At 44.2% G+C, this 61,706-nt stretch overlaps 1 long non-coding RNA gene across 3 annotated transcripts; it reads left to right on the top strand.

Annotated features, from left to right (window-relative positions):
• Positions 1-2,479: 2,479 nt before the first annotated feature.
• Positions 2,480-33,971, top strand: LOC137621107 (uncharacterized). 3 transcript variants are annotated; one of them, XR_011040125.1, is made up of 4 exons: positions 2,636-2,769; positions 4,642-4,746; positions 24,469-24,526; positions 33,582-33,971. It is a non-coding gene; the product is annotated as an uncharacterized lncRNA (long non-coding RNA). The 3 variants fall into 3 exon arrangements; XR_011040124.1 differs by lacking the exons at positions 2,636-2,769; positions 24,469-24,526 and adding an exon at positions 2,480-2,625; XR_011040123.1 differs by lacking the exon at positions 24,469-24,526.
• The last annotated feature ends 27,735 nt before the right edge of the window (positions 33,972-61,706 follow it).

The following is a 61,706-nucleotide window of genomic DNA, read 5'->3' as shown; positions in this document are numbered from 1 at the left end:
GGTAGAAGAGAATCTTTAGCTATGGTAGGCTGCTCCTCTTGGAGGATGACACTCCAAAATCAAACCATTGTTCTCAAGTTTGGGTAGTGCCATAGCCTCTATACCATGGCCTTCCACTGTCTTGGTCTAACTTGAGGGTACACTCGGGCATACTATTATTATTATTATTATTACTATCCAAGCTACAACCCTAATTGGAAAAGCAAAATGCTATAAGCCCAGGGGCTCCAATAGGGAAAAATAGCCCAGTGAGGAAAGGAAATAAGGAAATAAATAACTGAAGGGAACAAATTAACAGTAAATCATTCTAAAAAAAAAGTAACAACGTCATAACAGATATGTCATATATAAACTATGAACAACTTCAAAAACAAATATGTCATATATAAACTATAAAAAGACTCATGTCCACCTGGTCAACAAAAAAGCATTTGCTCCAACTTTGAACTTTTGAAGTTCTACTGATTCAACAACCCGATTAGGAAGATCATTCCACAACTTGGTAACAGCTGGAATAAAACTTCTAGAGTACTGCGTGGTATTGAGTCTTATGATGGAAAAGGCCTGGCTATTAGAATTAACTGCCAGCCTAGTATTACGAACAGGATAGAATTGTCCAGGGAGATCTGAATGTAAAGGATGGTCAGAGTTATGAAAAATCTTATGTAACATGCATAATGAACTAATTGAACGACGGTGCCAGAGATTAATATCTAGATCAGGAATAAGAAATTTAATAGACCGTAAGTTTCTGTCCAACAAATTAAGATGAGAATCAGCAGCTGAAGACCAGACAGGAGAACAATACTCAAAACAAGGTAGAATAAAAGAATTAAAACACTTCTTCAGAATAGATTGATCTCCGAATATCTTAAAAGACTTTCTCAATAAGCCAATTTTTTGTGCAATTGAAGAAGACACAGACCTTATATGTTTCTCAAAAGTAAATTTGCTGTCGAGAATCACACCTAAAATTTTGAAAGAGTCATACAAATTTAAGGAAACATTATCAATACTGAGATCCGGATGTTGAGGAGCCACCGTCCTTGACCTACTTACAATCATACTTTGAGTTTTGTTAGGATTCAACTTCATACCCCATAACTTGCACCATGCACTAATTTTAGCTAGATCTCTATTAAGGGATTCACCAACCCCAGGTCTACATTCAGGGGATGGAATTGATGCAAAGAGAGTAGCATCATCTGCATATGCAACAAGCTTATTTTCTAGGCCAAACCACATGTCATGTGTATATAGTATGAAAAGTAATGGGCCAAGAACACTACCCTGTGGAACACCGGATATCACATTCCTATATTCACTATGGTGCCCATCAACAACTACTCTTTGAGATCTACTACTTAAAAAATCAATAATAATGCTAAGAAACGACCCACCCACTCCCAACTGTTTCAGTTTGAAAACAAGGGCCTCATGATTAACACGGTCAAAGGCAGCACTAAAATCAAGGCCAATCATACGAACTTCACGACCACAATCAAGGGATTTCTGTACTGCATTGGAGATTGTAAGAAGGGCATCACATGCTCCAAGGCCTTTACGAAAACCAAATTGCAAACTAGGGAATAGATGATTACCTTCAGCAAACCTATTAAGACGTTTTGCCAGAAGACGTTCAAAAACTTTAGATAATATGGGAGTTATTCTATCTTATTTCTCATCCTCATGTTTTGTTAAATATTTCATAGTTTATATAGATATTTATTTCAATGTTATTTCTTTTCTTAAAATATTTTATTTGTGTTTGCTTTCCTCGCTGCGCTATTTTCTCTGTTGGAGCCCCTGGGCTTGTAGCATTTTGCTTTTCCAACCAGGGTTGTAGTTTAGCAAGTAACAACAACAACAACAACAATAATAATAATAATAATAATACTCCCCGCACGCCCCTGCATTATTGGCTTTAATTAAATTGTTGTTCATCATTCTCGCTCTTATAGCATCCTGCTTTTCCAACTAGAGTTGTAGTTTATCAAGTAATATATATATATATATATATATATATATATATATATATATATATATATATATATATATATATATATATATATATATATATATATATATAGTGGTTCAACTGTTGCATCATGTATATATATATATATATATATATATATATATATATATATATATATATATATATATATATATATATATATATATATATATATATATATATATATATATATATATATATATATATATATACATGATGCAACAGTTGAACCACTGATATGCTACTGAGCCATGTTGACGCACATATTCCCAGGTCGACACTAGATTATGTATAGTACTCTACTCGACACTTGCCAGTTTGGCAAAAAAGTTAATTTTATGTTTTTCTTTTTTTATTTCCAATTTTTTAGTTAGACTGCATCGTTTACATATCCCTAGCCTCAAAATATCAAAACTATCCAGTTAGTTCAGTTTTCTTTGCATAGTTGAGTAACCAGTGAACAGATGTCACTAGTCTTCAACCAAAAGTTGTTTTACATCCTTGAAGATCCTTATTTTAGCTTCCAACCAATCAACGGTCGTTTAATCGATTTTTGCTTTAGAAAAATGTATTCTGTCGTTCGTGATTGGCGGAAATTATTCGGCGACGTAAGTAGCAAAATAATGTACACTGACTTACCTTGTCTGTCACTTGGTAAGTTGGTTACGTCATCAGTTTAGTTCTTGGCCTTGACGGTCTAACGTTGTGATTGTCCTAAAACCGTGATATATTTTGTTATCACTTTACATAAGGCAAGTGCACGTGTGTAGTGCTTATTAGCATTTGTTAGGGGTACGTAATGAGTGTTTATTACGCCAGTATTGGTCTGGGTTCTCTACATTTGTAGCTGTGCATACGATGATTCTTTCATCAATAAGGATTTTTGGGCTCAAGCCATGACGTCCTGATGGAAGGTTCCTTCAGTAGCTTCCTGGGGGTATATTTAACTCCATCAGGACGTCATGGCTATCTCACCCAAAAATAGATTTTTCGCTTCGATCAAAATCCGTTTTACGTGGCCGGATTAATACTGTCTCGACGTACTGTATATGAAGCTACCATTTTTTAGTTTGGCATCACTATCACTTGTGAATATAACCATTTCATCTATGCTAGTTGAAGGCTGTTGTTATTATTATTATTATTATTTATTATTATTATTATTATTATTATTATTATTTATCGTTGTTGTTGTTTAAGCTACAACCCTAGTTGGAAAAGCAGGATGCTATAAGCCCAGGGGATCCAACAAGGAAAGCACAATGAGGAAAGGAAATAAGGGAAACTAAAATATTTTAAGAATAGTAACAATATTAAAATAAACATTTCCTATTAAAACTATAAAAACCTTGAACAAAGCAATAGGAAGAGAAACCTGGAAGAACAGTGTGCCCGAGTGTGCCCTCAAGCAAGAGAACTTGGGTAGTTTGTAGCGCTACGGCCAATCGTCCTAATTTGCTTATCGCTCCGACTGTTATCTTGTATAGATTAAAAACGTTTGGAAATGGTCTACGGATCTTAAATATGTTGTGTAAGGGGGGGTGGTTTTGGGGGGGCGAAGCCCCCCTGGGTAAGGATACGGCTTTTAGCATAGGTTAGGTGGGTTTTTTAAGTCGGCTTCTCCAGCCAAAATCGTTTTTAGAACGACGGCCACAGTTCAAAATATTCCCGTTTTCTACGGGATCTGGCTGTCACCCTACAAACGCTCCGAGAACTCTAACCCAAGGCAGTGGAAAACCATTATGCAGAGGCTATGCCACTACCCAAGACTAGAGAACAATGGTTTGATTTTGGAGTGTCCTCCTAGAAGAGCTGCTTAACATAGCTAAAGAGTCTCTTCTACCCTTACCAAGAGGAAAGTAGCCACTGAATTATTACAGTGCAATAGTTAACCCCTTGTGTAAAGAAGAATTGTTTGACAATCTCAGTGTTTTCAGGTGTATGAGGACAGAGGAGATTGTTAAGAATAGGACTGACTATTTGGTGTCTGTGTAGGCAAAGGGAAAGAACCATAACTAGATAGAGGAGTCCTATGAAGTATTGTCTGGCCAGTCAAAGGACCCCATAACTCTGTAGCGGTAGTAAGAATGTTTGAGTGTTTTAGTTTGCCTCTTACAAAATTATGGCTAGTTGTATGTCTTGATTCCATGAGTTTTCATAGGGAGAGGAATATTATTTTGACTTTTTGGGTTCTTCATAAGAAAGAAAACGTAATTTGGAATATATGGATTGTCTGAATCTATACGCTATATGCTCTTCCCATAAATACCAGCTCAATGTTTCTACTAGTTATTTCACTGATGTTGATTGGTTTACGTGTCTTTAATCAAAGATGTTTAGTAACCATCCGCTCATGATCATTACTATTTAATCTTAAATATAGTTTGCCATATTAGACATAACATTTGGAGTTCGATTTTTAAAGAAGAGTAAATACGTAAAAATAGACCTATTGAATATGCAAGTATAGTTTTTTATAATATTGCTTCTGTAAATCTAAGAATCGAGCATATTGATTCGTAGGGTAGAATTATCGATATGGATGGAATAACACTTTGAACAGAAAATGGTTTGTTTTGTAGGAAACAATGTGCTATCACTGAATTTTATCCTTATTTCAACAGCAACCTGTTGGACCCCCTTCCTTCCTTTGGCCACATGTGGGAACCGGGGCTTCGGTCGTGGAACCACAGGAACAACTGTGTTACGTATACAGTAGAGAAGAAAAGGTTTGTTTTCCCGTTATTATTTTCCATTTTCCCCAGTATATTTTCCCCACCTTAAGTGCCAGGTACCCACTGGGTCTCTTCATTATTGGTGATATAACGGATTTTGACTTGGAAAATTCTTATTTGTAGAAAATTCGTATTTGTGGTGAGATAGCCATGTCGTCCTGATGGAAGTACCTTAATGACAGCTTTCTACTCGGGATATTTCTACGAGTGATATACCAGATAATTTGGGTATTATTGTACTGTATTACAGGGTAATCTAACCTAGAGAAGAAAATACTTTTTTTTTTTTTATAGAAAAAGGTCCGCTCTCTTCGAAAATGACACTTGTTCCTGTTGCAAGTGAATAGCTTCAGAAATTGTGTATATATATATATATATATATATATATATATATATATATATATATATATATATATATATATATGTATATATATGTATATATATGTATATATATGTATATATATGTATATATATGTATATATATATATATATATATATATATATATATATATATATTTTCATGGGTGTAAAATGAAGTGAATTCAGATGTTAGCCCTTTTACCCCCAAAGTATGTACTGGTACGTTTCACAAAACCCGCCCCTTTACCCCCATGGACGTACCGGTACGTCCTTGCAAAAAAATGTTTTTGATAATTTTTTGAGAAAATTCAGGCATATTCCAAGAGAATAAGACCAACCTGATCTCTCTATGACAAAAATTGAGGCTAGTAGAGCAATTTAAAAAAAAAATATACTGCAAAATGTGCTGGGAAAAAAATAACCCACTGGGGGTTAAGGGTTGGAAATTTCCAAAGAGCCTGGGGGTAAAAGGGTTAGGAAGAGAGGGACTGTGTTCGAGTTTAGTCTGGTCGTTCCAGAATTATCAAAACCCCTTCCAAGAATGAGAGATGTAGACACTATTGTTGTTGGTCAGAAAAGTTTTGATGACAACGAAACCTTATCACAGTGCAGGTTTACAATTGGAGATTTTCAAGACATTGCTATTATAAGCCCACAGAGACCTGCACAGCATCGTATGCGGCCATACTGTTCAGAAGCTAAGAATTTTCAAGTAACTTTGCAGCCTAATGGTAGACTGGATATTGATAAGGACAGTATTGCTTTAGGGAAAATTATTGCAGTACAGTATTTTCAGTGTTATATTTTCGTTTAGTTGGTTGATTAGAGTTGTTGTAAGATATTTGGACTACCCAGGCAATACACACGGTTGCGTTTATCATGTACTAAAACATGTAGATGTTAGTGGTATAGCGTTCGGAAAATATCTGGAATATAGATTTTTTTTTTGTTTCATTTACAAATAAATATTTTGTGCTTGTTTTTATGAAGACAGAATTTCATTCCAGAACCTTTCACCATTGTGTTCCCTTCTCAGCCATTTTTTTTTTTTTTTTCGTAGTATCATAATTTTTTTCCCCCCACACTGTGTCCTGTTATCAGTAGAAACAATTTGTCCCTTTCACCTAATGTTCTGATATTTTACTTATATTTAGCAAGCTCAAGGCATGGGAATATAGGAAGCAAGGTTCTTGCTGGGTCCCCTTTCCCAGTATAAAATCAAGGGGTGGTGCCCAGTTCATCCCTGATTGTTTGCCTTTTACCCAGTTGTTCCGTAACTGAAATACAAACCACGCTATTTACTTAGGGTATTACTTTCGGCGTAGCTGAAATGACGAGCCATTAGAATTTTAAGAAGATGAAGATGAAGATTTTAATTTGAAGGCGTATTGGCGGCAGTACACCATAGCCACGTGCCTGCAGAACATTCAGAAGGCACTGCAAGAAATGAAACCTGCAACCGTGAATGCGAGCTGGAAGAAGTTGTGGCCCCAGATTGTATACGAGGCGAGGGATTTACTCCGTCGGAAATCCAACACTCTGCAATACGCAAATCTGTGCAGTTGGCTGCCATAATTGGAGGTGACGGGTTTGGCGACATGACGACTGAAGACGTCGATGAGTTGTTGGACTGCCGTTCCCAGCCGCTAACTGACGCAGACCTAGAAGACCTGACGAAATCGGCCAGTGAAGAAGAGAGCGAAACACAGGAAGAGACCCAAGAAAATGTTGAAGAAACGGGCTTAACATTAGAACGGCTTGCCAAGGTCTGCAACCATATAAAGGAGGTGAAAGAAATGTTGCAAGAGTTGGATGAGGATATGGTTCGGTCTATGCAATTCTGCAACAAGATCGATGAAGACATGACTCCCTACAGGATGCTCTCAGAGCGAAAAAAGAAGCAGCGGCAGCAACTTCCGATCACAATGTTCTTCCAGCCTCGCAAAAAAGAGCCAGTTCCTCCTGCTAGTATGCCTTCGGAAGAAGTTGAAGAAGTTGAAGAGGTGTCCCAGGAAAAGACACCTCCGTCTGAAGAGACGTAAAATACTATCATTGGCTGCACAATAGAAGACATCATCAGCTTTATCATCATCATTTCTACTGTGCAGCAAATTCATCGCCATCATCATTCAAGTTTTTCTTCAACTTCTTTCGTGGGGAGTACAGTAACAATCTTTATTTTTTACTTTAATATTCTAACATTTTAATATTTGTGCCTGTTTTAGTTTAGTTCTGTATGCATTAAGTTAAAGGGAAGGTTTTAAAAGTCTGAAGAGTATACATGTTGTAACCTATCATATTTTTTTTTGTTTAAAATTTACATTTACGTACGTAAAACAATCTCTCTCTCTCTCTCTCTCTCTCTCTCTCTCTCTCTCTCGCTCTCTCTCTCTCTCTCTCTCTCTCTCTCTCTCTCTCTCTCTCTCTCTCTCTCTCTCTCTCTCTCTCTCTCTCTCTCTCTCTCATAAATTGTTTTCCTGCTTTGCTACGTACAGTATGTACTGTATGATTTTATATAGATACGGTAAATAATATTTGTAATAACATATTTTCTAAAAGCTTTTACTGTAATATCATTTTTTCAATATTAAACTTAGCCGGTGATTATATAAGCTGCAGCTCTGCTGCCCGACAGAAAAACTCTACGGTCAAAATACGCCAGCGATCGCTATGCAGGAGGGGGTGTACATCAACAGCGCCATCTGTCGAGCAGGTACTTAGTACTCCATGTAAACAAAGAACCAATTTTCTCTCTGTCGTGCCACCGGCAAGACCTACTAAATTCGCTGTTGCTTACTGGATTGGTTTTCACAGATTTTGGTGAAGTACACATTTCTAGTTATTAGCTTTCACTTTGCAGAGGTTATCTTCAATACATCCTTGCATTCTTTTATTGATTTTTGGATTATTTGTTGACGACTTGGATAGATTTTGAATTCCCCTTTGACTAATTCAAGATGGCTGACCCTTCTCAAGTCCCTAAATACAGAAAGTGTAGTGCTAGGGACTGTTCAAGGCGTCTTCCGAAGGCCTCTATCGATCCGCACACCGTTTGTTCCAATTGTCGGGATAAAACCTGTCAATTGGAAGATCGATGTGAGGAATGCGTTGGGCTTTCGCAATTCGATTTTCTCGAATTCCTGAAATATTCACGTAGGCTAGAGAGAGATAGAGTCAGGAGAAGTTCATCTCGCTCCGTTGATATTTCCTCTCCTCATGCCCCACAACCTATTCCTTCCCCTGTAGTGGTTGCTCCTGATCCCCCTTCTAGCACTCAACAACCTTCGATGGCAGATATGATGCGTGCCATCCAGGCTCTGGGTGAGAGAGTCGAGTCATTGGCGAGTGACCGTAACCAACTCATGGCAGACGTCAAGGAGTTGAAGGGTAAGAGTGCAGTGGGTAGTGACAAAGTGAGTGGTAGTGTTGTGGAAAGTGTTAGTGTTGCGCTGGAGGGTGCGTCTGTTCGTGCCTGTCGTCCTCCCAGTCCGGGACCTCTTGCAAGCTCCCAAGCCCAGGGGAGAAGCAATGTCGTACGACCAAAGGGTTCGACAGGCTTTAATCAGCGGACAGACGTTCCCTCCGTGGTTTCGGACGTATCTTACCAAGATCGCCCCACCCACAAGGAGACGAGAGAGCCCATTTATTCCTCGTCTGCGGAAGATGTTTCTCGGAAGAAACAATGGACCAAGGTCTCACGGCCTCTTAAACGCAAGTCGGTCCCTTCCGCGCAAGTCCAACAGCCCAGCTGTAGCCACTGGGTCAGTTCGGACTCGCTGCAGTCTTCCGATGACTGCACACCTCCTAAGAGAGGCAAAGCGGTACCGCAACAGGCAGTAACACCGTCTGTTGCCGCACCTGCTACTGTAGACCCTAAGTGGTCTTTGCTGCAGACCATGCAGACGCAGTTAACGTCATTAATGCAGGACTTTCGTGCGGAGAAGGTTGACGCTGCACCACCCGTTAGCCTACAACCAACCACGGTTGTGCGTCCAGTGGACGCTGAGGCTACCTTCTCCCGCACTTCAGCTGTGAGAGTCCCGCCACCCATGCGCAGTGTACCCTGCCAGCCGCATGTTGACGTTCAGCGACGCACGGAACCCTCCGTTGACGTTCGCGAGTTACAACAACAACCTAAGTTGTTTTGTTTTGACGCGGTGCGTCAACCTCCGCAACCCAGTGTGGTTACCGCTACTCGCCCACAGCAGACTAGACAGTCAGGAGTAGACGCTTTGCGCCCCCGCGCTGCTATGGTTGTTGCCAGCTCACAGACTGGCCAACAGTTCTATGACGTTGCGTCCAGTGCAGTCACGCATGCACCCGTGCTGCCGGACTCAGCTGACCAGCCAATTCCTACTCCTTTGCCGCTTCCTCCTCAGTATTCAGACGATGGACTCTCTGATGATGACGACGCTGCACACTTTGACGACCCGCATACGGACATCGACGAACCCAAGACCACGCCTCCCTCCTTGGACTTTAGGAAAGTTCTTGCACTGTTCAAGGAGATGTATCCTGATCAGTTTGTTTCTGCAGCCCCACGCTCTCCTCCATCTGAGTTCGCTTTAGGCACGCAGTCATCCGCGCCTGCCTTTACGAAGCTCGTCCTCGCCCGCTCGTCTAAGAGAGCTTTAAGAGTGTTGGGAGATTGGATGCAGTCCAAAAAGCACCTTGGGAAGACAGCATTCTTGTTTCCCCCTGCGAAACTCGCTTCCAGATCGAGCGTCTGGTATGCCACGGGAGAAGTTCTCGGCTTGGGAGTTCCTGCCTCTGCCCAGGGCGACTTCTCAAGTCTAGTAGACTCTCCCCGCAGGCTAGCCATGAGACGCTCCAAGATTTGTTGGACTCCTTCAGACTTAGACCATCTGATGAAAGGAGTGTTCAGAGCCTTCGAGGTTTTTAACTTTTTGGATTGGTGTTTGGGAGCGTTGAGCAGGAAGACCTCCCCTTCTGACAAGGAAACTTCCATGCTCATTATGTCCTGCATGGACAAGGCCATACGGGACGGTTCCAGTGAGCTTGCGGCTTCGTTCGTTTCCGGGGTCCTCAAGAAACGGGAAAACCTTTGCTCCTTCTTGTCAGCTGGAGTAACTCAATGTCAGAGATCGGAGCTTATGTTTGCTCCTCTCTCAAAGTGCCTTTTCCCAGAGGAGTTGATCAAGGAGATTGCTGCCTCCTTGATTCAAAAAGACACGCATGACCTGGTTGCGTCATCTGCCCGCAAAGCCACCCCTTTGCCTACCGTGTCTAGACCCAGGATGGACACTCCAGCGTCCAGATTTATTCCGCCCTTTCGTGGCAGAGCCTCCAGCAGAGGAGGTGCTCGTGCCGAAGGGAGACGTGGGATTAAGAAGAAAGGTACCAAGTCCTTTAAAGGCAGAGTCTGACTGCCACCTTCTTCAGACAGCAGTGGGAGCCAGACTCAAGAACTACTGGCAGTCCTGGGAGAACAGGGGCGCAGATGCACAATCTGTGAAGTTGCTCAGAGAAGGGTACAAGATCCCGTTTATGCGCAAGCCCCCTCTAGCAACGTCTCCCATCGACCTCTCTCCCAGGTACAGAGAGGAGGATAAGAGACTAGCTTTGAAGCAAGAGGTGTCTCTCTTACTAGAAAAGGGAGCGGTAGTCAAAGTCCGGGACCATCAATCCCCGGGCTTCTACAACCGTCTCTTCTTAGTGGTAAAGAAGACAGGAGGGTGGAGACCGGTGCTAGACGTCAGTGCTCTGAATGTCTTTGTCACAAAGCAGACGTTCGCCATGGAGACAACAAAGTCTGTTCTAGCAGCGGTCAGGAAGGAAGACTGGATGGTCTCTTTAGACCTTAAGGACGCTTACTTTCACGTCCCTATCCACCCAGATTCCCAACCTTTTCTAAGGTTCGTTTACGGGAAGGTTGTCTACTAATTTCAAGCCCTGTGCTTTGGCCTAAGCACGGCGCCTCTTGTCTTTACGAAACTGATGAGGAATATTGCCAAATTCCTGCATTTAGCGGACATCAGAGCCTCCCTCTATTTGGACGACTGGCTTCTAAGAGCTTCTTCCAGTCGTCGCTGTCTGGAGAATCTAAAGTGGACTCTAGATCTGACCAAGGAATTGGGTCTTCTGGTCAATATGGAAAAGTCCCAACTGGTCCCATCCCAAACTATAGTGTACTTAGGGATGGAGATTCACAGTCAAGCTTTTCGGGCTTTTCCGTCGGCCCCCAGAACAAGTCAAGCCCAAGGATGCATCCAGAACATGCTAAAGAAGGACCGAGGTTCAGTCAGACAGTGGATGAGTCTGATAGGGACGCTTTCATCCCTGGACCAGTTCATTGCGTTAGGGAGACTGCACCTCCGTCCCCTTCAATTTCACCTAGCTGTTCACTGGAGAAAGGACAAGACGCTAGAAGCGGTCTCGATCCCCATTTCCGAGAAGATGAAGTCATCACTGACTTGGTGGAAGGACAACATCTACCTCAGAGAGGGTCTGCCCCTGGCTGTTCAGACCCCCAACCACGTTCTCTTCTCGGACGCATCGGATACGGGCTGGGGTGCGACATTAGACGGTCGGGAATGCTCGGGAACTTGGAACTCGAATCAAAGAGCGTTACATATCAACTGCAAGGAGCTACTGGCAGTTCATCTGGCCTTGAAAAGCTTCAAGTCCCTCCTTCTAGGCAAGGTGGTGGAGGTGAACTCAGACAACACCACGGCCTTGGCGTACATTTCCAAGCAAGGAGGGACCCATTCTATGACGTTGTACGAGATCGCAAGGGACCTCCTCACCTGGTCAAGAGATCTAAACCTGTCTCTAGTAACGAGGTTCATTCAAGGCAACATGAATGTCATGGCGGACTGCCTCAGTCGGAAGGGTCAAATCATCCCAACAGAATGGACCCTACACAAGAATGTGTGCAAGAGACTATGGGCCACATGGGGCCAACCTACCATAGATCTCTTTGCAACCTCGATGACCAAGAGGCTCCCAAATTATTGCTCGCCAATCCTGGACCCAGCAGCAGTTCATATAGATGCTTTTCTACTGGATTGGTCCCATCTAGACCTTTATGCATTCCCCCCGTTCAAGATTGTCAACAAGGTACTGCAGAAGTTCGCCTCTCACGAAGGGACAAGGTTGACGTTAGTTGCTCCCCTCTGGCCCGCGAGAGAATGGTTCACCGAGGTACTTCAATGGCTGGTGGACGTTCCCAGAACTCTTCCTCTAAGAGTGGACCTTCTACGTCAGCCACACGTAAAGAAGGTACACCCAAGCCTCCACGCTCTTCGTCTGACTGCCTTCAGACTATCGAAAGACTCTCGAGAGCTAGAGGCTTTTCGAAGGAGGCAGCCAGGGCGATTGCTAGAGCAAGGAGGACATCCACTCTTAGAGTCTACCAGTCGAAGTGGGAAGTCTTCCGAAGCTGGTGCAAGTCGGTATCAGTATCCTCAACCAGTACCTCTGTAACCCAAATAGCTGACTTCCTATTATACCTGAGGAAGGAAAGATCTCTTTCAGCTCCCACGATCAAAGGTTACAGAAGCATGTTGGCAGCAGTCTTCCGTCACAGAGGCTTAGATCTTTCTAACAACAAAGATCTACAGGACCTCTTTAAGTCTTTTGAGACCTCGAAGGAGCGTCGTTTGGCCACACCAGGTTGGAATTTAGACGTGGTACTAAGATTCCTTATGTCAGAAAGGTTCGAGCCACTACAATCAGCCTCCTTTAAAGATCTCACTTTAAAGACTCTTTTCCTCGTCTGCTTAGCAACAGCTAAAAGAGTCAGTGAGATACACGCCTTCAGCAGGAACATCGGATTTTCATCTGAAACGGCTACATGTTCTTTACAGCTTGGTTTTCTAGCCAAAAACGAACTACCTTCTCGTTCTTGGCCGAAATCGTTCGATATTCCAAGCCTTTCTAATTTGGTTGGAAATGAACTAGAAAGAGTCTTATGCCCTGTTAGAGCTCTTAAGTTCTATTTAAGACGAACTAAACCTTTACGAGGACAGTCAGAAGCTTTATGGTGTGCTATTAAGAAACCTTCTTTACCTATGTCAAAGAATGCAGTTTCCTATTATATCAGACTGTTGATACGAGAAGCTCATTCCCATCTGAATGAGGAAGACCATGCTTTGCTGAAGGTAAGGACACATGAAGTTAGAGCTGTCGCAACTTCAGTGGCCTTTAAACAAAATAGATCTCTGCAGAGTATAATGGACGCAACCTATTGGAGAAGCAAGTCAGTGTTCGCGTCTTTTTATCTTAAAGATGTCCAGTCTCTTTACGAGAACTGCTACACCCTGGGACCATTCGTAGCAGCGAGTGCAGTAGTGGGTGAGGGCTCAACCACTACATTCCCCTAATTCCATAACCTTTTTAATCTTTCTCTTGAAATGTTTTTTATTGTTGTTTTTTGGGTTGTCCGGAAGGCTAAGAAGCCTTTCGCATCCTGGTTGATTTGGCGGGTGGTCAAATTCTTTTCTTGAGAAGCGCCTAGATTAGAGGTTTTGATGAGGTCCTTTAGTATGGGTTGCAACCCTTGATACTTCAGCTCCTAGGAGTCGCTCAGCATCCTATGAGGATCGCGAGGCTCAGTAAGGAAGACGTACTTAAAAAGGCAGAGTAATTGTTCAAGTCGACTTCCTTACCAGGTACTTATTTATTTTATGTTTGTTATTTTGAATAACTGCTAAAATGAAATACAAAATACTTAGCTCATTATAATGTAAACATGTAATACTGGTCTCTACCCACCCCCCTGGGTGTGAATCAGCTTATATAATCACCGGCTAAGTTTAATATTGAAAAATGTTATTTTTATTAATAAAATAAATTTTTGAATTTACTTACCCGGTGATTATATATTAAAGGACCCTCCCTTCCTCCCCAATAGAGACCCAGTGGACCGAGGAGAAAATCGGTTCTTTGTTTACATGGAGTACTAAGTACCTGCTCGACAGATGGCGCTGTTGATGTACACCCCCTCCTGCATAGCGATCGCTGGCGTATTTTGACCGTAGAGTTTTTCTGTCGGGCAGCAGAGCTGCAGCCTATATAATCACCGGGTAAGTATATTCAAAAATTTATTTTATTAATAAAAATAACATATTTATCCCTTTCATCATGCGCGTTAAATGCCTTCTTTGTTTACTGAGCGTGGTTGTTTACTGAGCGTACTTTATGACGCCGTCGTTTCAGGCAGCGTCATAAAGAAAAACATTTCATTTGGAAGTCCTAAGAAAAATTAAGTAAAACATTGGTAATAACAAAATCAACATACTGTATAATCAATATAATCGATGCAAAAACTAACCTATACACAGATGTGTACACTAAATGCGTTTGTTTCTTCATTATGATCAGAGAAACGTAAATTAAACATTGGTTGCCATTTTTTATCATGCTTTTTGGCGTGTTTAGAAAACGCATGATATAAAATCGCCTTTAATATTTGTGCCTGTTTTAGTTTAGGATACTGTAGTACATGCATTAAGTGTTCTGTACATTAAAGGGTAGTTTGTTAACAGTACTACGTACAAGGGAAGGTTTTAAAAGTCTGAATATACATGTTAAATAAATACGTAAATATGGTGTCACTACTTCGCGGATTTTCACCTATCGCGGTCGGGTCTGGAACCTATCTACCGCGATAAACGAGGGTTCACTGTAATCAGAAACTTGATCTTCTTCATTCCAGTTTTCCTTAAGCTAAACTAACTAGCTTAGCTTTAGTCCCGTGGAATTAAAACTAACTCTTACTTGACCTAGATGCTTATAGATGTGTAAACCCAAATGTTAATTTTCCTTTGAAATTTTCCTTTGATTTTTATTGACAGTGGAATTAGCTCCCAAGTTTTCTGTTACTGTATTTTTTGCAAGTTAGCAAGAGGGGCCTCCTTTTGTACTTTTTGGAGAATTGGTAATACTACTTCATTTGGTAAATGGGGTTTGTGGGTGTTCTTGCCCCTCTGCCCAATGGGTTTATGGGTGTTCTTGCCTCTCTCTGCCCAATTTCCATAACTCCTGTAATATCTAGTTTTTTAAAGTCTGCTGGCAAAACATCAAAATCTTCCATAGGTTGCATTTAGCTTTAGCAACGGCCTTGGAGTATTTGATACCCTAATTAAAATTTCCAGTGCTGTACAGGAATCCCCTGTTACCATCATTACTGAAATTTTATAGAATAGATTGCAATTATTAGTTGTTGATGGGCACCATAGAAATTTTTGGTAATATTTTGTTTCTCAGCCAATTACTTTAAATACTACAATATATATGAATGATATGGGGTCTGGTCTAGAAAACAAACTCATTGAATATGTAAATGATGGTACACTTTTCATCAATTCCTTCTCCAGAATGTAGACCTATGGTTGCTGATTCTTTTAACAGAGGTACTGTATACACTAATGCTATTTTTCCCTTTGACAATCTATAAAACTAATTTGGAATTCTTGGCATAATTCTTTAATTATAAATTTACTTTTGGGAATTTTATTTGGGATATTGTTCCGTAACCGAAATACAAACCACGCTATTTACATGGGGTATTACTTTCGACGTAGCTGAAATGACGAGCCATTAGATTTATAACGAGGGTTAACTACCCTCTCGCTAATTAGCGAGGGGGTAGGGGAGGGGTAGCTAGCTACCCCTCCCCCCTCGCACACCGGTGAACTGATTCACTTCTCTTTTGGCTCGGGTGATGATCAGACCTGTCTGTCGCACCCTCGCATTTTTGACAGCCTTAATTTTTTTGCTTTTTCTTACAGCACGTGTGTTTGGAAGTTGGCCTCTCTGTATCATGCAGAAGTACCCTGGACTACCCGACCGCCCTTGTGGGACGTTCATGTCGGCGGTCAAGACGGACCCTCACACTTTGTGTCCGTACTGCAGAGGTCAACGGTGTGTTAGGGATAAAACTTGTAGTGAGTGTAGGGAGTGGTCTACCTCCCAGTGGGAGAGGTTTTCCCGGCGACATGTGAAGTCTAAGTGTGACCTTTCTCCTTCAAGGGCTGCCTTGAAGAAGGAAGGTTCCAAAGACTTCTTCCGTTGCCTGAACCTCTTCTGAAGCTCCCACTCGATCGGTCTCTCAGGAGGGGCAGTCGAGTGGTAGCGTAGGCCTTTCTTTTGTTGACCAACCTCGGGGTTCGGGAGAGGGAGTTGCCTCCCATAGCGAGGCAGCAGCTCCTCCTCCACCTCTGGGGGAGGATATTGATGTTGATGACTGTTGCTAACAATGATCTTTTGCAGCTTTGGGGTTCCTTGGGGCTTAAGGCCACCCTCCAGGGAAGCCCTGTTTGACCTGATCCAGTTGGGTGCAGCTGTCAAACAGTCGCTGGTAATAGCAGAGGTTGATCCCCTGTCTCTTGTCGACGTTGTTGTAGCAGAGGCTTCCGACGGGTCAGGCCAAACCCCTGCTGTTGTTGCGGATGTTGCTGAAGGTTCAGTTCCCCCTCCAAACATCCTTTCAGGAAGGAGCTGGGTCCAACGGTCTCTCCTGCGGGTGATTCTCCCCCTTGGGGGAGTTCACTGACGGAGACTCCTCTTCGGACAACCGACGATGGTGTTGCTGCCCCTCGAGGTCGTCTTCGCCATAAGGCTCGCCCTCCTCTTCGCCGTAGAGGCCTTCCTTCCCCTTATAAGGGGGTTAGGAGGCGCCTTTTCGGTTCATCGCCTTCGACGTCCCCCGCAGAGAATCCTCCTCGACATGAGCAGACCATTGCAGCTGCATCGCTAGAGCCCTCAGCTGATCGTTCGCGATCTCCCATGCCTGCCAGACCTGCTAGTCTTCCCTCTCCGTTCCTGGACGCAGATGCGCAGTGGACGCCAACGCACCCCGTTTTCCAACGGGCACCGGTTCCTTCTGGGCAAAAGGGCTTATCTCTCAATGAGAGTAAGTCCCTTAAGCGCCAGGTTTTAAGTAGCGCGCAAGTGCTCTCCTGCTGTGGACCCTTCGGACTCAACGCGCCAGCGATCTCCTGTAGCCATGTCTTCTCGCCGTAGATCTGCTTGCCAGCGCTTGCCTGTGCGCCAGCGCTTGCCTGTGCGCCAGCGCTCGCCTGTGCGCCAGCGCTCGCCTGTGCGCCAGCGCTCGCCTGCGCATCAGCGCTCTCCTGCTCGTCAGGGATCTCCTGTGCGCCAGCGCACATCTGCGCACCCTGTTCCTGCTGTGCGCCTTGCGCCCCCACGTTCTCCTGAGCGCCCATGATCGCGTACTCGCCAGCGAACATCTGCGCGCCAATGATCTCCGGATCTGGGCGCAGGCAAGGAGGTTATTCCTTTGGCCCCTCGCCGTCGATCTCTTGCGCGCCCGCAGACCTCGCCCACGCGCCAGCCTTCGCCTGCACGCCATCGCGCGCGCACACCTGTGCGCATTTCTAGAACGGTACAAGTCTCTGCGCGCCCGTGCGCCCACGACAAGTCTCCTGTGCAAGCCCGCGAGTGTTCGCTTTTGCACGCCACTACACCTTCTGGTCCTGCGTCCCAGCTGATATCTCCTGACCGCGCCACTACGCGCCAGCAATCTCCCGCGCACCTGCGCGATCTTTTGCCTGCGCGCAAGCGTTCTCCAACGTGCCCGCGCGCCCTTACATCAGATCGCCGAAGGTCTCCTACGCGCCCACGCGCTAACTCGCCTGTGCGCAGTTAGTCGCCTTCTCGCCCTACGCGCCATCGCTCGCCAACGCGCCCTCGATCGCCAACGCGCCCTCGATCGCCAACACGCCCTCACTCTCCTGCGCGCCGTCGTTCTCCCGGCCGCCAGCGCTCACCCTTACAACCACTGGCACCTGCTTGCCCACGCGCCCTCTCGTCCGCGCACCCTTGCCCATGCTTTGATCTACACGCGCCCACGTTCGCTCGCCCGCGATTCAACCATCGTGCGAGCGCCAGCGCGATCCCGACCGCGATCCCGACCGCGATTCCCGCCGGGTTTCGCAGCACGGGCAACCTTGCGAGTCCTCTGGAGCTCGTACTTCCAGATCATCGTCGTCACTATCTCCACCCCGTAAGCGCAGAGCAATGCACTTGCAGGAGGAGGAAGAATCTTCAGCGAGGTCTAGGCAACACTCTTCTTCTTTTCAGGCAGGCCCTGTGGTGTCTACTCCTAAGGATCGCCCGATCCCCTTCCCTCCAGCTGGAGTCGCTGACACTGCGTTCGTCAGCCTTGGTTTGGGTCTCTGATCAAAGCGGTTGTCCAGGCTGTTAAGCCGGCCCTCGCTGATCTAGGCCTCAAACCAACGGCAGCCTCGTCTCCACTGAAGAGAAGGAGAGGAGAAGACTACGTGATGACTTCTCCTAGGGTTAAACTGGCTCCCAAGAAGTCCGTCAGGAAGGCCCCTTCCCCCTCTCAAACGTTTTCTCCTTCTGTGGACGAAGCCTTTCCGTCCTCAGGAGAGTCCAGCGAGGTGAGACATTCTCCCACGGCACCAATGGGAGGAACCCCACCTCGAGTAGGAGAATCGTCTCGTGTGGGAGCAGAGAGGAGCCCTCAGACTTCTTTACTGGAGTCCTGTATGGCTCTTAGGAGGGAGCCCAAGGACTCGAAGACCGTCCCTATGTCTTCATCCCGGATTCGACCAGAGCCAGCAAGACCCCAGGAGAACGTCCACGTGTCCCCCCAAGTAGAGCAGCTGGGGACAGGAGACATTGCTGCCAGTCCACAAGGAGGAGAGCTGCATGAGCCGGAGCATGCCTTTTGGCAGGTCCTGAATCTGATGAGGCAACTCAACAGGTTCGAGGACCTGGAGACCAGCCCTCGCGAAGGCAAGGATACGGTTCTGGACCAAGTCTACGGCACTCAGAAACCTCCGAAGGCCAGTGCGGCTCTGCCCTGGTCCCCGGGGGTGAAAAGCGCCAGAGACAAGGTTGAGAGCCAGCTCTCCGAACTCGCCTCCTCCAGCCGTTCCTCTGCCGCTAACAAACTCCTCCCACCTCCTCATGTACAACAGAGGAGGTACTTTGAGATCATGGGGGAATCTTGTTTAGCTCTTCCTCTCCACCATTCTGTGGAAGAGCTTTCCAGGGGAATTTCTCAACTCTCCGCCCGGCAGGTGACATTCTCGACTACAGAGATCCTGAGCCAGGAGAAAGTCCCAAAGTGTGCCATGCTGGCCACTTCGTGGCTGGATGTCTGGCTGGGGTCTCTGGGCATCCTGTTGCAATCCGAGGACTTGTCCAAGGAGAGCACCAGGAAGGCCATGGAGACTTCTCCTCTCGGGCACGTGCACCATTGAGGTTCTAGCTCACCAAGTTTTGAACTTGTGGGCAAACTCGATCTTGAAGCGTCGTGATGCGGTGACCGAGAGGTTCCATGCGAAGGTCTCAGTCGTGGATGTCTGCAAGCTCAGACACACTTCCATCCTTGGAAAGAGCCTGTTTGAGCCCAAGGATGTGGAACGGACAGCTGAGAGGTGGAGGAAATCGAATCACGATTCTCTCCTCCAAAGGGCTCTTACATCCAGACCCTACAAGCCTCCAGCACCTCAACAACAACAGCCTCGTCAGTCTAGGACATCGAAACCGGCTCCGGCAGCAAAGGCAAAGGTGTCCAAACAGCAGCCCTTTCCTGCCAAGGACAGGAAGGGCGGAAAGTCCTCCAGGGGAGGCAAGAATCCTAGAGATAGCGGCCGAGGCTGCAAAGGCTAGATTTGGCAATTCCCCTGCATGTCCACCAGTGGGGGGATGCCTGCAAAGTTGCGCGTTCAGGTGGCAGCAACTCGGGGCCGATTCCTGGACGATCTCCGTGATCTGCCAGGATATCTCATCCCGTTCATAACATCTCTACCTCCCTTGACAGCGAATCCAGTGTCGTTGAGCTCCTATGCCAGAAGTCGAGACCATGCTCAAGAAGGATGCTCTCCAAGAGGTCATCGACGGCTCCTCAGGCTTCTTCAGTTGACTCTTTCTTGTGAAGAAGGTGTCTGGAGGCTGAAGACCCGTCATCGACCTCTCAGCCCTGAACAAGTTTGTCAAACAAACTTCGTTTAGCATGGAGACAGCAGAGACGGTCAAACTTGCAGTGAGACCACGAGACTTCATGTGCACACTGGATCTAAAGGACGCGTACTTCCAGATCCCAATCCATCCGTCTTCCAGGAAGTACTTGAGATTCAGCCTAGACAACAAGATCTACCAGATCAAGGTGCTGTGTTTCGGTCTCTCCACAGCACCGCAGGTGTTCACCCTGATATCTTCATGGGCACACAGGATCGGCATCCGTCTCCTTCGCTATCTGGACGACTGGCTGATCCTGACAGACTCGGAGTCGACCCTTCTTCGACACCGAGACAAGCGTCTGGGACTTTGCCAAGATCTAGGGATCATGGTAAATCTCGAGAAGTCTGCTCTGCTTCCATCTCAACGACTGGTATATCTAGGCATGATATTGGACACCAATCTCCACAAAGCCTTTCCATCAGACGACAGGATAGCAAGGCTGAGGAGGGTCGCAGAGCCTTTCCTCAGACGAGAAGAGCTTCCAGCCCAGTCTTGGTTACGTCTCCTAGGTCACCTGTCCTCCCTGGCCCGTCTAGTTCCAAACGGCCGTCTCAGGATGAGATCCCTGCAATGGTGGCTCAAGTCCCGGTGGAATCAAGGCTACGATTCCCTGGACATTCTGGTCCCTATGGGGCCTGCGGAATGGATGGACCTGCAGTGGTGGTTGACCGACGGAAACCTTCAAAAGAGAGTGGATCTTCTCGTCCTCCCCCCCGGATTTGATGCTGTTCTCGGACGCGTCAAAAGAATGGTGGGGGGCCCACGTTCTGAACCACAGGATCTCAGGCTTATGGTCAGAATCAGAAAAGTACCTCCACATCAATCTGCTAGAAATGAAGGCTGTATATCTGGCCCTTTAACAGTTCCAACAGACCCTGGCGGGTCACTCTGTGGTGGTGATGAGCGACAACACCACAGTAGTGGCTTATATCAACAAGCAGGGAGGTACCTTTTCACAACAGCTATCCCATCTTCCAGTAGAGATTCTGAGATGGGCCAAAGTCCACTCGATACAACTATCAGCTCGCTTCATTCCGGGTAAAAGGAATGTGCTCGCCGACAGTCTGAGCAGGGCTTCGCAGATAGTGAGTACCGAGTGGTCTTTGGATCCTCTAGTAGCTAACAAAGTCCTGACTTTGTGGGGTTCCCCGACAGTTGACTTGTTCGCGACAGCCTTGAACTTCAAGCTGCTGCTGTACTGCTCCCCAGTCCTTGACCCCAAGGCACTCTGGCAAGATGCCTTCCAACAACGGTGGGACAACATCGACATCTACGCCTTCCCACCGTTCTGTCTGATGAGAAGGGTGCTCAACAAGACCAGACTATCGGTCAACCTGTCTATGACCTTGATAGCTCCGCTATGGCATCATGCAGAGTGGTTCCCGGACCTTCTGCAGCTCCTGACGGAACTCCCGAGAGAACTCCCCCCACGACATGAGCTACTCGGGCAACCACACTGCAACATCTTCCACAAAGCCATAGCATCGCTTCGGCTTCACGCCTGGAGACTATGCAGCATCTCCTCACAGAGAGAGGTTTTCGCAACAAGTTGCGGAGAGGATGTCTCGACACCTGCGAAAGTCATCTGCGGGGGTCTACCAGGTGAAGTGGAGAGTCTTCTGTGGTTGGTGTCGTGGGAGGGGCATCTCTCCCCTCGATGCCACTATTCCAGCAATAGCGGAGTTTCTTGTATATTTGCGGGAGGAAATGCGCCTTTCGGTCTCGGCGGTGAAAGGCTATCAATCAGCCTTAAGCCTGGCCTTCAGGCTGAAAGGAATAGATATTTCCTCCTCGCTGGAACTTTCTTTGCTCATACGAAGCTACGAACTTACCTGCCCTCAGTCGGAAGTGAGACCTCCTCCATGGAACGTGGTTCGGGTTCTCAGGGCTCTTAAGAGACCTCCATTCGAACCATTACGCCAGGCTTCTGATCGTCACCTGACTTGGAAGACTGTGTTCCTGCTTGCTCTGGCTTCAGTCAAGTGTGTCAGTGAACTTCATGGTCTCTCGTACGACGTCGCCCATTTAAGGGGGTGGGGGGAGGAACGTTCAGGTTCGTCCCTGAGTTTGTTGCCAAGACTCAAAATCCTGGAGTTCCGGAAACATGGTTCGACTCCTTCAGGATTTCGAGTTTTCGTTCTGTAACAGATGACTCGGACCATCTCCTACTATGCCCAGTAAGGAGTCTGAGGCGTTATCTTAAAAGAATAGCTGCAGTTCGTCCTCGCGTGCAAGCCCTGTTTGTGAGCACAGGAAGGACGAAGAGGAGGGTCACCAAGAATACCATCTCAGCTTGGATTCGAAGGGTCATCCATCATGCCCTGAATCCAGACCCTCCTCCGTCACGTCGCCCTAGAGCTTACGTTGTCAGAGGCATCGCAACGTCCCTGGCATTCAAGAGAAACTTCTCTGTGACGCAGGTGCTACAAGCTGGGGTCTGGAAGTGTCAAACATTCTTTACAGCCCACTACCTGCAGGATGTGACCCACAGGAGCCTCGATACTTTATCGGCCCTGTGGTGGCTGCACAACAGCTGGTCTAACCTCAGGCTCCTTAATGGACAGGTAGCAGAAGGTTGAGGGCATTGTTACCCGGTTTTAGACTGCATGAATGAAAAGGTATGTCTGGCCCTTACTCTTTTCTTCATCCTCCCCTCTCTTGGGGAAAGCAGCATCCTGGGTTCTCTGCATAGCTGACCTCAAACCACTGCAGGTAAACCATGCTTCCTTGTGTTCCTAATATTAATGTAATACTGTCGCGTCCCCCATACCCTGACGAGGTGGTATTGGGAACGTCCTAACCTAGAATTCCATCTAAAGGACTTCAGGTCAACTTCCTAAGACGAGTCACACTTCATTCCTTCACACACAAGCTTATGTAAGCCGCACGTTCCTTGCGGAGCAAGGAATTTGGGAGGTGCAGGGACTCCTTTTCTTGAGTGCTGCTCACTCAGATTCAGAACTTTTCTCGAGTGCTGCTCACTCAGATTCTGAATTCCCGGGCGAAAGCCAAAGCCAGTAAGGCTGGGACTTTCCACCCTACCTAAGGGTTAAGTCACCCCATGTAAATAGCGTGGTTTGTATTTCGGTTATGGAACAAATGACAAATTCGGAGATAATTTGTATTTTTCCTAACCATACAAACCTTAGCTATTTACACATATTTGGCCGCCAGCCCTGTCCCCCGTGAAGTCCTACCTCTAAGCGAGAGGGTAGTTAACCCTCGTTAAAAATCTAATGGCTCGTCATTTCAGCTACGCCGAAAGTAATACTGTACCCCATGTAAATAGCTAAGGTTTGTATGGTTAGGAAAAATACAAATCATCTCCGAATGTTTCATGTTTCTTCTTTCATTGCACAGAAAATTGGCTTATTGAGAATTTTCTGTAAAGATTTTCAGTGATCAGTCTATCCCGAGAATTTTTTTTTTCTTTCAGCCAGCTAACTCATGTTTAGAGTACAGTATTGTTCTCTTGTCTGGCTTTAGTCTTCTTTACAAAACACTAAATTCCTTACTACTCCTGATCTGGAGATTAATCTCTTGCAGTTTTTTTTTTTTTTTTTTTTTTTTTTGCATGATGCATAAGATTTTTTATAATTCTGACCAATCTTTGCATTCACATCTTCCTTAACTATTATCTCATAGCTAACACTAGGTTAGCAGTTAATTCTAAAAGGCATACCTTCTCCATCATAAGGCTCAATGATACACAGTATTCAAGAAGTTGTTCCAGCTGTGATAGATTGTGGAATGAGTTTCCTGATCTGGTAGTTGAATATGTGGAATTTCTTTAGTGCAAACTTGTTGCAAGTGCTATTCTGTTAAACAAGTTGACTTTAGTCTATTTTCATAGAGTGTCCATGTTGAATATACAGTAGTTCTTTTGAGCTGGATTACCTTGGCCAGTTCTCATCTCGATTGGTGGAGAGAAAAAGAAATTTAGGTCATTAAAAATTTCTAAAATAGACGAATGTAAATCTGTTAACAAAATAGCTTATGCCTGATCCATTAAGATTTTTTATTATATTTTAATTGCTCTCAGATCTTCCCAGAATGTTAATACCAGATCAGTTTTTATTTTACTTAACAAGGCTCTTGATACTTTATATATTTAGTTTGGCATATTGTGGAATTTTTTTTTTTTTTTTTTAACTTCCCTTTTCCAGAACCTTATCTTTGTGGAAGATAGCCTTGTTAAAACTAAAAATCATGACCCACTCCCTAAGTTTTTTTTTTTTTTTTCCCCCGTATATTTTATGAAAATACGAAATACATCATCTGTGCTACAGCTGGCAGACATCGTCTGAACAATGCAGGTTCAATTATTTCGGCCAACTTCCAGTGTTGTTTAACTGTCAAGCTATTTACTTACAGGCAAGATAGTGAGTTACTAAAAGGTTCCATCTTGGGTAACAATTATAATGAGCAGAAGGTAAGGCCAACATGAAACTTGTAACAAATTTGGTTAAAAGGAAGTATATATAATGTGTAAACATCTTGATTTAATCCTAGACTATTTTCAGTAGTTGCGTTGATGCTTGAATAATTTATGCAAGATCAGGTGTACAGTTTGCTCAAACTAACTACAGTATATATTATTTTCTGGGCTCAACCTGTGCCGGCCAGTGAAATGCTCCTATAGCACCATTTCTAAGGAATATAACTGCTAAAATATTACCAGAGATAAAAATGTATAGGAATGCTAGGTTGAACTAGCTCGCTCACCTATTGGTGTCGGTATAATCTAGGGCGTAACAGACCAGAGGTCTCGTACCATTTAGATATCTCCTCTTCAAAATCCCTCAATAGTGAGGTGCGGTTCAACCTCCCCTGCCGCGCAGACTAGTACTACTAACTTTACCCACACTTGCCCATCACTCCCTTTTAGCACCTGATACAGTTTAGTTAGTTTTGTTTTTCTCGGTGTTTTTTTTTTTTTTTGCATTATTTTCTCCTCTCTACGCATCGATGGCGTAATCTCAAGTTACTCCATCGAAGTTAAGTACTTTATCCATGAGTTTTAAGCGTGAATGGGCAGTGTAACCGTTGTTTTATTAATTCAGAAGTGTTTTATAGTGTTAGCGTTCCTTCTAACCGTTCATGGTTCCACGGTCCTGCCTTTTCTCGCTAGTTCATTCGTTGGTCTTTTTATTATTGTTATTCATTCGAACTTTTTGGGAGATTTTACCTTTACTGTACACCGATTATATTCTTGTAACTTTAGCGTATCATTATCATTATTATACTATGGAATCAGTGTTAGCGTATCATTAAGGCTCAGTTATGTTGGCATGCCTGCCTTCGTGCATATAGTGGATAGCTTTCCTGCGGGAACTGTTTTGCTGTTTTTTCTAGGAGCATTTCACTTTGATGTTATATTGACTATTAGTTTTATTTTCGCTCCACATAGTTTTACGTTTTGGTTCGAGTAGGACTCTCGCGTAGTTCTTTATTTGTGTTACTGTTCGGTATCTACCCACTTCAGTAGTAAGGTTGGTACCCCTGTTTTCAATCTTCCGAGATGACGTCATGCCTCCTCCCTTGAGTCCCTCTCTTGCCTTATCAACTTAGCATGCCTAGCCATTTTTACGTGATTACGCTTTTTTCATTATTTACTTTTAAGTATTTTTAACAGTTCATATTGTTTTTATTGACAAACTCCATTATGATCATATTTTTGGGATTTTCCATGTTGTATTGAGGGGATCTCCAGTTGGTAGCCCTGCCTATCACCACCTGTCCACGTGATTCCCCTGTACAAACACCCCCAATACCCCCCCCCCACCCCGCGCGCCTAGAGCACGTCTCTCCTCTCACTCGATGGTTGTTGGCTATGACATACGGGCCAAGCATGCTTGTTCCTCAGTCTTCCCTCAACATTTCGACGTCCTGAGGACCGAGATTATCTCACGGGGTGCTACATAGTCTCATTCATCCCAGGCGGTTCTCGTCCCCCCCCCCTCCCGTCGTCTCGATTGGCCATCAGTCGGGGGAGGGGGAGGGTCGGGACAGCCGAGGACTATATCACGTGCCCTATCCATGTAATCTGGCAGTCTACTTTACGCCTTCTTAGTATGGCTTTTGCTTTTAGCTTAATGGAATTAGGAATGAGACCTTATCTATAGGTTAGGAGTGTCCCCATCATACGGTACCTCCTGCCATTATCGTTCGTAGTAGGACATATTATTAACCTACAATCATAGCATTCTACACGAATCATTACCTTCGTTCCGGTACATTCTCCCACTGTACCCTCCCGTCATCAGACATTGGGACCTCCGGGCTTACAATACTGCCGGATCTGATGACACTGACACAGTTTATGATTCCTACTTTCCCTACGGGAACCCTATATTTTCACGGATGTTAATGTATTGGATCATAATAATAGGAGTTTTTTATTATATGTATTAAGGATGTAACTTTAAGTTTACTTTAAGTATTTCTGTTCCCAGTCCGGGACTTATTTTCTACTATTTAATCCCTTATTTATACATCCTTTTTATACCTCTGGTAATGACGGGATGGTATATTCCTCGCTATGACAATATTATTTCATTGATAACCTTAACTTATTACGGAATTGTTTCAACAATGTCAGTTAATTTTTGATAATTTTTTCCCCGGTTACTATACTGGTCCGAATTTTGTTCATAGCCTTTTGTCCTGATTTCATATCGGTCTATTTTAAGAATCCGGAACACCCGGATCTTTTTAGGTTATTAACCTATTATGGGATACTCATGTATCTGTATTTTATTCTATACTTCCCAAGTAGCGACGGGATAGTGTATTTCAAGCTATGACAATACTATTTCATTGATAACCTTAACTTATTACGGAATTGTTTTAACAATGTCAGTTTATTTATAAGTTTTTCCCCGTCCTAGAGTTTGTTCATAGTCTTTTGCCCCGGTTTCATATCTGTCTATTTTAAGAATCCGTAACACCCGGATCTTTTTAGGTTACTAACCTATTATGGGATACTCATGTATCTTTATTTCATTCTATATTTCCCAAGTAGCAACGGGATAGCATATTTCTCGCTATGACAATATTATTTCATTGATGATCTTCACCTTTTACGGAATTATTTTAATAATGTCAGTTAATTTATGAAAAATTTTTTCCCCGGTTACTATACCGGTCCGAAATTTTGTTCATAGCCTTTGATCCCAGTTTCATACCGGTCTATTTTAAGAATTCGGAGCACCCGGATCTTTTTGGGTTACTACCTTACTATGGGACACATTTTTGGGTTACTACCTTACTATGGGACACACTGTAGGTGCCCCTGTCGTTACTATCTATAATTTTCACTTTGGATATAATCTTTTGGGATTTTCATTTTATTCCCTTTGTGATTGATCGGTTTAAACATTTATTCGCGATCTATTTATTTTACATTCCCAACGGTGTTACCTTGTTCATTAGTAACAATATACCCTCTTTCGGAGCTCGCAGTCTTCCATGACTTCTACCTTGCCGACTCTTTAGATCTGGGTTGGCGGGTTCGCCCGGAGTGACAGGCCAAAGAGACCCTGTGTCTCTTCCTTTTAGGGGTTTTCAAGGAAGCACGTGGCTGATGCCAGCCCACGTCCTGTTGTCCCTAAAGTTAAAGCTACCCGCCAGCCCCTATCAAAGACTCGCAGGTCTTCCAAATCACCAAACCAGTTAAGTTTTAGGGACCTCGGCTAGATAAGGTCCCTAAGGAGACCGTTACCTTCCCAAAAGAACAGGCTCAATCTGTTTGGGTTAGAACCCTGAACGAGTGGGGTTGCACAAACACCATGCTGACTCCCCACAAGAGCACATACACTATGTTTCTTGTGGACGAGCAGACCCCTACTCCTGGCGTCACCAAGATGGTGGACTTAACTCTTCAGGCAGTGGCCGAAGACAAACCTTTGCCCCAGCTTCGGGAGACAGACCCTACATCTCTTCTGCTCCCATCAGGTAACGAATGTTGGCTTAACATTCAGTCAACATTTACCTCTGGTAAGTCATCTGCTGATTGTGCGTCGACGCGATTTAGCGAACGACTTCCAAGACTTCCTGAAACCTTAATTCGACTCGAGTTCGAGTCCCGGTCTAAGTTTAGCAGGAGTCTAAACGTCTCGATGGTGGCGGAGATGTTTTCCCTCGACTATGATGGGGAACATGCTTTTAAGGTCATGACAAAGGCCACCTTACAATCCTCATTATCGGATTGCTGTGACTTCTTGGTAGCCAGAAGACGTTGCCGTAGACATGTTCTATCAGAGGCTACTATCCGCCATGAGCCAAATAAACTCATTAAAGCCTCCGCTTGGGGCCCGGACCTGTTCCCGGAGGACATGGTCAACTCGGTGTTAAGCGAAGCTGCCAAGGTGAACCAGAGCCTCAAAGTCCGTTGGGGTCTCACTCCCAAACGGAAGTTCGAACAGTCGAACGTTCAATCCCGGGGCAGGAAAAGGCTACGTCCTTATAACTCTGCCCACTTCCGCCAGCCTCTCCAGGTAGTCCAGCCGGTCCCGGTTGCTCAGACCATCCAACCTTCCACCTCCAAGCCTCAGCCCCAAGAGGAATATGTTCTCTTCCCTAAAATCCAAGTGGCTTCGAGTTCGTTCACCTCACCGGCTTATAACCCTGCCTATGAGTCCCGGGGTTCCTCTCAAGGATACCAGCGGGGCAGGGGCCTTGGTTCACGAGGGTCCTTTCAGAACAGAGGCAAGGGGAGATATTTCTCCCGTGGAAAGGGATCACGCGGAGGCCGTGGCGGAAAACCCTCCACCTACTGAGATTCTTCAGGTAGGAGGGAGGCTTTATGTATTCAGGGGTCTCTGGAGGTTCAGTCCTTGGGCCTTCAGCATAATTTCCAAGGGCCTGGGGTGGAGTTGGATAGAAGGGCCTCCTCCACCGAACAAATTCCATCAACTCCTGCCACCGGATCTGACCCTGTTTACCCAGGATCTATTGCGCAAGAACGCGATCAAAGAAACAAAACATCTGAAGTTTTAAGGTCGCTTATTCAGCGTCCCGAAAAAAGACTCTGGCAGCCGGAGAGTCATCCTCGATCTTGCCCGGCTAAACTTGTTCATTCAATGTGACAAGTTTCACATGCTTACCGTCTCGCAAGTACGGACCTTACTTCCCCGTGGGGCCGTCACCACCTCCATCGATCTTACCGATGCTTACTATCATGTTCCAATAGCGAGACATTTCCGCCCATTCCTAGGATTCAGACTAAGCAACAAGGCTTACACGTTCAAAGTGTTGCCTTTCGGGCTCAACATCGCGCCCAGAATCTTCACGAAACTGGCGGAATCAGTCATTCAAGAACTTCGAACCCAAGGGGTCCAAGTCGTCGCATATCTGGACGATTGGCTAATCTGGTCAGACAACGTCGAGGATTGTCTCAAAGCGACAAACAAAGTGATCCAGTATCTTCAGTCTCTGGGATCCAAAATAAATTTCAAAAAGTCCCGCCTAACACCGAAGACCAAGTTTCAGTGGCTGGGATTATAATGGGACCTACGCTCTCACACCCTATGTCTCCCCAGGTCCAAGAGAATAGAGATTGCGAAGAATACCAAACGCTTTCTCGGGGAAAAGATAACATCCAGAAGGAATCAAGAAATGATCCTAGGATCCCTACAATTCGCTTTAGTGACAGACCTTCTGAAAGCGAAACTGAAGGACATATTATTATTATTATTATTATTATTATTACTTACTAAGCTACAACCCTAGTTGGAAAAGCAGTATGCTATAAGCCCTGGGGCTCCAACAGGGAAAATAGCTCAGTGAGGAAAGGAAAAAAGGAAAATAAAATATTCTAAGAAGAGTAACAACAATAAATATCTCCTGTATAAACTATAAAAAACTTTAACGAAACAAAAGGAAGAGAAATAAGATAGGAGAGTGTGCTCGAGTGTACCCTCAAGCAAGAGAACTCTAACCCAAGACAGTGAAAGGCCATGGTACAGAGGCTATGGCACTACCCAAGACTAGAGAACAGTGGTTTGATTTTGGAGTGTCCTTCTCCTAGAAGAGCTGCTTACCATAGCTAAAGAGTCTCTTCTACCCTTACCAAGAGGAAAGTGGCACTGAGCAATTACAGTGCAATAACCCCTTGGGTGATGAAGAATTGTTTGGTAATCTGTGTTGTCAGGTGTATGAGGATAGAGGAGAATATGTAAAGAATATGCCAGACTATTCAGTGTTTATGTAGGCAAAGGGAAAATGAACCGTAACCAGAGAGGAGGATCCAATGTAGTACTGTCTGGCCAGTCAAAAGACCCCATAACTCTCTAGCGGTAGTATCTCAACGGGTGGCTGGTGCCCAGGCCAACCTACTACCTTTGAACCGGGTTTGGCGCTCCAGAGCGAACAACAAATTTCGAGACAAGAAGACCAGTCTTACTCCCATTCTTCGGAAGAGGCTTCTCCCATAGACAACCGCCAAGAGCCTGTCGAAATCGGTCCCGCTACGGTACCCTCCTCCAAAGATAGTCATCCACGCGGATGCCTCCCTATCAGGTTGGGGAGGTTATTCCCAACACAGGAAGGTTCAGGGCCTTTGGTCCACAATGTTCCAACAGTTCCACATAAACGTCCTAGAAGCCATGGCGGTCTTACTAACTCTAAAACGTCTTTCCCCGGCCAAGAAGCAACACCTGTGACTAGTTCTCGACAACGAAGTTATAGTTCGTTGCCTAAACAGAGGGGGATCCAAGTCAGGCACCATCAACCATGTGATGGTAGCACTCTTTTCCCTAGCAGCCTCGAACCAATGGCACCTATCAGCTGTCCATCTGGCTGGAGTTCGGAACGTTGTGGCAGACGCACTCTCAAGGGCGACCCTGTTGGAATCAGAATGGTCACTAGGCCGAAAATCGTTTCAGTGGATCCTCTCCCGGGTACCGGACCTCCAGGTAGATCTCTTCGCGACGGAGTCCAACCACAAACTGAAATGTTATGTGGCCCCCAACCTGGACCCTCGGGCTTACGCCACAGATGCCATGTCTCTGAACTGGAACACCTGGGAAAGGATTTATCTTTTCCCACCGGTGAACCTATTGATGAAGGTGCTGGACAAACTTTGAACCTTCAAAGGTCAAGTAGCCCTGGTGGGCCCCAATTGGCCCAAGAGCAATTGGTTTCCTCTTTTACTGGAGCTGAGTCTCCGCCCTTGCCAGATTCCCAACCCGGCTTTGACCCAAATAGTACAAACGCGCACTGTGTTCGCTTCCTCAAACATTCGGAACGCCCTAACTTTATGGGCTTCATAAAGTTTGCGGCCCACAAAGGGGCTAACATAGATCCCCAGAATACTTTATTCTTAGAATCAGATAAAAGAGACTCCACTCTTCGTCAATATGACTCAGCGGTCAAAAAACTAGCAAAGTTTTTGAAGGATTCTAATGTTGTCTTTATAACATTAAACCTAACAGTTACCTTTTTCAGGACCTTGTTTGAGTCAGGTTTGGCAGCTAACACTATCACTACCATTAAGTCTGCCTTGAAGAAAATTTTCCTGGTCGGGTTTAATATAGATCTAACAGACTCATGGCTAGCTTCAATTCCAAGAGCTTGTGCCAGACTGAAACCATCCATTCGTCCTAACTCGGTTTCCTGGTTTCTCAATGATGTCCTCAAACTGGCATCAGAAACCATCAACGACTCATGTGAGTATATACCTCTACTCAGAAAAACTCTATTCCTTATGAGTTTAGCATCTGGTGCTAGAATTTCAGAATTAGCGGCCTTGTCAAGAGATCCAGGCCACATCGAGTTCCTTCCATCAGGAGAAGTCCTCCTCTCCCCCAGACAAAGTCTTCTTGGCCAAAAATGAAGACCCTCATAACAGATGGTCCTCCTGGAAAATTATCCTGCTCCCTCAGGATCCTTCCCTGTGTCCTGTTACCACTCTAAAGTCCTTTCTATCAAGGACTTCCTATAAGGCCTCAGGACCCTTGTTCGTCAGTGAACAGGGAGGGACTATAACTTTAAAAGGAATCAGACAACAGATTTTGTATTTTATCAAACCGGCTAATCCCGAGTCTTTCCCTCACGTCCATGACATACGGGCGGTAGCAACCTCAATAAATTTTTTCCATCACATGAACTTTGCAGATCTTACTAAATATACCGGATGGAAATCCCCGTCAGTGTTCAGGCGGTACTATCTTAAACATCTAGAGGCCCTTCAGCTCGCTACCGTAGCCGCAGGGAGCGTGGTATCCCCCGAACAAATTAATTCCTGAATGTACTATGTCTTGCCATCTTCTTCCTCTTACCTGCCTCACTTACAGTTCCTCCCTGAGTTCAGTTTGTTGTGTCACCCATGGGTGTCCCCCATGTCTTGGATATTGTTTATCTCAATTATTAATTGTCATATTTACATTTTGTCCTGCGAATTATATTTCTTTTATGTCCAGTTTTATATGGTTTTATCTAAGATATTCTGACCTCAGATCATATTTTGTTTTCAAGTTATATTTTTTACATTTTGTCATCCCTTCCTGGGATATTATACCCTGTCAGTTTTTGATGTTATAAAAGACTATCGTCTACTACTGCAACTCTTTATTTAAACCACTTATGTTATGTTGATTTTAATTCGTTCCCTTATATTTACTGAAGTTTGGGTTCGTTTCTCTGGTACCATTTCACTGGCCGGCACAGGTTGAGCCCAGAAAAGGGATTTTGACGAAGGAAAAATCTATTTCTGGGCGAGAGACCTGTGCCGCCCAGTGAACCCACCCTAGTTGTCCCCCCCTGATCAGACCCCAAACTTAGGGGTGCTATAAGGAGTGCTGGGCAAGTGTGGGTAGAGTTAGTAGTACTAGTCTGCGCGGCAGGGGAGGTTGAACCGCACCTCACTATTGAGGGATTTTGAAGACGAGATATCTAAATGGTACGAGACCTCTGGTCTGTTACGCCCTAGATTATACCGACACCAATAGGTGAGCGAGCTAGTTCAACCTAGCATTCCTATACATTTTTTTCTCTGGTAATATTTTAACAGTTATATTTCTTAGAAATGGTGCTATAGGAGCATTTCACTGGCCGGCACAGGTCTCAAGCCCAGAAATAGATATTTCCTTCGTCAAAATTTACAAGTTACTTGAAAGAACACTAAGTAATGAAAAGGCAGAAAGTATTTTTATTTTTATTTTATTCAGGTAGCAGCATAGATTCTATTTTTTATTCAGGTGGCAGCATAATATTATTTGTCAGAAGTACTAGCATGCAGAAAACATCAATTTTTAAAATATATGTAATACAATAAATACTGTGTACTTCAGAATAGGGTAATACATTTTAAAAAAAAATTCTACTAATTCATAATTTATTATAATTTCTAATTAATGTTCCATTACAATAGCTATTCAAAATACTGTTATTTTGCTACTATATAAGTATTCCTAATTTTCAAATTTGCACTATATAAATCTAAATAATTTTCAAATCTTGTACAGTTAATTTATGGTTATTTTCAGAATATGTGCAGAGTAAAACAGCCCAGCCTAACAGTACGTGAACATACCAGTATGAGAGTGTATAACAACCTAATCTACGCTCCCACGTATCGCCTACCTCTCCTAGTGATAGGAGAGTAAAGTAAATGCAACCCAGCAGAAAAAAATTACAATGTAATAATTAGTTTTGTTTATAATCCATAGGTGCAGTGCTGCAATGTGAAAAGTTACATATGAAACACTTCAACATAACCAAAGTGTAATTAAATCAAGTATCATTTGAAATAAATGCAATCATGCAGTTAAGCAGAGTGATGAATATACACGCTAATTTTTGGGCTCAGGCCATGTTGTCGTGATGGAAGTTCCTTCATTAGTAGCTTCCTAGGTATATTTGACTACAGTGATATATCCCAGAGAATTTACCAAAGCTATCCAGAATTCTAACTCCTGGAGCGAATATCCCTTAAAATTTTAAAAGGGATATCGCGTAATATCAGAGGACGTATTCTTGACACATGGCTATCTACACCCCCAATAGCGCTTTCGCTGCAAGGGGAAATAGTGGCAAGAATAAGGAGAGAGTCATTAAAGAGACAATGCTGTCGACACTCCTACTGTACTGTAAATAGTGCGCCAAATTGCCACCGCGAGGCGCCACCAAGCCATTCTTTCTCTCGTATCTTCGTTGACCGGTGTTATCCAGTGTTATCTCTTGCTATTTTGGAGTTATTTGTCGCTATGATGTCTTCACCAGCCTCATCAGCTTCTGGAAAGTTATTACTTATCTTTGAATCATGTAAATGTTAGCTCTTTCCAGTTTTGCTTTTTGATTGAGATCGTAATTAACGTAACAAGAGCTGTTGCCAGCCGAATGGCGTCATGAACGCGGTCGTTCCTTCTGTACATTTAGTTAGCCAGAATGACCCTTTCCCGGCATTATTTGCTTTAATAACTTAAGCTATTTAGGATTTTAGCTAGGGATACTAGTATGTCATTGTTGTCGTGGATTTGCCTATTTATATCGAGCCTCATGAGCGCTAGGCTTCCTAGCCTAGGCACCTACACACTTCATGCATGATATAACTTTCCTGGTAAAGTTTTATTGAAGCACAGGCAATATTTTACACATTTATGATATTACTGCCTTATGTTTTCCTCTTCCAAGATAGTATACAGAGTTTCGGTGAATGATTCTCTATGCTCCTAGGCTACTAGCCTAGGGGCTTTAGTATTCTTTCATACATGTCTCCATTGCTCTTGTTTTGTCTTTAAGGGGAGACTGACACCTCCTATACCTTTTAAGTCGATACTAATCGACCAGGAGATTTAAGAGCAATCCTCCTTCCCTCTGATTAGCCTCTATTCTCAGTTTACTTTGCTGCAAAACAAATTCTGGCAAAGTTTTACTGAGACGTTTAGTTTTCTTTCTCCTAACCACCGAGTCTGTTTTGAGTTCAGAGTAATAGTCTGTGTTAGGCATCTTACTGTCTTGGCGAAATGATTTCCCATGTCAGGTTAAGCTGCTCTTACAGGAGGCTAGACCTCCCTAGTCCATACGTGGAGGGTTTTTATGACAATTCCTCCTTCCTTGGCCTAGCAGACAGTCCTGTGCTGATAGATCTTAGATCGAAGAAATGACTTCTCATGTCGGGTTAAAATGCTCTTACAGGAGGCTAGACCTCCCTAGTCCATACGTGGAGGGTATTGTATGACAATTCCTCCTTCCTTGGCCTAGCAGACAGTCCTGTGCTGGTAGATCTTAAGACCGAAGAAATGACTTCTTCACTGCCTAAGGTCTCTGGTACGAGATTCTGTTCTCTTGTGAGATTGTGTCCTGTGGGCCACTCTCACTTGACTAACCCAACCTGGGGAAATGATTTCTCCTACCTGATGTTACTCCACGAGACCAGAATCCCTGAAGTTGGGTGGTGCCTTCGGGCATTACCTTACTTGTAGGATATCTACCCCCTCCCCTCTGTCTCTTTCGTGTTGAACGAGCCAACACCCTCGTGGCCGTCATTCTACATTTGACCCTAAGGGTTATTTGTAGAAGTGGCCTGAGGTTCCCTGTCTGCCGGCTGCCGGCAGGTACCCTCGTATTCTTTAATGTGTTCTTCAGTCCTCCCTTGGACTGCCTTCCATAGCCCATACGGATGGGATATGGTAGGGTGGAAGCCCGAATATAATTTCCCCCTTCCAGTTGAACCCTCATTCTGGATGTAGGCCGGCAAGGCTGAGCTCTTTTCTTCCTCCATCCTCTCTTTTTCTCTACCTTTCGTTTTACTGGGCCATGTCAATTGTCCGCTGGCCGGCAGTTACTCTGCTGCCACTTACTATGGGCGTCGCTCAGAGAAACTGGGCACTGTCCCAGTAGAGGAAATTGAGTTCTGGCCCAGCAAAGGGCCTACCCGGATTGCTATGTCCGTCTAAAGACGGAACCTGCATCCAAAGAAGAGACAGAGCCGAAGGAAACCATCGTCCTTGAACTCGTATACAAGGCCCAGGCCTTGTACACCTTGAAGGAGAGGGCCTTTACTAGCTCAAAGGTGCCGGCTCTCAGCAAGAGGCACCCGTCCTTCATTGCTGACCCCAAACGTGCCTTTCCCTTTATGGACAAAGGGGCTTAAGGCAGTTGAGGCAGGGAAACCATGCCCTACACTGGAAGTGTGTAGACCTTTCTCCCTCACCTTTCCATCAGACGATGCAGACTGGAAGGATGTTCATAACACCTTCATAGTTGGGAAGCTGGTGGCAGATATTGCCGGACGATAGTTCGGCGAAGACCTCCCGAAGCTGTCAGACTTTCTTCTGTGCAGAGAACAGGAGAAAAAAGAACATCCTGCTGCTTCCTTGTCTCTGCAGACAGTCCTAGAGACTATGGCAAGCGTCCCAGATACCCCAGACATGTACATTGTCTTCGCCAAATCTCATTTGGCGACAGTCACCAAGGACCTGTACAACTTTACTAAAGCCCGAAGGGCTTGCAGAGAGTTTGTATTCGCTTCGGCTGTGGTGAGACACGAACCAAGGAAGCGGATAGCTTCCAACATCTGGGGAAAAGACCTCTTCCCAAGCAAAGTGGACAAAGAGGTCGTGGACAAAGCCGCCACAGAGAACAGAAACCTCCTCTCTAAATGGGGCTTGTCCTCTAAAAGAAAATCTTCAGCTGATGAGGGTCCCCAGCCGGAGAATAAGTCGAAACGACCAAGAGTGCCCTCTCGGCTATTTTGTGTGCCGAAGGAGGACTCTGAAAAGCTCAGAGTCATTCTGGACTTCACCACTCAACAAGTTCTTAGTGAACTACAAGTTCAAAATGCTGACGCTTCAACACATCAGGACCCTTTTGCCCAAACGGGCATATACAGTCTCCATAGACATGACGGATGTGTACTGGCATGTTCCAATCAGCCGTCAAATTTCAACCTACCTGGGATTGAAAGTACGTTTTCAGAGCCATGCCCTTCTGTCTGAACATAGCTCCAAGGGTATTCACCAAGCTTGCGAATGCAGTCATTCATCTACTACGCCTAAAAGGAATGCAGGTAGTAGCCTACCTGAAAGACTGGCTGGTGTGGGCAGCATCCGAGGAAGAGTGCAAGCAAGCCTCCAAGGAAGTGATCCGGTTACTGGAACACTTAGGATTCAAGATCAACTTTGAAAAATCTTGACTATCTCCAGCTCAAAAGTTTCAGTGGCTGGTCGTCCGCTGGAACTTGTAGTCACACTGCCTTTCCATTCCGTCAAAGAAAAGGAAAGAGATAGCGGGATCTTTCAAAGGACTCCTTCTGTCCGCAAGGTTATCAAGAAGACAACAGGAGAGTATGTTGGGGTCCCTCCAGTTCGCCTCAGTGACAGATCCAGTATTGAGAGCACAATTAAAAGATGCATCAGGAGTTTGGAGAAAATACGCATCAAACGCTCGAAGAGATCTACAAAGACCGATAGCAAATCGTCTGTAATCGCTACTCAAGCCATGGTCGGAGGCCAAGAATCTAAGGAACAAGGTTCCCTTACAACCACCTCCACCGTCAGTCACCGTTCACACGGATGCCTTGTAAGAAGGGTGGGGAGGTCACTCTTGTCACCGGAAAGTCCAAGGAACCTGGTCTCCCCTCTTCAAAACCTTCCACATCAATTTTCTGGAAGCCATAGCAGTTTTTCTTTCTCTGAAGAAACAAACTCCGCTGCTCGATCCACATCCGTCTGGTTCTAGAGAGCGAAGTCATAATGAGATGCTTAAGCCGACAGGGCTCGAGATCGCCTCACATAAGCCAAGTGATACTAGCCATCCTCCGCCTAGCAGAGAAAAAGAGAGATGGCACTTGTCAGCAGTCCACCTTCAAGGGTACCACAATGTGACAGTGGACACTCTACTCAGAATCAAACCGATAGTCAGAATGGTCCCTAGATGCAAGATCATTCTCCTTCATCGTACGCTAAGTCCCAGGACTGCAGATAGACCTCTTCGCAACGAGTGACAACAAGAAGCTACCGCGGTATGTAGCCCCGTACGAGGATCCTTTAGCGGAAGCAATGGATGGTCCAAGATCTACCAATTCCCTCCAACCAACCTTCTGCTGAAAGTCCTCGACAAACAGATCTTTTCGGGGGACAGCAGCAATAGTGGCCCACAAGTGGCCCAACAGCGTCTGGTTCCCTCTAGTAATGTAACTATGCCTGAAGCAGATCCCGTTGTCGGACCCAGTTCTGACTCAGCAAGAGCAGAAATTGACTGTCTCAGCTTCATCGGTGAAAACCCAGAACCTTCATCTCGTGATTTTCTCGCCTTAGCGGTCAAGAAACTGTTCGGGATTTCTAGGGACAGTTAACTTCTTAGAAGAATACAAGTCAAAGTCAACAAGAAGATAATATGAGTCTTCCTGGAAAAAATGGGTGGCGTTTGTCATGGCGAAGAAACCTAAGGAGATTTCTACAGATTTCTGTTTGTCCTTCTTCATCCATCTTCATGAACAAGGTTTAGCAGCCAATACGATTACTACATGTAAATCTGGCCTAGCCAGACCAATGCTTTACGCCTTCCAGGTAGACTTTTCCAATGAGATCTTCAACAAAATTCCTAAAGCCTGCGCTAAACTTCGGCCCGCAGCTCCTCCTAAGCCCATTTCATGGTCTTTGGATAAGATTCTTCACTTAGCATCAACCCTGAACAAGGAGGATTGCTCGCTGAAAGACTTGACTCAAAAGGTGATATTCTTATTTGCACTAGCCTAGGGAGCCAGAGTTAGCGAAATAGTGGCCCTCTTGAGGGATGATGGCCACATTCAATTCACAGACAACGGAGAACTTAACCTCTTTCCGGACCCGACGTTTCTCGCCAAGAACGAGGTGCCCACAAAGAGATGGGGTCCCTGGAGAATCTGCCCTCTGAAGGAAGAAGCATCCCTCTGTCCAGTGGAATGCCTAAAGGTCTATCTTCGTAGAACTTCAGACTTTAAGGGAGGTCAGCTTTTCAGGGGAGAGACTTCTGGTTCAACGTTATCCTTGAAACAGATAAGGTTGAAAATCACCTATTTTATATGCAGCGTGGATCCAGACAATACAACCGCAGTTCACGATCTGAGAAAAGTTGCCGCGTCTGAATTTCTTTCAGATGATGTCGTTTGAAAGCCTTCGGGCTTATACTGGATGGAAGTCGTCCAGAGTTTTCTTCAAGCATTACGTGTTTCTTCAAGCATTACGCGAAGCAATTACAAGAAATTTAATTTCATGTGATGGCGGCGGGCAGTATAATAAAACCTGCCGCTTGATTACTGCGAAGAACAGTGCACTATTTAGGACATTTAGTGAAGGGTGTACATGATAAACTTTCAAGTCATATGTTGAGTATTGTGTTTAGTGACGACACTATAGACTGTACTATTCACACGGGTGACTTTAAGCATAACAGACTGACACAAGTGCCAGGCATACCTACATGCACAGTATTCCTAGTAACAGAATGCTTAGCGAAATTCTTATATTTCCCATAGAGTGGCTGGTGTTTCCTTTTCAGATGAAACTGATTTTATTTTCTGTTATTACTGTTTATGCTTCTATGCAGAATTGTTCAGTGTAATATGTAATTGATTACATCTATGTTTTCTAAAATAAACAATAGCACGAATCTTTGAGTCTCTTTCGCCCCAAACATTCCAGTTTATGTATAAAGTCAGAGCATCCTTGATTCTTTTAATATTTAAGAATATCGGAACTAAGATTCCTATTGTTCCAAGCAAACAGGTAAGAGCTTATTGTACTAGACTTCATTTTACTGTTTAAGGTTTCCTACACGTGTATATAAACCTGTCTATCTCTTTAACGACAGACCCGGGAGGTACCAGAAACCTGCACAGATCAATACCATCCAAGTACAGACTATGCTTTACGTAGACACTAATATACAAACTGTTTGCTAGATTCTTTCCTTTAACTCACAATCCTCGGGTTTTTTCCTCGAGTCTGCCCAGACTCTTCCCTGTAGGGGGCAGGAAGCACCGACATATTTCATGATCAGCTGATTGATGTATAACAGTAACATCAAGTGTCTCTAGGTCTAGAAGACCAAAAGGAAAGATTTATCTCGAGATGAACGGCACTATTGAAAATCCACAGATACATTAATGCTCTGGTAAACTATCACGACGACATGGCCTGGGCCCAAAAAAAACGGATTTTGAGCGAAGCAAAAAATCTATTTTTGGATGAGCTAGCCATGTCGTCCTGATGGACCCACCCTCTTTTTGACAAAAGGATAATGAATCCCTCCCTATGGTACTGTATCTGTAACACCTACAAAGCTACAAAGAATGGCTTGGTGGCGTCTCGCGGCGGTGATTTGGTGCACTATTTACAGTACAGTAGGAGTGTTGAGAGAGTTGTCTCTTTAACGACTCTCCTTATTCTTGCCACTCTTTCCCGTCGAAGCGAAAGCGCTACTGGGGGTGTAGATAGCCATGAGACGTGTCACGAATACGTCCTCTGATATTACGCAATATCCCTTTTAAAATTTTAAGGGATATTTGCTCCAGGAGTTAGAATTCTGGATACCTTTGGTAAATTCTCTGGGATATATCACTAATAACATGTTTAACTTATGCCGAGTGTAATTCATCCAAATTTGTGTTAAAATATGGTTAAAATTACAAAGCGAGCATCTGAAAATAAGCCGCTGTCGTTGACTTCCGCGGATTGTTATTAAATTTAGACTTACTATGACGATACTTTATATTATATTCATTCTTTTACATTGTTTATTGGCAAAACATATATTTGATGGAGAAATATAGGTAATAAATAAGTTTGGATTCACATTACTTGGTAATTATTTGAGAATAAAGGTGTTCGGACAAAAATACTTCAGACCAATCAGTTATCAGGAAGCTTTCCGAGCTAAAAGGGCACCCCTGTGAGTCGGTGCAAATATGCACCGCTAAAAAAATAGACTATAGTTGGTTGTAAGCCCAATACACAGTGCCAGTGTGAGATCATCCTATCCCACTGTTTGAATATTGAGGCAGCCAAGCAACCTGAAAAAACAAAAATGTCATTATTTAGGAGAAAAGAAGTTCAGGAGTAGAAACTATCAGATTTGATTCACTTTTATGCCAAATTATTTAAAGAATTCAAGCAGACATACCCTAACATTTTGAAATGTTTTTTAGTACAATATGAAAAGAAAGATACAACTCTACAGTATTCGGCCCATGCAGTGGGTTGTGATTTTATGTCAAGCAAGGTTGCGATTATAAGTCGGACCAAGATTTTATCGGAGGGCGGATTTCACAGTACAGGACTGTAGCAGAGGAATCCCATTAAGTAGTCCAGCAACATAAGTGTTTTGCAAAGGAATGCCAGTCAAAGATTATGAGAAATTGGGTGCATTTCAACCTAATTCTGTTGCTGAGTAATGCGACAAAGTTTAGTGGTGTTACATAAGTTGATAGTTAATAATCAGAATACAATCCCAGTGTGCCTGACCAGGTTGTGAAAAGAGGGGTGAAAAACTGTCCACTCCAGCAGACAAGTGATGCCCATGTTCAGTCAGGCCAATGTGAGGAGGGAGTCTTACAAAGTAATGCCTTCCTGACAAGTTTACAAGTTGAGTTACATATCATGACAATCCTGCAGTTTAGTAGAGTAGTGCCATTCCTTCAGTCAAGCAAGGTGACCAAGCCAAGGGCAAAACGTGAAGTGTGTGCTTCATTCTAGTCCTGCAGCTAAGTAATGCCATCTCAACCAGGCCAGCAATATGAGGTGGTTTGCAAGCACAGTAATGCAAGGTCCAGGTCATCCAGCAAGTTGCAAAGCTACACCACACTAAGGTTTAGTAGTATGTACTTTACAGCCCAACTCTCCAACTATGAAATGCCATAATTTAGTCAAGTAACCTGAAAATTGGGTTTACAAAGCTACACTAGATAAAGAATTTTGGTAGAGTGCACTGCATTTCCAGTCCTGCAGCTGAAAAATGATTAGTCCAGTTCAGAAAGAGATGAAAAATAACACCAGGCCAACATTGTGAAAAATTAATATGCAAACAATGCCAGATCAGGTTGTGATGAGTAAGTTGCACTGTCTTGTCCTGCAGCTGAGGGATATTGTTGAATCCAACAACCTGAGATTAATATATGCAGAGCTATGCCAGGCCTAAATCATGTTTAGTGGGTCTGTAAAGATGTGAGAAGAAAAGAAAATTTACCTTATCTAAATCATGTTTATTGGGTCTGTAAAGATGTGAGTAGAAAAGAAAATTGACCTTATTCCAGCAGCCTAAGATGTTATTGCAAATCAAGGCCAGGTTAATGTATAGAGAATAATTAAATTTTTCAGTCTACTATTGTAGTCAAATAATAGTGTCAAATACACCCACTTGAGAAGTTGGTTGCTAATGGGCCAGGTTGAGAAGTGGGATATACTTTTATCACTAGTCTTGCAATCCAAAAATTAGGTTGTAAATCTCTGTTAGCCCAAGTTTGTGAGCAGTATAATATCAGTCGAGCCCTACAGCAATCTCAAAACTTATTTTGTAAGGCAGGATAGTGAGAAGTAATGTACACTTCAATCCAGTCCTACAGATGATTAATGCCCTCAACCAATAGCAACAAGAGCCAAAAACTTCACTCAACGTGGAAAGTGGATTATGATTCCTCACTAGGTCAGGTCATAAGAAGTAAGGAGCGGGTGCACTTTTATTTATGACCTTTAACTGAGTAAAAGGCTATTTGTCCAATTTGGCAACCTGAGAAGTGGGTTTATAAAGAAACACTGGCCTAAGGTGGAGAAGTGAGGTTGCATTTGAGTGCTGAATGGTGCCTTCATCTTCAACAGGAGCTCTCAGCTCTTGATAGGTTGCAAAATAAAAATGGCCAATACTGTTTAAAGTGTACATCAGTAAGGCATGGGTTGCAAGCCAATGTAAAATGCACTTCACTTTAGCGCAGTATAAAAAATCTTCAATCTTTTTCAATTGAAACAGCACTGTACCAGCATGAGGAGTGGGGTGTAAAATTATATTCCACTGTAGCATGATTAATGCCTTTCAGTTCAGCAATTAAAAAACTGCGTTAAAATTCCACACAGCAAGTCAACAATAACATACGTGGGGTGCACTTTAGTCGAGTAACAATGCTGACTAATGCCATCGCCCAGTCCAGCAACCTTAGAAGCCGAGTGTAATGTATACCTGGGTATACAGAGCAAGAAATGTCATAAAACCAGCAGCCTTATCCCGAAGGAATACGGGAACCAAACTATATCTTGTCCAAGGAAGTCATGTTAGGAAAGGTCACTTCCAATTTGTAATTTTAAATGCTTCCAGCTTGCCAGTAGCTCCAGAAATGCATCGTCCAGTCTAGCAATGTGAGAAGTGGGTGCTCAGGCCAAGGTTGTGAGAAGTGGAAGTGCACTTTCAAGTCCTACCACAGTGGAAATACCATCCAGTCCAGCAACCTAGTAATGTAGTGCCATGAGAAGAAAAATCCCAGTACACCTGTAGTCAGATATAAATTATTTTTCCCACACATCAGAGCAGTACACTTACTGTGGACAGAAATAAACCACAGAATACAAACAGGATGGAAGAATTGGAAAAAAGTGCGTAACGTCCTATGTGACAGGAAAATAGGGGTTAAGTTGAAAGGTCAAGTACACAGGACAGATGCAAGACCAGCAATGATGTATAGAGCGGAGACATGGGCAATAAAGAAGACAGAAGAGAAGAAACTGGATGTGGCAGAGATGAGAATGTTGAGATGGATGTGTGGGGTGACAAGAAGAGATGAGATACGGTGTATGAGGTAATTATGGGTACCACAGCAAGTTTTCTATCGGACAAGATCCAAGAAAGTAGACTGAGATGGTATGGTCATGTCATGAGAAGAGCTCAACAGTATATTGGGAGGAGCGTGATGGAAATGGAGGTACATGAAACAAGGAAGGTGGATGAACTGTATAAAGGCTGACCTTCGATCAAAGGAATTAACCGGTGATGAAGTGTGGGACAGAGGTAGATGGAGCACGCTGGCCAGACACATAGACCCCACCTCAGATGATGTGAGGTCTTTCACCGTAAGAAATGCACTTAGCATTGCATATCTTCCAATAATGCATTAATCTTGGTTCACTAGTATTTTCACAAATTTGATGATCAACATTTGTGAAGGGTAATATCTCTGAAATACACTTGCTCAACAATTATTAGGAATACAAGTACTTGACAGTTTTTGTAATTAATTACAACCCTGAAAATATAGTTATATAAAGTTAAATTATGAAATCCTTATAAATGGAAAAGATAGTACTAAATACATTTCAAACAGTAATTATTTTGTTTAGGTACAGATATTACAATTCTTACATATATATATAATTTGTACTGCTTTTACAATAAAATTCATATTAACATTTTAAATCCCTTATCAATATTAATTTAACCTTTCTATGAAAGTTTAAACATTAAAAAGTCATCTATGCAGACTGTAACAAAACACTTATCCCCAAAGGCTTCTTGTAGTAGCAATGGTGATTAATAACCAATTACAAGATCTTTAATATCAAATCTGAATAACATTAAACTTGAACCCGGAGGCACTTCTGGCCAAAATATTTTAAGGAAATTAAAGGTACTAGTGGTCAAGCTGACCACTGGCATTTGTAGCATTATATAACCATTCTTCAGGGAGGAGCAAAATTTGTTAATACTTTGTTTAAATTAAGACAGCCCTGGCACCGTAAGAACCTTGTGATAAGCCATATTAATATGGCACTAAGAGGGTGATCATGAGTGCTTATTTCAGTTGGTATGGATATTACAATCCAAACTACCAATCTGGCTGTTGTGAAGAACAGACACGATTGTGGAAAAAAGGGGTTTTGCAATAAAAGCAGCCAAATTACTTTGAAAACCATATCCTGAGATATGCCGTTGAAGCCCAATATAAAATATGCGGCCAACACCACAAGTGTAACACATCAATAATGACATTGCAAATAAAAGTTAGTCGCACATTAGTTTCACCAAGAGGAGGCATGTATGGAATTTATAATCCTAACATTGCCTTTATCTTGGAATCTGGTGGTCATACAAAATTGACTAAATGCAAAAAATTTTGCATGACAGTATAAAAATCTAGAGCAAAGGTGAGTGAAAGGCAGGTAGGGATGCTATATACTTTATAAATTATATACCATCAGAACCTTGACTAAAAGGTACACAAGAACTTCTTGGCCAAACAAGAAATTGGTCTTTTGTTTGGATCATTGTGGGTTAGGCTTGGTTCACTGAGAAAGTATGGGTTGGCCTTCTCAGATACATGAATATAGTTGACTTAACCATAACAGGCAAAAATAATAGTATAGTTCCTCATTACAAACTTCAATGTATCTGTCTGGAAATAGCCTGAGGAGTATGAGCCTCATCCCTACCTAAATCTACCGGCAAAACCCTCAAATTCAAAAGATATCCTCAAAAACGCTAAGATGTTCTTGTAATGAAAATCAAAGCTGGATTTGCAGAAATGTAACATTGCCAGTAGCAACAAGTAAAACTGTAGTTGGAGTCCCAAGGCATTTCTCATGGCTATACTTAGCCATATAGAAAAGAAACAAGACTAGAGAGGTGAGTATAAGGAAGAAAAAATGGGAATTTTTTAAATTTTTGGGATGAAAGTCAACAATTGGCAAGCTTTGAATAAGCAGCTATACAAACAAAAGGCAAGATTCATAGAAGTTAGTGCAGTAAAGACAGGACGTTAGTCATTATAACCTGCAGTAAAGACAGGACGTTAGTCATTATAACCAAAAAAAAGTATACACTAAGCATCTGTGCACAAATTAAAGTTAAAATAAGCAACAACAATTCACATAAATGATACATTCAGACTAAACTTTCATGCATAGCCATGAATGATACCTATTAAAGACAAACAAAATGGATTTTGACGAAGGAAAAATCTATTTCTGGGCGAGAGACCTGTGCCGCCCTGTGAAATACTTTTGTTCATTCAGGATAGAACCAATTTTAACAAATCAACCCAAGTACTAATTGTTACCAAACTAATTGACAAATGTTAAAATTTATGAAAAATAACTGGCTCTATCTTGGAAAAACACTCGTGCACATTCGAGTAGGTATAGAAAAAAAAATTTCTGTAATATAGTAGTAGATTATGAAAAATGCAATCAAGCGTGTTGCCTACAACTCTGGATTTGATGTAAAATACTGTGCCAAGAGACGTAAGCTTCAGAACATTACTTCTCAATTACAATCATTCTGGTAAAATACAATGATTTTTTTTTTTCAATAATTGCAAATAACCTTGCATAACTACAAAAACTATATTAGTTTCAAAAATTGTACAGAGTCCACCTAACTAAAAATCTCAATCATTCAACAGCCCTAAAATAGTTTTTTTCTACGTCAAAATTCGTATAAATGCCAATAGCCTATCAGACTTAGGATACAAATGCAATTAAAGTTTAAATTGAATTCAGACCCCTAGATAAGAACTAGATGCATTCCAAGAACAAATTCTCAAGTCAAAAGGCTCCTAAATCTAGCAGAATTCAAGGACAAGCCAGAGGGAACAATCGTGCTTGGATCTTTTCTTCCTCCTACTCTGAAATCTAGTCGACTTGGAGGACAACTAGATACTGCACACCAAGGCAAATATGAAGTGCATTGGTCCCATCTACACAACGGACATGAAGGGCGAGGATCAACCTAGGGTAAAAAGCAGTCATGACTTCTTGAAATCAACAATTGATCTCCAGATTTAATAACAGGTTGAAGAGGACTAAAAGAAAAGAATTTCTAACACCCAGTACAAAACTGGGGCCATCACACTTTTCAATACTGTACTGTACTGTATTTGTGGTCTACTGAACCCCAAAAAACTGACAAGTGAATAAGTTTTCTTCCGAGATAAAAGCCCGAGATACTTCCTTGATTCAAGGTGAAGTGGTACATGGAAGTAAGAATATGATAAATTCGGAGATAATTTGTATTTTTCCTAACCATACAAACCTTAGCTATTTACATAGGGTATTGCTTTCGGCGTAGCTGAAATGGCGAGCCATTAGATTTTAAACAAGGGTTAACTACCCCTGCGCTAGTTAGCAGGGGTAGGGGAGGGATAGCTAGCTACCCCTCCCCCCTTACACACTGGTGAACTGATTCACTTCGCTAGGAGGTAGGACTTGACTTGGGGGACAGGGCTGGCGGGCAAATATGTGTAAATAGCTAAGGTTTGTATGGTTAGGAAAAACACAAATTATCTCCGAATTTGTCATTTGTTCTGTAACTGAAATACAAACCACGCTATTTACATAGGGTGACTTACCCCTTAGGAAGGTTGGAAAGTCCCCAGCCATACTGGCGTTGGCTTTACCCGGGGACTCAGAATCCGAGTGAGCAGCACTTCGCAAGTTCCTTGCTCCGCAAGGAGTGTGCGGCCTACATAAGCTTGTGTGTGGAGGGAAGAAGAGTGACTTGTCCTAGGCAGTCGACCTGAAGACCTTTAGATGGAATTCTGGACTAGGACTTTCCCAATACCACCTTGTCAGGGTATGGGGGACGCGACAGTATCATTTTAATACTAGGAACACAAGGAAGCATGGTTTACCTGCAGAGGTTTGAGGTCAGCTATGCAGAGAACCTAAGGATGCTGCTTTCCCCAAGAGAGGGGAGGATGAAGAAAGAAGTAAGGGCCAGACATACCTCTTTCAATCATGCAGTCTGACACCGGGTAACAATGCCCCCAACCTTCTGCTACCTGTCCATTAAGGAGCCTGAGGTTAGACCAGCTGTTGTGTAGCCACCACAGGCCGATAGAAAAACGTATCAAGGCTCCTGTGGGTCATGTCCTGCAGGTAGTGAGCTGTGAAGGTCGTCCGACACTTCCAGACTCCAGTTTGTAGCACCTGCGTCACAGAGTAGTCTTCTTAGAGACATTGCGATGCCTCTGACATCGAGTGCGCTAAGGCTACATGACGGAGGAGTGTCTGGATTCAAGGCGAGATGGATGGTCCTAGAATCCAGGCTGCAAAGGTATTCCTGGTGACCTTCCTCTTCGTCCTTCCTGTGCTCCCCAACAGGGCTGCACATGAGGACGAACTGCAGCTGTTCTTTAAGATAACACCTCCGACTCCTTGCTGGGCATAGTAGGAGAAGGCCTGGGTCATCTGTTACAGAACGGAGACTCGAAATCCTGAAGGCGTCGAACCGAAGGTTTGGGACTCCAAGATCTTGAGTCTAGAAACCGACTCAGGGACGAACCCGAACGTTACCTATCCCTATCCTCTTGAATGGGTGAAGTCGTACGAGAGACCATGAAGTACGCTGATACGCTTGGCCGAAGCCAGAGCGAGCCGGAGCACCGTCTTCTAAGTCAGGTGCCTGTCCGATGACTAACGTACTGGTTCACAGGGAGAAGCCTGAAGATCCCAAGAACCCGAGCCATGTGCCATGGAGGTGGTCTCACTTCCGACTGGGTGCAGGTAAGTTCGTAGCTTCGTATGAGCGAAGAAAGATCCAGCGAGGAGGAATTGTCTAACCTTAGAGCCTGAAGACCAGGCTTGAGGCTGAGCGATAGCCTTTACCGCCGAGAGCAAAAGGCGCAATTCCTCCCGCAGATGGACAATAACTCTGCTAACGCTGGAATAGTGGCATAGAGGGGAGAGATACCTCTCCCACGACACCAACCACAGAGGACTCTACACCTCGCCTGGTGGACCCCTGCGGAAGACTTCGCAGGTGTCAAGACATCCGCTCCGCGACCTGTTGCATCTCAGTGAGGAGATGCTGGATGGACTCCAGGCATGGAGCCGAAGCGGAACTACGGCTTGTGGTAGATGTAGGTGTGTGGTTGCTATAGCTCTTGTCGTGGGGAAAACTCTTTCGGGAGTTCCATCAAGGGATGCAGAAGGTTCGAAAACCACTCTGCCTGATGCCTAAGCGGAGCTATCAGAGTCACCGACAGGATGACCGAAAGTCTGGTCTTGTTGAGCCCCCTTTCCCCACAGACCCAACGGTGGCAAGGCGTAGACGTTGATGTTGTCCCACCGATGTGGGAAGACATCTCGGCAGGGTGCCTTGGGGTCCGGGGCTGGGGAGAAGTACAGCGACAGCTTGAAATTCAAGGTCGTCGCGAACAGGACCACAAGGTCCGAGCTTGCTGGCTACTGGGGGTTCCAAAGACCACTCTGTACTCTCTACCTGCGATGATCTGTTCCGATTGTCGGAGAGCACATTCCTTGTCCGTAATGAAGCGAGCCTATAGAAGTATTGAGCGGACTTCGGCTCATCTCAGTATCTCTACTGTAGGATGGGAAACTTATGAAAAACACCGTGGTGTTGTCGCTCACGGAGTGACTCGCCGGGGCCTGTTAGGACTGTTGATGGCCAGAATATGGCCTTCATCCCTAGCCAATTGATGTGGAGGTACTCTACTAGCTCTGGCCATAGGCTTGAGATCCTTTGGTTCAGAACGTGGCCCCCCCCCTTTTTTTACGCGTCTGAGGACAGCATCAAATGCGGAGGAGGGACGAGAAGATCCACTCTTTAGCAAAAGCTTCATAGGTCAACCACCACTGCAGTATCCCTCGTTCGGCAGGTCCCATAGGACTAGAATGTCTGGGGAATCGTGGTCTTGATTCCACCAGGACTTGAGTCGCCAGAGCAGGAGACTCATTCAGAGGCGAGTGTTAGGGACTAGAGGGGTCAAGGAGAAAGGTGACCTAAGAGGCGTAACCAGAAAAGGGCTGGAGACTCTCCTCGCCTGAGGAAGGTTCTCCTACTCTCCTCCGCCTTGCTATCCTGTCATCTGAAGGGAAGGCTTAACGGAGATTGGAGACTAAAATTAAGCCTAGATATACCAGTTGTTGCGATGGAAACAGAAAACTTCTCGAGATTACCATGATCCTTAGATCTTGGCAAATTCCCAGAGGCTTGTTTGGGCGTCGGAGAAGGGTCGATACTGAAACCGCCCGGGTAACCAGTCATCCAGAAAGCGAAGGAGGCGGATGCCGCCCCTGTGTGGACATGAGGGTTCGGGATGAACTTCCTGGTGAATGCCTACGGAGCTGAGGAAAGATCAAAGCACCGTACCTTGAACTGGTATATCTGTTGCCTAGGCTGAATTCCAAGTACTTCCTGTAAAGATGGATGGACTGGGATCTGGAAGTACCCGTCTCTCGGATCCAGTATGCACGTGAAGTCTTGTGGTTTCCCTACAAGTCTGATCGAAACTGTTGTATCATACTGACCGAAGTTTGTACGACAAACTTGTTCAGGGCTAAGAGGACTATGGCGGGTCACCAGCCTTCAGGCGCTTCTTCAAGAAAGAGTCGTTTGAGAACCTTGGGAGGAGCCGCCAAGAACCTTTGAGAGCATCCTTCTAGAGCATGGTCTCGCCCTCTGCCCGAGAGGCTAGCCCCTTTGCCGATCCCATGGCATAGGGGCTCAGTGACACCGGATTCGCTGACAGGGGAGTAAGAGATGCTACGAAACGGGACACGAAACCCCTGGCTGATCATGGAGAACGTTCAGGAATCGGCCCTGAGTTGCTGCCACTTGAAGGCGCAAATCCAGGCATCCCCCCCCACTGGGAGATGCAGGTAGGGGTTGCCAATCCTAGCATTTGTGGCCTAGGCCGTCCCCTCTAAGATTATTGCCCTCCCAGAAGGGCTCCTCGCCCTTCGTCCCCGACGGGAGGGGGGAGGCTGCATAGACACCTTGTCTAGCTGCCCGTGCCGGTTCTGATGTCCTAGGCTGAACGAGGCTGTAGAAGTTGAGGCGCTGGAGGCTTGCAGGGACTGGAAATAAGCGCCTTGGTGGAGCGAATCGTGATACGATTCTCCCCACCTCCAAGTTGCTCGTTCTTTGTCCTTGGACTGAAACAAGCCCCTTCCAAGGATGGAAGAGAGAGTCTGGGTTGCCAAAATCCACGGTAGGGACCAACGAGAGAAAGCCTCTCGGTCACTGCATCTCAATGGCTCAACATTGAGTTTGTCCCCAAGTTCGACACTTGGTGTCGGGAAACGAAAGGTGCATGTGTCCGAGAGGAGGAAAGTTCAATAACCTTCCCGGAGCTACCTTGTATAAAACCTCGGGTCGCGACCGGATGGCCAGAGACTCAAGCTTGACGATCAGCCACGAGGTGGCCTGCCTGGCACCCTTCGCGGCTTCCTCCTGGTTCAAGATTCCCGAAGATGAAAATGTCACCTGCCCGGCGGAGAGTTTCTCGAAGGAAAAACCCCGGGAGGTCCGTTGCACGAAATGGTGGAGAGGAAGAGCTAAATCAGGCTACCCCATGATCTCTGAGTATTCCCGCTGTTGACAACTGACAGAGGCAGTGTCAGCAGCCACCGTTGGAGGGAAGGGAATAGGGCGATCCTGAGGAGAGGGATGATGGGGCCTGCCTGAAGAGGGAAAAGAATGTTACCCAGACTCTTCTGGAGATTCTTCATGGTTTATACATGTCATGCTCTGCGCTCACGAGGTGAAGATCATGACTATGATGATCTGAAAGTACGCGCTCCAGAAACACTCGCCAGGTTGCCCGTGTTGCGAAAACCCGACGGGAATCGCGGTCGAAATCGCCCTTGGCGCTCGCGCGATGGTACAATCGTTGGTTCGCGCGCGGGCGAACATGTGTGCGCATGCGCGTGAGGACGCGTGGTCGCGTGGGCACGGTCGGAAGACCGAAAAACGCGTAAGTGCGCGATTGGCGAGCGATGGTGCGTAGCGACCGAACGCGTACAGAAGAGCCAACGCGTGGCCGCGTATGGCGATCTGAAGCGTGGGCGCGTTGAAAACGGTATCGGGCTGGCGAGGAATCGCGCGCGATCACTACGAGATCGCCGGCGCGTAGGAGATCGATGAAGCGCGGTTGCGCGGCCAGAAGATATCAGCGAGGGGAAGAACCAGATGGTGAGGTTGCGCGTAATAGCGAACGCTCGTGGGCGAGAACAGAAGACTTCTCGTGGGCGCGCGGGTGCTCAGAGATTTGGACAAATCTAGAGCACAGAAGATCGTCGGTGAGGAGGTGAAGGAATCAAGACTTTCGCCTCCACCCACATCTGGAAGCTCGTTGAGAACGCTGGTGCGCCTTGCGCACATCAGGAAAAGGGCGAGCAGATGTGAACTGGCGAGCAGGCGAACGAGGGTGTAAAAGAAGGAACAATCTCTTGGCGAACGTTGGCGCGCATTGTGCACATTAGAAAAGGGAGCGCAGAAGTGTGCTGGCGGGCAGGTGATCGTGGGCGTACAGGAGACCGTTGGCGCCCAAGGCGAGTAGCAAGAAAGGGCGTCCAGAAGTGCGCTGGCGAGCTGAAGAGGGCTGGCGCACAAAAGGACTCCGAGGCGCAGGTGAGCTCCGGCGCACAGGTGAGTGCTAGCGCGCAAGTGAGCGCTGGTGATCAGGAGATCTATGGCGAGACTCAGCTACAGGAGATCACAGGAGAGAAGTCTGGAATACAGCAGGAGAGTGCAAGAGTGCCACTGCAAAACGTGGGCACACAGGTAAAACCTGGCACTTAAGGGACTTAACCACTATGTGGAGTAAGCCCTTAGCCCCGAAGGGACCGGTGCTCGTAGGAAACGAGGTACATAGGCGCCTACAACGCATCTGCGTCCAGGTGAAGGTCTGGCAGGAGGATCCTCTGCAGGGAGGGTGAAGATGAAGACGACCACAGGCAGGAGCACCATCATCCGACCTCCGAAGAGGAGTCTCTGTAGTGAACTCCCCTAAGGGGGGAAAAGCACTCGCAGGAGAGACCGTGGCATCAGCTGCCCCCGAAGGGGACTGAGCCCTCAGCAACAACAGCAACAACGGCAGAAGGAGACCTCCGAAGAGGAGTTTCTGTGGTGAACTTCCCTCCCGGGGAAGAAACACTCACAGGAGAGACCGTAGGGCTCAGCTGTCCCCCGAAGGGAACTGAGCCTTCAGCAACAACAGCAGAAGGAGTCCTCCGAAGAGGAGTCTCTATGAGTGCCCTCTCTCGCGAACGAGAGAGGAAAACTTCGTAGAAGAGACTGAAGATGGAGCCCAAGGGCCGAAGGGTCAGCCAGTGACCTAGGAGCCAACCTCCGAAGAGGCGCTCCTGCAGCTGCTCAGCCCCTTGAGCGTAGCTGCAGGTGAGACCGCTCAGCACCAAGAGCATCGTCGCACAAAAACTATGGTCCGAGAAGTAACTGCTCAGCCCCTTGAGCAAGGTTACAACCAGGAACATATTAAAATAATTAAAGGTAAGAGAAGTTTCCCCCGAAAGAGAAAGAAACTCAAACCTGGGCAGGTAACCTCCCTCGGAAGGGAAGTTACCCACCCAAGGAGGCGAACCTCCTGAGAGTTCTAACATGAACTGAAGAGCTGTCGGGAGCCTCGGGAGAACTTCCAGAAGGAGACAAGCCCCTGACGAAGTCCTATAGAGGCAGCAACAGCCGACTCCCCGAGTCCCAACAAGACAGCTCTGCTTCGTTGTCACCTAAGGCAAACGGAAAACAGATCGTTAACTGTGAAAATAAAAACTAAGTAATTAGTTAACATTCATTCCCCCAGGAAGACTCCGAAGAGGAAACCCGAGGGAAAAGAACACAATAATTACATAACAGGCAAGAGCCCTCAACCCCACCTACACTCACGGGAAGGGGGAAGGGCGAAAACTGTAACAAAAACAGAATTATAACAGTTATAATTATGCAATTTATTAAAGAATGTTCACTAAAAGTAAGAACGAAACACCCCGAAGGAAAAAGTTCTAAAAAGCTGAAAAGTTAACAAATACAATCAGCTTTAATAATAAAAAAAATAATTGAGATAAGTACTGTGAAGCAACTCACACCCGAAAGGAGGAGCTATCGTACGTAGTAAAAGGTGAACGACCTCCAGAGAGAGAGAGAGAGAGAGAGAGAGAGAGAGAGAGAGAGAGAGAGAGAGAGAGAGAGAGAGAGAGAGAGAGAGAGACCGTAGTCAACACTCTCGCAATCCTACGCTGAACCCCGCCTTCCCCATAGGAAAAGAGGAGAACAGAATAATAAGTCCAGCGATGACGACTCCCCACGGCGCCCGTGGAAGGAGGCGACCAAAGGACCAAGGACGAGATCGCGGCCCATGAAAATACATCGTAGTGGCCTGACTGCCGGCAGCCACACAGATATCGTACACACACACACACAGCACGAACACTGAAAAGGAAACTTACTGATTTCTATACTCAAATATATACATAAACAAAAATATGTTTACATATATACACGAGTAAAGAAAGTAACTAATTAAGTAAAGGCAAAACAATAAATGGCTGCCATGCGAGGACGGGAACAGAGACATCCGTTCATCGTCCGAGCCATAAGCGAAGTGGATCAGTTCACCAGTGTGTGAGGGGGGGAAGGGTAGCTAGCTACCCCTTCCCTATCCCTGCTAACTAGCGCAGGGGTAGTTAACCCTCATTTAAAATCTAATGGCTCGCCATTTCAGCTACGCCGAAAGCAATACCCTATGTAAATAGCGTGGTTTGTATTTCGGTTACGGAACAACTCTTTGTTACAATGCTTTTAACATTGAAGACTGTCTTCTGAGAATTTCATTAGAAAGGAAATTATAGTCGAGATACATATAAAACTGAGCACTAACCTCCTCAACATTTTGGAACCAGAAAATCAAGCGATTGTAAAATCCTGGAGAAGAAGCTTTAACTTTAACGGTTCCTTTCATTTAAGGAAATATTTCTTGCATAATTTTTTTTTTTCTGATTGTTTAGGGATGCTGGAAAAGACTGGTACAATGGACAGAGGTGGTGCTTAAACACAAAAAACTACAAATTAAACACTTTCTGAAGACGAATCCCCATGGATCCAATTACGGCATAAAATAAGCAGGACTTGAAATGTGACATTTTGCACCCAAACGGAAAAGAACTGCAATTGATAATTTATTTAATGATATTTGAATATCTTAGAAGTGTTACAAAAAACAGGGTTTCCTTTTAAGAGAACCTATAAGTTCTGTGAAGAAAAAACAAATGACCAACACCCATAGTTCTTCCTATTAGCCAAGAGCAAAGGGAAGACTGCTAAGAATAATGACTTATAAAAAGATGGTTGAAAATGTGCCATGAATAGCATGAGAAAATAGGTCACACTATTATAAATAACCTTAATTACAATTTCAAACTAAATTACATTATCAAAGTTACCTCCCACCAACACAACATGGGCATCAAAATTTAACAAATATGATCCTCCTTTCAAGGATAAAGTTTCCATACATTTTAAATTTTATTAATTTTGAACCGAACACAGCAAGACCTAGACACACATTACAGTGTAAAGAACAGACTTTAAACAGCAATGATACATACATACATATATATACCAAGACACTTCCCCCAATTTTGGGGGGTCGCTGACATCAAACAAATGAAACTGAAAAGGGGACCTCTCCTCTCTACCTTCCTCCCAGCCTGACAAGGGACTAAACCGAGTTCGGCTGGTACTGCTAGGGGTGCCACAGCCCACCCTCCCACATTATCCACCACAGATGAAGCTTCATAATGCTGAATCCCCTACTGCTGCTGCCTCCGCGGTCTTCCAAGGCACCGGAGGAAGCAGCAGAGCCTACCGGAACTGTGTCACAATCGCTCGCCATTTATTCCTATTTCTAGCACGCTCTCTTGCCCCTCTTACATCTATCCTCCTATCACCTAGAGCTTCCTTCACTCCATCCATCCACCCAAACCTTGGCCTTCCTCTTATACTTCTCCCAATTCCTCTTGCATTCATCTCAACATGGCCAAACCACCTCAACACATTCACACTGTAGCTGCTAACTCATTTCTTACACCCGTTCTCACCGTCACCACTTCGTTCCTAACCCTATATACTCAAGATACACCAGGCATACTCGTCCCGTCCCTTTTAGTTGCCTCTTACGACACGCAGGGATACGTTGGCGCTGTTCTAATTGTTTTTATGCCCCAGAGGCCACAGGGGCAATGATACCGAGAAAAAAAAAAAAAAGCAATGGTAGAATCCCTAAAGGAATTTACCTTTATCACAAAGTTCCATCAAGACCATCTTCCATTCTCTGAACTCTTTGGATAAGAAGAAAAACTTACCATCCGCATTTAGAAACTGATGGTTCAATTATCAAGTCTGGGGGTGATTCGATAGTTAAATAAATTCTAAGTAATTTTAATGCCTTATTTAATAAAAATGTAAATTATTTTTTTCCCAGGCATGCAAACCAGTGATATTTAAAATAGGAGTAAATCTTACACAGCACTAGAACAGCCATTTCATCATTAACAAGTTTGTTGATAAAGCCCCAACCACCTGCCTGTCACCGTCATTTTTGTCCTTGGATCTAGCCTAGACAGAGGGATGGTGGGAAATTTAACCTAACCAATTCTGGGTTGAATATCTAGGAATTAATAATACACCCCAGGATAATTGAGCTAGCCCTGAATCCAAATACGCGTCCAAATTTATACCACATTGGCAACACACACTTCCTATTCTGTCCTGCCATTGGTAACCGACAGTTGGAACACTAATCAAAACTATTCTTTCGTCAGTTGTGTTATACCACAAGTGGGGAAGGCTGTGTGGGACTAGCTAAATTATCCAGGTAAGTATTATAAATAATCTTAGGATGAAAATTCCATATTAATAAGCATTACCTTTGGATCATTTATCTGGCCCGTTGACAAGGAGGGAACTGGAAGAATTTCCCATTTGTAGGAGGAGGTACATACATACATATACCAAAGGCACTTCCCCCAATTTTGGGGGGTAGCCGACGTCAACAAGAAACGAACAAAAAAGGGGACCTCTACTCTCTACGTTCCTCCAGCCTAACCAGGGACTCAGCCGAGTTCAGCTGGTACTGCTAGGGTGCCACAGCCCAACCTCCCACATTTCCACCACAGATGAAGCTTCATACTGCTGAGTCCCCTACTGCTGCTACCTCCGCGGTCATCTAAGGCACCGGAAGAAGCAGCGGGGCCTACCGGAACTGCGTCACAATCGCTCGCCATTCATTCCTATTTCTAGCACGCTCTCTTGCCTCTCTCACATCTATCCTCCTATCACCCAGAGCTTTCTTCACACCATCCATCCACCCAAACCTTGGCCTTCTCCCATCAACTCTTGCATTCATCACCCTCTTTAGCAAACAGCCATTTTCCATTCTCTCAACATGGCCAAACCACCTCAACACATTCATATTCACTCTAGCCGCTAACTCATTTCTTACACCCGTTCTCACCCTCACCACTTCGTTCCTAACCCTATCAACTCGAGATACACCAGCCATACTCCTCAGACACTTCATCTCAAACACATTCAATTTCTGTCTCTCCATCACTTTCATTCCCCACAACTCCGATCCATACATCACAGTTGGTACAATCACTTTCTCATATAGAACTCTCTTTACATTCATGCCCAACCCTCTATTTTTTACTACTCCCTTAACTGCCCCCAACACTTTGCAACCTTCATTCACTCTCTGACATACATCTGCTTCCACTCCACCATTTGCTGAAACAACAGACCCCAAGTACTTAAACTGATTCACCTCCTCAAGTAACTCTCCATTCAACATGACATTCAACCTTGCACCACCTTCCCTTCTTGTACATCTCATAACCTTACTCTTACCCACATTAACTCTCAACTTCCTTCTCTCACACACCCTTCCAAATTCTGTCACTAGTCGGTCAAGCTTCTCTTCTGTGTCTGCTACCAGTACAGTATCATCCGCAAACAACAACTGATTTACCTCCCATTCATGTTCATTCTCGCCTACCAGTTTTAATCCTCGTCCAAGCACTCGAGCATTCACCTCTCTCACCACTCCATCAACATACAAGTTAAACAACCACGGCAACATCACACATCCCTGTCTCAGCCCCACTCTCACCGGAAACCAATCGCTCACTTCATTTCCTATTCTAACACATGCTTTACTACCTTTGTAGAAACTGTTCACTGCTTGCAACAACCTTCCACCAACTCCATATAACCTCATCACATTCCACATTGCTTCCCTATCAACTCTATCATATGCTTTCTCCAGATCCATAAACGCAACATACACCTCCTTACCTTTTGCTAAATATTTCTCGAATATCTGCCTAACGTAAAAATCTGATTCATACAACCCCTACCTCTTCTAAAACCACCCTGTACTTCCAAGATTGCATTCTCTGTTTTATCCTTAATCCTATTAATCAGTACTCTACCATACACTTTTCCAACTACACTCAACAAACTAATACCTCTTGAATTACAACAATCATGCACATCTCCCTTACCTTTATATAGTGGTACAATACATGCACAGACCCAATCTACTGGTACCATTGACAACACAAAACACACATTAAACAATCTCACCAACCATTCAAGTACAGTCACACCCCCTTCCTTCAACATCTCAGCTTTCACACCATCCATACCAGATGCTTTTCCTACTCTCGTTTCATCTAGTGCTCTCCTCACTTCCTCTATTGTAATCTCTCTCTCATTCTCATCTCCCATCACCGGCACCTCAACACCTGGAATAGCAATTATATCTGCCTCCCTATCATCTTCAACATTCAGCAAACTTTCAAAATATTCCGCCCACCTTTTCCTTGCCTCCTCTCCTTTTAACAACCTTCCATTTCCATCTTTCACTGTCTCTTCAATTCTTGCGCCGGCCTTCCTTACTCTCTTCACTTCTTTCCAAAACTTCTTCTTATTCTCTTCATATGACTGACCCAGTCCCTGACCCCACCTCAGGTCAGCTGCCCTCTTTGCCTCACGTACCTTGCGCTTTACTTCTACCTTTTTCTCTCTGTATTTTTCATACTTCTCTATACTATTACTCTGCAGCCATTCTTCAAAAGCCCTCTTTTTCTCTTCCACTTTTACCTTCACTCCTTCATTCCACCATTAACTGCCCTTCCTCATGCTGCCTCCAACAACCTTCTTGCCACATACATCACTTGCAATCCCAACAAAATTTTCTTTTGCTAACTTCCACTCCTCCTCTAAATTACCAGTTTCTCTTACTCTCACCTCGTCATATGCCATTTTCAACCTTTCCTGATATTTACTTTTTACCCCCGGTTTTATTAGCTCTTCAACCCTCACTAGCTCCCTTTTACATCCACCAACTCTATTCCCCCAAGTGAGAAAATACTGAGCCTAAACAATTCCGCCTGAAACTGAGAACTGCAAACAGAAAAGCCAAGTAAGAATTGAAGGTCAGTCCAGACAGTGATTGGGTGAACAGTCACTCTGAAGGAAAAGGATACATGAATATCCCCTCTGAGGAAACAACAAAATGTTCTGGCCTATAGAATCGTACCAACTATAAGGCGAAAGTCGCCTAGAGAAATCGCTAAAGCCAAGTCAGAAAACCTTTTTGGAGAAGTGCCAGACAACAGCCAAAGGGAAGCAAATGAGATTCTCAAGACAATCGAAGACGACCATTTCCCACCTACTACAGTTTCGTTGAACAAGAACGATACCTGGAGGCATGCGAGAAACAAAATCGATGGTTAAGGGGACTGTCCGCCATGCCACAATTTTTTTTTTTTTTTTTTTTTTAGTTATTCAAAATACACAATTTCTACATATTTTTTTAGACATAATACCTTCATCATATAAAAATTTCAAGTCATTTGACCAAAAACTTTTTGATATATTGGCAAAAATCATGGTTTTAAAATTTTTTTTAGGTACATTTTTCTCCACTATGACAAATTGTATTGAAAATCATACCATCAAAACTTTTTTAATTTAAATAATTCTGTTTGACAGATTTTTTATTTTCCTTTTTTTACAAGTATTTTTTTCTTAATTTTCTTCATCTAGACGTAAAATATTCATGAAAAAGAGAAAAATAAAAATTCTGGTACAAAAAAATTGTGTGATTTTCCTCTTTTCAATGATATCTTTCTCTCTAAAATTGAACAATAAATAAGTGAGAAAAAATGTACCCAAGTGTGAATAAGTATGTTTTTGAGTTATGAGCTCCCAAACATTGGCAACAAATTTTCACTTCTTTTCTTAAAAAATAAAGATAACATTGTTATGATAACCTTACTTCGTAAGGGTGTCATGAGTTCCAGCGTCCTCTCATTGATGCTAGAGTTTTAGTTAGAATGTTCCAGCTTTGTACTCTTATTCATGTTTCCTGCTCTTCTAGGTTCTTTTTTTCTTGCTCTCAGCTTACTTTTTGTTCTTTCTATGACCTTAGGTAATATTGGCTTTGCTATAAAGTTCACAAGGACATTGTGAAAACATAATGTACACACGAACTGCAAGTAAAACACAAGCATTATAACTTCTATACGTCTTTGGAAACTCTGGCTGCTGTTCTCGTAGCTCGTACTTTTTGTTCACCTACCCTCTACCAATGCCTTCTATCTCCGCCAGACGTGCGAGATTTTGAAACAAGTGAAAAAATCACTACATATGCAAAAATAAACACAAAGATGATTCTGTCTGACTCAGTCATGCAGATGACGCAGTAAGGATGACATTTAAAAACCGCTATATCTTCATTATCTGTAAAAATTAATTGGCCGAAACTTCTGGAGCATGTATAATATGTTTCTGCATACATAGAAAAAATAAAACTATTTTTGATTTCTGATTGATTTAGTTTTCAGGCATCCTGACTTCTAAGGTCATTGACGCCGGTAACATTTAATTTATGCATACAAAAATAAAATAAAATAAAAAATAGAAGGGTATTAATTAAAATCATAAAAGTTGAATGTCATAAAAGTTAAATAGTTTTCAGAAGACCTGCTTCTGAAATAAATCTAAAAATGCCACTTGCACAGTAGGACACATCATTTCCAAGAATTTTGGCAAGGATGAACCTGCCACCCTCACCTCGAATGAATGAATGAATGATTTAAAGTTTTCAGGCATCCTGACATCTAAGGTCATTGACGCCGGTAACATTTAATTTATATATACAAAAGTAAAAAAATGAAATAAAGTAAAAAATTAAAGAGTATTCAATTAAAATCATAAAAATTGAATGTCATAAAAGTTAAATATTTTTCAGAAGACCTGCTTCTGAAAGAAATCTAAAAATGCCACTTGCATGGTAGGACACATCATTTCCAAGAATCTTGGCAAGGATGAACCTGCCACCCTCACCTCGAGCCTCAAACAAATATCTATTCCGCAAGATGTTATAATTGGGGCATTCGGTCAACAAATGCCTTACTGTTAGAGGTACTAAACAGTTGTCACAATACGGTTGCTGTTGGCCCTTCAGCAGAAACTCATGTGTCAACCGAGTGTGACCAATACGGAGACGACAAAGAGACGTCTCCCATTTTCGGGGCATCATATTTATACCTCCAAGGAGATATGTCATTTGTTACTTCCCTCATTTTATTGCCATCTTGACTATCCCATTGCTGTTGCCATTTATTGCAAACCAATTTCTTGATGTCAGGTAAGAAATCATTACAGGGAATGGGATATCTTCTTGGCAGCAACTCGGATGCAGCCTCCTTAGCCAGTGAATCTGCCTTCTCATTCCCGGACACACCTACATGTGCTGGAACCCAACAAAATTGAACTGTTATACCTCTCCGTCCAATAAGGAAAAGCCATTCTAAAATCTTTAA

Source organism: Palaemon carinicauda, chromosome 27, assembly GCF_036898095.1.
Source record: "Palaemon carinicauda isolate YSFRI2023 chromosome 27, ASM3689809v2, whole genome shotgun sequence".
Lineage (NCBI taxonomy): Eukaryota > Metazoa > Arthropoda > Malacostraca > Decapoda > Palaemonidae > Palaemon > Palaemon carinicauda.
This window is presented reverse-complemented; position numbering and strand designations above follow the sequence as displayed.